The sequence below is a fragment of the Lepus europaeus genome, chromosome 18 (assembly GCF_033115175.1).
Source record: "Lepus europaeus isolate LE1 chromosome 18, mLepTim1.pri, whole genome shotgun sequence".
Classification (NCBI taxonomy): Eukaryota; Metazoa; Chordata; class Mammalia; order Lagomorpha; family Leporidae; genus Lepus; species Lepus europaeus.
This window is the reverse complement of record NC_084844.1, coordinates 21693543-21763536: the sequence shown is the minus strand read 5'-3', so window position 1 is coordinate 21763536 and position 69994 is coordinate 21693543. Positions and strand designations below refer to the sequence as shown.

At 48.6% G+C, this 69994-nt stretch overlaps 2 protein-coding genes across 4 annotated transcripts; both read right to left on the bottom strand.

The window, feature by feature from the left end:
* Nucleotides 1–19150: 19150 nt before the first annotated feature.
* On the bottom strand, nt 19151–41027 carry SMARCE1 (SWI/SNF related, matrix associated, actin dependent regulator of chromatin, subfamily e, member 1). 2 transcript variants are annotated; one of them, XM_062215496.1, is made up of 11 exons: nt 40749–41027; nt 38989–39040; nt 38771–38814; nt 35751–35855; nt 31125–31205; nt 29488–29619; nt 29055–29226; nt 25071–25243; nt 24441–24542; nt 23236–23431; nt 19151–20102 (listed from the first exon to the last, which is right to left on the bottom strand). In XM_062215496.1, exons 2-11 carry the CDS (start codon nt 38993–38995, stop codon nt 19894–19896), a joined length of 1221 nt encoding a protein of 406 aa, XP_062071480.1. In that variant the 5' UTR covers nt 38996–39040; nt 40749–41027; the 3' UTR covers nt 19151–19893. The 2 variants fall into 2 exon arrangements, with proteins under 2 accessions (XP_062071480.1, XP_062071479.1); XM_062215495.1 differs by having other exon boundaries at nt 23236–23446; nt 40749–41020.
* An 8043-nt stretch (nt 41028–49070) lies between these two features.
* KRT222 (keratin 222) lies at nt 49071–57924 on the bottom strand. 2 transcript variants are annotated; one of them, XM_062216572.1, is made up of 6 exons: nt 57790–57924; nt 54123–54251; nt 52878–53098; nt 50434–50510; nt 50110–50245; nt 49071–49527 (listed from the first exon to the last, which is right to left on the bottom strand). In XM_062216572.1, exons 1-6 carry the CDS (start codon nt 57883–57885, stop codon nt 49299–49301), a joined length of 888 nt encoding a protein of 295 aa, XP_062072556.1. In that variant the 5' UTR covers nt 57886–57924; the 3' UTR covers nt 49071–49298. The 2 variants fall into 2 exon arrangements, with proteins under 2 accessions (XP_062072556.1, XP_062072557.1); XM_062216573.1 differs by lacking the exon at nt 57790–57924 and adding an exon at nt 57708–57772.
* Between the last annotated feature and the right edge of the window lie 12070 nt (nt 57925–69994).

Genomic DNA, 69994 nt, shown 5'->3' with positions numbered 1-69994 from the left:
AGAGGACGGCCCAGGTGCCCGGGCCCCTGCACCCACGTGGGAGACCTGGATGGAGCTCCTGGCTCCTGGCTTCAGCCTGGCCCAGCCCTGGCTATTGTGGCCGTTTGGGGAGTGAACCAGCAGATGGAAGATTTCTCTCCCTTGCTGTCTGTCACTCTGCCTTTCAAATAAGTAAATAAGCGAATCTTTAAAGAGTCACACAAAGACAAGAGACCAGGTACGGATTCAGCTCAAGACCCCAAGGCGGCTTCGCGTGGGTCAGCTGGACACAGCCAGGGAAGTGTCCTCACTCATTCCCCATGAGCCCTTCAGGCCGAGACTCTGAGCCAGGCCCGTAAGACAGCCTCGGGCCTCTGGAGTCCTCCAGGAAGCAAGCGGAGCGCCCCATAGGGAGGGGCCTGTTGCAGGGGGAGGCTGACCTGGAAGAGGTACAGCGGTCAGCAGAGATCCACGCGGCTCCAGCTCTGGATTCAGAGGGGGCTGCCGCCGGCCCCCATCCTGTACTCTCGCTGTAAACCCCACCCTGGTGAGCCTCCCAGCGGGGAGGCTGTGACCCATGGGATCGGTGCCGTGTCCGTGCCATTTCTTCATTTCAGGTGGCAGGGGTAGAGATCCCGAGGGCACGGAACCGCTGGGTGGGCCTGCAAGAGTGGCAGTTGGGTGTGAGTCCTTGGACGTGGCCGTGGGAGACTCTCCAGTGCGGATTCGGTGACTCCCTTTCCAGGTGTGGAAGCTGAGGCCGCAGGATGCGTTGGAAGTGACCTAAAATCTCAGGAAATTAGGGGCCGAATTGGGACTGGGGCTCTCCCACCTGAGCCTGCGGGAGGACCAGGCATCAATGGCAATGTAATTGATCCATATCTTCTTGGGTCACCTTGTTATCAGCAGTCTGCCTTCCCTGGGGGCCAGCTCCCGATGGAGAGGGACCTCTCCCTCATCCCCTCTGTCCCCTGCACCTCTGGCCCAGCGACTTGCCTAGGCTGTGGCCCGAGGGGCGTGGGCAGTGGAATGGGGCAGTTACATCGGACTGGTGACACTGTGGCGACAGCATGGCGCAAGGCTGGCTTCACGCCATCCCTTCCCCTCCGCTGCGACTGAGTGGCATGGCTCACATCTCCCCCGATGCAAGAAGCCCTTGCAGACCCACGCAGCCTCTGTCGCCATCTCGCCCTGGGGGGTGGGGGAGGGGCAGCATGGCACACGGGTTCGCAGCGTGTGGATGCACAAGCTTGGGTTTCATGCTTTTCCAGCTGCATGATCTCAGGCAACCCCTCTGAACCTCCATTTCCTCATCTGTAAAATGGGTCTAGTAATGATTCCCCCAACCATGGGCTCCTCTTGAGGATTAATGGGGACAGGCACGCAGTGTTTAGTGTGGTGCCAGGCACACACTATCTCTGGCTGCTGTGGTTACCAGATGTTTTGTTCTCCACCCTCTCGGGGGATGGCTAGCTCACCTGAGAACTGGAGGAAATAATATGTAGCCTTGGTGCTGGGTTGTTATGGCAACCACATACAAGAATGCTGGTAGACTTTTAAGGCTTGGGTGTGAGGTGTGAGGTGTGAGTGTCCCCACAGTCACAGCTGGTAAGAGGTGGTGCTGTCCTGGGACACACACACACACACACACACAGATGCGTCTGCACACATACAGTACACAACACCTCTTATGCACACACGTGCTCAAACCTGCACGCATTCCCCCTCCCCCCAGCACCAGCGCAGGCTGTCAAACTCTAGCTGGTCTGACCCCTACTGGCTTCTTCAGGAAGTAGCTCTTGGGGTTTCAGGCTGGAGTGAGACAGGATCTGGTCTTTGAGATGCTCAGCAGGGGAGAAAGGTGGGGAGTCACTCCCGACAGGAAGGCCCGGGCAGCTGCGAGGAGGGCTGGCTTGGAGTGGGGGCCGGTTTCCCGGTGGGCTTGGCTGGGCTCTGGGAGGCTGTAGGGGTGGTATCTCTGTTTGCCTGGGCTGCCGTATCCCCCAGACTTTCAAAGTCAGAAGCTCACTTCCTCGGAGGCCTGGAGGCTGGAAGTCCAGGCTCGAGGCGCTGGCTGCCGTGGTTTCTCCGGAGGGTTCCCTCCTGGGCTTGCAGACAGCCACCTTCCCGCTGGGTCCTCGCCTGGTCCATGTGGTCTGGCTCCCAATCACCTCCTCTTAGAAGAACGCCAGTCACGTGGGCTGGGGCCCATCCAGATGAGCTTCTTTGACCTTCATGCCCCACTTAAAGACCCCATTTCCAAATGCCTTCGCAGGGTGCGGTGCTGGGAGCAATGGAGGTCCTGGCATGGAGGAGGGAGGCCGGGGGTGTGAGAGGGCGGATGTTCTCTTTTTACGTTTGTTCAGCGACAGGGATGGTGGACACTGGGCTGTTGCTTCTAAGTCTTGAAGGGTCCCAAGCACGAGCCAGCTGTGCAATGCACGTTGGACCAACTCGGATCTCCAGGACAGCTGCGGTTCCACAGGCGGAGGTTGAGCTTGGCGAACGCCTCTCGGTTTTGATTGAGATGCTGATGTTCAGTGATCAGTGACTTTGAGTGATTGATCACCCCGGACAGCCCAGAGAGCAGGGAGGGAGCAGACAGGCACAGCAAGCCTGGTCCCTGGGAGAGAGCGGCTTGCCTCTGCTCACTGAGCCTGTCACATTGTGTTTAGAGAGCCGCGGAGTCTGAGGGCGTGTGCCGAGCTGTGTGAGTGGAAGAAGAGAACGATGCCCAAGGTGCTTGTGACCTCACAGAAGCATCTCACGAGATAGCCTAGGAATGCAGACCTGCGGGTGACAGCGCCGTGTCCAAGACCGCCCCTGCTCGAAGGAGAAAACCTGGGCAGACGAGGGTCTCGTTGGGGGTTCCTGTCCTAGGCAACCATTTTTTAAAGTCTTGAGTCTCATCAGCGTCTTTTGTTGAATGAGTGCACGCAGGGGCGGGTTTATTCAAGTATCGGGTAAGCCACCTCCCATATGAACACCTGTTCGAGTCCTGGCTGCTCCACTTCGGATCCAGCGTCCTGCTAATGCGCCTGGGAAAGCAGCAGAGGGTGGCCTGAGTGCTTGCACCCCAGCCACCTGAGTGCGAGACCTGGGTGGAGTTCTAGGCTCCTGGCTTCAGCCTAGCCCAGCCCTGATAATTGCAGCCATTTGGGGAGTGAATCAGCAGATGAAAGAGCACTCTCTGTCTCTCCCTTTCTTTCTGTAACTCTGTCTTTCAACTAAATAAAGAAATAAATGAAATTTTCAAAAAAAGAAAGAAAAAGAAAGACCAGATGGGAATAGAACTGAATGTTCTTGCCCAGAAGAGCAAGGGGTGTGTTCTCACAAAGGTGTTCAGCTGGACACAGTCTGATTCTGTGAACTGTTATTTTTTTTAAAAGATTTATTTATTTATTTAAAGGCAGAGTAACAGACCAGTAGAGGCAGAGAGAGAGAGAGAGAGAGAGAGGTCTTCCATCCACTGGTTCATTCCCCAGATGGCTGCAACAGCCAGAGCTGGGCTGATCTGAAGCCAGGAACCAGGGTCTCCCATGCAGGTGCAGGGGCCCAAGGACTTGGGCCATCCTCCACTGCTTTCCCAGGCCATCATCAGGGAGCTGGTTTGGAAGTGGAGCAGCCGGGACTCAAACCGGCGCCCATATGGGATGCCAGCACTGCAGGCTGCGGCTTTATCACTACACCGCAGCACCAGCCCCAGAACTGTTATTTTCTAAGGCAGAGTGGCTCGGCTCCACCCCCAGCCGCACAAGGAGAGAGGCCACCTTCTGCAGCTCCTCTTGGGACACTCGTGTTTGTGATGATGGCTGGCTTCGGGCAACGACTTCATCAGTGGGCATTATAATAAGGAAAAGGGTGGGCCTGCTGAGTACAAGGTACTGGCAGAAGCCACGAAAGAATGAAGACAACTTAGTGACTGTGAAACGCAGGCGGTACAGTAGCTTTGCTTGCCAACACTGTCCCTTAAAGTCCCCAGGGAATGCAGAATTGTCAGCCTGTCCAGTGGACTGCGCTCCCTCCTGCTGTGCTGACGCAAAGGATGATGGTCCGAGGATCTCTGTGAGACCTCAGTGGAAAGAGGGTCATCAAAGAAGGATGTACTCTTCTCTGAAGGGAGGAGAGAGCATCCAGTTTACTTATGGCCGTGTCCAAATACCGATGGAGTCTATGGTCACAGAAGGCGTCCATAGCCTTGGCAGCCCATGGCAAGAGCCTCGGGTGATCACTGACGTCATGAGTGTTAGTTGTTAAAGGAACAACCGAAATCACTGTGCACTTACTCCCCATGTAGGACCTCCGTCCCTAACGAGTTGTACTATGAGAACTGACTGCAAATTTTGTTTCCAAACTGTACTCTATATGTTGTGTGTGTGCGTGGGTGCCAACTGTTGAAGCCTATGCTTAGCATGGAGTTGGTCCTCTGTATATAAAGTCAAACTAAAAATGAACCACAATGAAGAAGGAGATGGGAGGGGAGTTGGGGGGGGGTATGAGGGAAAGAATCGCTGTATTCCTAAAGTTGCATCTATGAAAAAATGCACTCATTAAATAAAAACTTAAAAAAATAAATAGGGTGATGGAGCCGTCAGCTTCTCAGCTTGAGCGAGGAGGCAGGGAACATTAACCCAGACGGGAGGCAACTCACTTCATCCCAGATCAGTCACCTGCTGTGAAAAAAAGCAAAAAGGATTTTTCACTTTGCAATAATCCACCATACGATTACTTTAAATATATGGAGTTCTCTGGTGCATTTTATATATATATATATACATATATATATGTATATATATGTATTTTTTTTTCTTCAAATTAATGAGTCCTCATTGAGACTGTGATGTGTCCCTGGCTCTGTAGGAAACCGCTTTGGCCAGGTCTCATCGTGCACGAGCGAGGTTTTCCCAGCCTGTGGGTGCCCGTCCGCCCCCAGGCCTGAGTGAGACAGTCACGTCACCCAGCACTGCTGAGAGCAGCACCCACCTCCCAGTAGGCAGCTGTCCTGGAGGTCAGCAGCGCCTGCTCCGATGCTTGGGCAAAACTGGTGGGAGGGCCAGCAGGCTCCTGGCCAGGAAACCAGGTAGCCAGAGAAGCAAGCCACGCACCTGAGGGGGAGATGGGTGACAACGCCACCTGAGACACAGCGTTGGGTGCCCAGGGCGAGGGTGACTATGACGACACTTCCATGTCACCCAGTCGGGAAGGGCGGCTCCACTGAAGTCACTTTAATGAAGATGGAAGGTCCAGGGCAGGGTGAGGTCTGAGGACGAAGGAGCAAAAGGACCCCGCCCCTCAAGCTGTCCCTGGTGACGGACAGGTGACCTGGCGGCCTGGTCTCCAGTCCTTCCTGGGGAACCAGCTTCTCTTGGGAGGGAGTGGGATGTCCTAGCACCCTGAGGTGCTGGAGCCAGGGGCCTGGGGCGGGCAAGGAGGCGGTGTGAAGGAAAGGAATGAAGGAATGTCCTTTTCCCACATCAAAGATACAAGTGCCTCCTTCTCCCCCGGAGGTAAAGTGCCTGGGGCAGGGGCCTTTGTGTCCTGTGCCCTGATGTGTCCCCAGCACCAGGAAGTGTCTGCTGAATGTTGGGTGGAGCTGGTCCTCAGGGGGCAATGGCTGTGTGGCCAGGAGGCCCTGGGGACAGCATGAGTGATGTCAGATAGGGCACCCATCTTCATGTCCGGCCTATGCTGGCCCTGTGATCGCCCTGGCATCCGTCCACCCTCCCATTCAAGGAGTACTGGCCCAGCCCCTAGTCTGTAATAAGCTGTGTGTATCAGCCCTGGGGATGCAAAGATAAACGTCAGGATTTACTCAACTCCCACTGTGAACCATGCTCTGGGGAGCCCACAGGGACTCAGGTTGGGACCACACCCTCAGGGAGAAGACGGGAGGTGGAGAAGTTGGTGAAGGGGTCACCGCCCAGGGGGGCCTGCTTGGGTGGCATCTTTGGATGTCAGGGTCGGTATTCATTGTGGTGGGCCAGGGTAGCGTGAGCAGCCAGTGTGGGACTGGGTGTTGGGGCCTGCTAGCCCTCCACTCATGCTCTGCGCCTGCCCCTCTCTCACCCCAGAAAAGGCCCTGTAGTGAATGAACAGCCCAGATGGGAACTTCCCAGGGCTCAGCAGCCTCCCTGGGGCTGGTACAGCTGGAACCACGGTGGCACCTGGAGTCTCACATGGCTGCGTTGGTGCCCACCTGCCTCCATCCGTTCCTTGGTCTGGCTCCCCTGGGAGTTGTTATGGGAAACGGAGTGGGCTGGGCAGGATTGGAGCCTCCCTGGGTTCTGTGTGCCTTGAAATATCACCACTGCCCCCAGTGAGGCCCAGCGGGATGGGGCATGACCCTGAGTCAGTGTCCCAGCAGGGCTGCCTTGTGGTGGTGGTGCTTACTGCTCACCTGTCCCGGCTGGAGGTCCTTTGACAGGGTGACACGGTGGTGGCACCTTGGACCAGAGGGCTGGCAAGGTCTCTTCCACCCACAGTTTGTTCTGACCCAGTGATACGTCCTGGCCTGCGGTTGGGGCCATCAGAACCCGGTTGCGTGGCGGCTGCGAGAGAGGCTGTTCAATTGCAGCCAGGAGATGTTGTTAGTCCCTTTCACACGTCATCTAATCTTGGTTAGGATTTTCCCCTTCCCGGGGTTGAGAGAGAGAGGAGAGGAAGTGAAAACAGGAGGGGAGACTTTTCTTACAGCACCTCTGGCCCTGTAGCAACATTCAAAAAGCCCCTTGGGTAGAAGGGCAGGGCGGACTTTTGGCAGCTGGTTCCCATCCCTGCGTGGCCTCTTTTGGTTCTCAGAGCTGCCCCAGGTGGGAGGCAGAACTCTGAGCTGCCCCAGTGCCACCCTTCTGTGCAGAGGGGGCGTCCCTGGGGCTGACGCAAGGGCTGGGGACCGCCGCCCGGGAGAAGGGAGTGAATCTCTAGGAGAATCATCCCGGAGCAGCGCTGAGTGTCTTCGGGACAGCTGGCTGGGGCTGACCTGGACCGGGCAAAGACAGGTCTGTGTGGCAGGGACCAGGCCGGCTCTCCTCTGGCTGGAGCCCTTCGGCCGTGGAAGGCGGAGGAGCCGGACTGCCCAGATGCGAGTCACTGTCTGCTGATGTCGCCCACCCGTGGGACCCTCCTGGCTGCTGGGGATTCCCCACCCCTAACACTGGAGGCCTTTGAGGACTTTGATGGCCGTGTCTGTTGCCAGGACACGCACGTGGTCCCTGAGCCCGGGAGGCGTGTCTCCAACCTCGATGTACACGCACTGGGCCAGGAGGAGGGGCCGAATGGGCTGGAGCTCCTGTGCTCACAGAGATTGCAGACTTTGGGTGCAGACCAAATGCAGCGCAAGGGCCCAACGGAAGGGCGAAGGGGCGGGGGCCGAGGGCTTGGACCCCGCAGCCGCCCGCGAGAGCTCCCAGGCCAAGCCCCCGGGCAGGCTCCTCCAGCTCAAGGCAAGCTCCCCACGCTGACCGCTGCCCACTGTGCCGTGGAAATCGGCAACTCATGCTGGGGCAAATGAGAGGGTCCAAGGGCTCGGGGCCCCCGTGTGTTTGGAATTGGGATGGTCCCAGGAATTCAAGTCATTCTTCTCGTTGCCCTTTGGGAAAGACTGCCGTGTGGCTTGGCTGGACTGAGGACCAGGGAGCTGGCTGGGGAGGGGACATCATGGTGGCCCTCTCCTGCCGCCACCTGTGGGTTTGGGCCTGGTTAGGGGTTGGGAACCTGAGGCTGGAGAAGCTGGGCTTCGGGATTGGTAAGAGGGAAGGGGTGTTCCTCACTTTGTTGGACAGAGATCAAGTTTGGGGCCATGGGCACTCAGCACAGCTGGAAAGGAACTGCTAACGGGGCCCAGGTACGCAGGGCTCTGCCTTGGCCTCTCAGAACGTCCCAGCTGAACCTGAGGTGCACTCTTGGCTGGGAACCAGAACCGGGGTGCCAAGCTTCCCATCTTGACTGTGTACTCCCCCGGCCCAGCCTCTGTGACTCCGCCCACAGCTCCCTGCCCTCCATCAGCCCTGCCCTCAAGCTGACCCACACTTGCTCAGAGCCCTTCCCGGCCTGGCTTCCTGGGGCTCATCTTCCCTCCTCCGAGGGTTCTTGCCCTACGGGGCCACGCCCAGGACACCTGCCCAAGGCTTTGAGTGTGCCTCTTTCTTCGGTCTCCAGCAGCCTGGTTCCTGGAGGCAGGGTCCCCTCTCCCTGGGTCAGGTTTCAGGGTGAGGCCAGAGGGTTCAGCCCAAGGCTATTCTGGCTCCTTCTGTGTTGCTGGGGTATGGCCAGGGCCGAAGGCCAAGGGGCGAAGGGGTGGGGCAGATGTGACCCCAGATGTGTTTCCACATGGACGAAGCTTGCCACAGAGTGGACACAGCAACCTTGCAAACTTCCTCCAAGTTCAAGGCCACTTCCTTCTCCTCCACCAAGGCTGGCCTTTCCCAGCAGGGACCTTGAGCACCCGGACAGGCCCTGGGAGGGAAACTTCACGTGTTGTGATTTCACTGGCAGCCCTAGAGTTTCGAAACTGGACGAACTTGGAACATACACAACCTCAAACTTTTGCTAAAGAACCACGAGGGGGCGCGGGCTGGGCTCCGGGTCGCCCCTGATCCTGGGGAGCTGGGCCCTCGGTAGCCAGACTTCCACCCCGGGTCACCGGGCAGGGGCGCCGGTGCCCAGGTGTGGGCTGTGGGAAGCTGCCGCTGGGCCTGCCGGGCTGCTGACTCTGAGAGCAGCCTGGCTCTCTGTCTGCGAAGATCAGCTGTGGTGGGGACACAGCCGCCGCAGGCGACAGCTCGCCTGGCGTTGCTCAGGTGGCGGAGTCACCTCGGGCCAGGCTGCTCCATCACTGTTGTACCACCACCTGCCCACGGCAGGGTGGGAGGAGGCAGAACCACGAAAGCTCATGGCTGGATGGAGAACTAATTCCCCCGTGCAAAGTTTCTTTCCTTCTCGTGCTGGGTGATCTCAGGACTGCTGTCTTTGTCACAGGTCTAATTTATGGCAGTGTTTGCTTATTTTTTTTTTTACACTGTATTTTTCAGTAGCATTTCATATGAACTTGATAACATGAATTTGACAACACTGAAGATGTGTACCCTTATTTATTATAAAACGGCTTGTTGAATTAAGCCCAATTTAGAAAAAAGCATAAAGAAAGAAGGAAAGTTACCCAAACTCTCGCCACTGAACAGCCCGGCCTGGTTTCCGCCTTCTCTCCTCGTCTGATGCATATTTTATCGCCTACGGGCAATGATCCCGGTACACAAATACTTTTTTTTTTTTTTGACAGGCAGAGTGGACAGTGAGAGAGAGAGAGAGAGACAGAGAGAAAGGTCTTTACCTTTGGTTCACCCTCAAATGGCCGCTGAGGCCAGCGTGCCGTGGCCAGCGCACCACGCTGATCCAAAGCCAGGAGCCAGGCGCTTCCTCCTGGTCTCCCATGCGGGTGCAGGGCCCAAGCACCTGGGCCATCCTCCACTGCACTTCCGGGCCATAGCAGAGAGCTGGCCTGGAAGAGGGGCAACCGGGACAGAATCCAGTGCCCTGACTGGGACTAGAACCCTGTGTGCTGGCGCCACAGGTGGAGGATTAGCCTAGTAAGCCGCGGCGCTGGCCACAAATACTTTTTGAAGCAACCTCACCTGGTGACCCTCTCACCGCCCCGTGTTGCCACACAGTCTTCCTATCATTAATGCACAAAATACCTTCAGTATCGTCATCTACTTAACCAACTTCCTGTGGCTAGAACTTTGGTCTGCTCCTTTCACACATCAAGCCAAGGGGTTCACCCATCTTATCTGGGCTCTGTCCGCCCCCGGGGGCCCTCAGAGGAGGTGGGCTGGCTTCAGATCGGAGCTAAAACAACTCCCTCCAGCTGGCCTGTGGGCCCTTACCCCTCGCCCTGGCCTGGGCCTGGACCTGCCAAATGGTTCCTGCTGTCCCCAGGAGTCCATGAGGAGCTCCCTGCCTTTCAGTGTTTCTAGGGCGCATTGGTGCAAAGGTTTTCATTCCTGGGGCACTTAGCAAACGCTGGACGGTGGTCCTTTTGAGTGACATTCGCTCTACCAGACAGGCGCCACGGCACACCGGATCTTGTACTTCCAAAAGTCTGGAAAATGGAATTAACAGATAAGCTCATTTTAGTGCAGAAAATTTTCAAACCCATGCAAGTTTTTTTTAACCCCATAATCTGCGTTTCCCATGAATTTGTTGAAGAGCTCCTGATACAATTTTTTTTGTATCAAAATAAGCTTATCTTTGAAAAATCTTTATTTATCTGAGAGGTAGAGAGACAGAGAGAGCGCCCATCTGCTGGTTCACTCCCCAAGTGCCCGCAGTGGCCAGGGTTCTGTCAGGCTGGAAACTCCATCCAGGTCTCCCCTGTGGATGCAGAGACCCAGCTACGTGGTCATCCCTTCTGCCTCCCAGATTGCAGGCTAGCAGGAAGCCGTAACGTAAGAAGCCAGGCATTCCGATATGGGAAGTGGACGTCCCAGTCAGCGTCATAGCCACAAGACTAAATACCTGCCCCAAACTGATCTCCTAGATTTTTTTTTAAAAAGATTTATTTATTTTGAAAGAGTTACAGAGAGAAAGAGAGAGAGATTCCATCTGCTGGTTCACTCCCCAGATGGTCACAATAGCCAGCACCAGGCCAGGCTAAAGCCAGGAGCCAGGAACTTCATCTGGGTCTCCCACATGGGTGGCAGGGACCCAAGCACTCGGGCCATCCTCCACTGCCTTCCCAGGCTGTTAGCAGGGAGCAGGATCAGAAGTGGAGCAGCCAGGACTTGAACTAGTAGCTGTATGGGGTACCGGTGCTGTAGACAGCGGCTTAGCTCACAGCACCACAACGTGGGCCAGAAAACTTCCATTCGAAGACGTGATGGGAATGAGAAAAATGTTGTATGAGTCTAGTCTTCGAGAAGAGCCACGCAGATCCCACGCTGGACCTTGGCCTGGCTGAAGCCAACAGCGAATCAGCTTGTGCTCACCAGGAGCCTCCCATGCCCTCGCCCCGACTTTGGTTCACAGGTGGGTGCTGCTGCCGAGGCGTCAGGACAGACAGGAGCACCGCTGGGTCCTCCACCTGCTCTTCCACTTGCCCGCCCCATCCTGGGGGCAGGACCTGTGAGAGCTGCGTTGTGCGGAGGGCTACGTGAGAACTCAGCGCTGCTGTTACAACGTGGGGTGTTTCCATCCGGACAAACGGCCGCACCGGGACCATGACCACGTTGGCCTTTATCACTGCTCTGTGAAGAGAAGGCATTTGCTTCTAAGTGCTTCAGCCTCTGAGAGAAATCACTGGGCGATCTGGAGAGGTTATGGGAAGAGTGTCTGTGCACCCCAGGATTTGCCAAAGAGATGGGCCCTTGGCTGGCAGCTTGAGTTTGCATCTCACAGGTGGGAGGATCTGGCCCCCAGAGCCCCAGTCCACTGCAAATGAATAACCCGGGCAAGTTATCTCACCTCCACCTCGGTTTCCCCATTTGTAAAATGGAGATGAGCTATTCCTTTTTTTTTTTTTTTTTTTTTTGGACAGGCAGAGTGGACAGTGAGAGAGAGAGACAGAGAGAAAGGTCTTCCTTTTGCCGTTGGTTCACCCTCCAATGGCCGCCGCGGCCGGTGCACCGCGCTGATCTGAAGCCAGGAGCCAGGTGCTTCTCCTGGTCTCCCATGTGGGTGCAGGGCCCAAGCACTTGGGCCATCCTCCACTGCCCTGCCAGGCCACAGCAGAGAGCTGGCCTGGAAGAGGGGCAACTGGGACAGAATCCGGCGCCCCGACCGGGACTAGAACCCGGTGTGCCGGCACCGCAGGCAGAGGATTAGCCTACTGAGCCGCGGTGCTGGCCTATTCCTTTTTTTTTTTTTTTTTAAAGATTTATTTATTTATTTGCAAGTCAGAGTTATGCAGAGAAAGAGAGAGAGAGAGAGAGAGAGGTCTTCCATCTGCTGGTTCACTCTCCAGTTGGCCACAACGGCTGGAGCTACTCTGATCTGAAGCCAGGAACCAGGAACTTCTTCCAGGTCTCCCATGTGGGTGCAGGGGCCCAAGGACTTGGGCCATCTTCTCCTGCTTTCCCAGGCCACAGCAGAGATCCAGCCACAGCTGGATCGGAAGTGGAGTAGCTGGGTCTCAAACTGGCACCCACATGGGATGTGGGCCCTTCAGGCCAGGTCATTAACCCACTGCGCCACAGCACCGGCCCCCGAGCTATTCCTAACTATAGCTCCCGGGAGGTTGTGGGTAGAGTTAAGTGAGATAATGTGGGCAAAGCAGTTTACCCAGAGCCTGGCACCTCGTAGGAATTCAACAACGATTTGTTAAAGGGTCGAGTAGCTTCCTTTCTCTTAACTCCAAGCTGCCTGTCTGTCCTATTAGCCCAGTACGGCTTCAGCTGGTATTATACGGCAGCTGATTAAGTTACGTCTTTGCTGGCTAAATTTGAACGCAACCAATGAGCGGGCAGGGATGTTTTAAGCGTCTGGGCGGGTTCTGGCTCTCGAATTGTGCTCATCACTTTCATCATCAACAGCAGCTCCAACGGCAGTTCCAGCTACGAGTCGCTGAGTGTTTGTGTGTAGCAGGCAACGGGCAGGGACCTTTTCACACAACCTCATTTTCTTTCTCAATCAGCCTGGGACACTGATACTATCCCCCCCCCTACTGTGCAGATGAGAAAGCTCAAGTGACAAAAGCAGACTCAGCCCCGGAACTGTGCTACGAGCCTTTGGTCTAAACCACTGCTCACTGCTGCCTCCCCTCCCTCGCGTGGCTCATTTCATCCCTCAGGTGCTGGGTTGTACTAGTTTTGCTTTTGGGGAGCATATCAAACTCTAGGGCCCCGAGGAACTGGTTTTGGACGTCTGGTGCCACTGGCAATGGTCAGACAGCTAACGGTGCTGTTGCCTGCAATTTGGGATGAGAGCAGAGGGATTCTGCCGTAAGCCAACAGTCCCTGTCTGGGAAACTGGCATGATGGGAAACTGAGCAGCAGCATGTGGCGAAGGATGTTGAATTCTTGACAAATTCCAGTCTGGCCAGGCTTGAACACACATTCTTAATATTAATCCAGAGGCTCTGCTCTCCCTAGGAGGGCCAGTGAAGAGCAATGCCAGTCCTGGCTGCGAGACTGCTCGGTCCCAGGGGAGCCTCTCGCTTCTCTTCTTGGGGCCTCAGTCTCCCCCTTTGCAGAATGAAGGCATCGAATCCAGGGGCTGGCTGTCACACTGTGGGGTGCTCAGTTCCTAGGTGCTCCCTTGGTAGCCTCTGATTCTGCTTGGCTGGGGTCCAGGCCACCTCCCAGGAGAAATTCTCATGCCCGACTGGGGAGCCACCCACCTGGACCAGCCTAACATGTGACTGCTTCACGGAGGTGTTTTAAAGTCAGGGCCCCTGGGAGGAGGAGGAGGAGGAGGAGGGGGGAGGAGGAGGAGGAGGGGGACGAGGAGGAGGAACTACTGGAGCACACATAGGAGAGGCCGGGAAAGCTCAGTGGCTCTGGATAACAACTGAGACTGAAATAGGGGGGATTGTTTTATTTGACAGGTAGAGTTATAAAGAGAGAGAGACAGAGAGAAAGGTCTTCCTTCCGTTGGTTCACCCCCCAAATGGCCGCTACAGCCGGTGCGCTGCGCCTATCTGAAGCTAGGAGCCAGGTGCTTCCTCCTGGTCTCCGGTGCTGGTGCAGGGCCCAAGCACTTGGGCCATCCTCCACTGCACTCCCGGGCCACAGCAGAGAGCTGGACTGGAAGAGGAGCAGCCGGGACAGAACCGGTCTCCCCACTGGGACTAGCGGCCAACCCAGGGATAGTTTCTAAGAACGAGGTTCTTGCATCCCCAGGTCGCAGGAATGCTATCGTCCGTGCAGTCTTGTCCAAAAATCACTATCCAGAGTGGCCCGTAGGATCCTCGGGATGTTCTCAGGTGTTTTCTTAAAACCAGGGTGCATTACCGCAGCCGAGACACCTCTGCCAGCCCAGGCGCAGGAGACCACTTCCGTGACAAAGCAAACGGCTCTACATCTGCACTGATGCGGTCTCCTCGGCACACGGATTATTCAAGTGGAAGAAGTTGATTCAAAGGAAGCCGTTAAGGAATAGCAGTACAGGCGGGGCCCAGCATTGGCGAGGGTTGTGCCAGGGCGTGCACGCGACAGAGCTTTCGGAAGTGAAGCCAACTTGCTTGCTCCCCGTTTGGCTGCATATGAAGATGCTCCTCCACACTCGGTTTCTGGAACTCGGTGACACACGTTCTCGCCGCCCGGGACCTTGAGAATGACCCCTTTGTTTCCGGCAGTTGGTTCTGAGCGGCACAGATTCTGTTCCCTGATGGACGCGCACCGGGAGGAACTCGGGTTTTACCCACGGAGAGAAAGCAGTGCCTTTAACCCCGAGCTCGCCAAGAAGACACAACAGGAAGATGGGGATGGAAACTGTCGCACGGCAGGTGGCAAGGGCACGTGTCTGGAAACACGTGAAGATCTTTTCTTGGAAGAGGCTGACATTTCACCTACTTGATTTCGAGGTGACAAACAGGGGACTGAAATTTTAGGGAGGCGCGTGTTGCTCAGAGAGAGGAAACACTTTGAGTTGACTGTGGAAGGAATGAGCTGTCTTAGAAACTGCCGCCCAGCCAGCGCTGCGTGCCTGCCGGGGGTGGCTGACCTAAGATCTCACTTCCCCTGAATGTCCGGGAGTGCAAGCTGGCTTCTCTCCTCTCCTCTCCTCTCCTCTCCTCTCCTCTCCTCTCCTCTCCTCTCCTCTCCTCTCCTCTCCTCTCCTCTCCTCTCCTCTCCTCCTCTCTTCTCTCTTCTCTCCTTCCTTTCTCTCTTTTTCTTTCTTTTTTTCTTTTTCTTTCTCTTTCTCTCTTCTTTCTTTCTTCTCTCTCTCTCTCTCTCTCTCTCTCTTTCTTTCTGCTGAGTTACAAACACAGAGAGAGAGGTCTTCCATCTGCTGCTTCACTTCCCAGATGAAGGGAAGTACACCCACAAGGCCACAGGGGTGCAAGTGTCCAAAGACTTGGGCCATATTTCACTGCTTTCCCAGGACATAGCAGGGAGCTGGATTGGAAGTGGAACAGCTGGGACTCTAACCAGCACCCATATGGGATGCTGGCACTGCAGGCAGTGGCTTTACCCGCTATGCCACAGTGCTGGTCCCAAGGTGGCCTTTCCAATGGTTTTTGCAGGGAGCATTATCTGCAGTTACTGTTAGGGAGAAAGCAGTTTATCATTCAGGAATTTCCCCTCCCTACGACAGCAATTTTTACTCCTGAATACACATGAAAAACCTTTCTGTGCTAAATGAGAATACATGAGCATAAGTCAGCTAGTTTAACTCTATGTTTACCATAACGTAGCTTAAAGATCAACCTGTTAAATAGTTGACTGTTTGGCACTGGCATTTTTTTTTTTTTTTTTACAGGCAGAGTGGACAGTGAGAGAGAGAGACAGAGAGAAAGGTCTTCCTTTGCCGTTGGTTCACCCTCCAATGGCCGCCGCAGCCTGCGCACAGCGCTGATCTGAAGCCAGGAGCCAGGTGCTTCTCCTGGTCTCCCATGCGGGAGCAGGGTCCAAGCACTTGGGCCATCCTCCACTGCACTCCCTGGCAATAGCAGAGAGCTGGCCTGGAAGAGGGGCAACCGGGACAGAATCTGATGCCCTGCCTGGGACTAGAACCTGGTGTGCTGGCGTTGCAGGCGGAGGATTAGCCTATTGAGCCACGACGCCGGCCTGGCATTGGCATTTTAAGCAGGAGTTTGTTTAACCATATGTAGTAAAATTATTACAGAAGAGGTTGGTGTCATGGCATAATGGGTGAAGCTGCTGCCTTCAATGCTGGCATCCCATATGGGCACTGATTCCAGTCCTGGCTGCTCCACTTCCCATCCAGCTCTCTGCTAATGTGCCTGGGAAAGCAGTGGAAGATGGGCCAAGTCCTTGGAACTGTGCACCCATGTGGGAGACCCTGGAGAAGCTCCTGGCTCCTGGGTTTGGATCAGCCTGGCTCTGGCTATTGCAGTCATTTGGGGAATGAACCAGCAGATGGAAGATCTCTCTCTCTCTCTCTCTGTAACTCTTTCATATCAATAAAATGAAAGAAATTATTAAAGATTTATTGATTTGAAAGAGTTACAGAGGGGAGAGAGAGAAAGAGAGAGAGAGAGAGAGAAAGACAGAGAGAGAGAGAGAGAGGCTTCCACCCACTGGTTCACTCCCCAGATGGCAGCAATGGCTGCAGCTGTGCCGATCCGAAGCCAGGAGCCAGGAGCTTCTTCCGGGTCTCCCATGCAGGTGCAGAGGCCTAAGCACTTGGGCCAAAAAGAAATTATTGGAGAAGTATAAACCAGTTCAGTAGATGGAAAATTCCATCATTTCCACTTGGAAAGCCACCACTAAGCGCTTATTCTTCGAGGGTAAGCATGATTCGGTGCAGCCAGGTGAAACTGTCATTCTGTAGATAAAAACCTGCCTTGGCAATTTCAGAATTTACAAGCAATCTTCTAATTATGAATACGTTTAGACATCCTTTTCCACTAAGGTCAGTGTTTTCCCTACCACACTGATCAAAGAAACATTGTCACATGAGTCAGACTGTAATTTAGCATGATCCCTGCTGAACAGGCTCCACGCGCCCTCTGGCCTGTCGCTGCTGGGGGATCTTTCATTTGCAGGTGCTAAGCTTCGATGCACCCATCATTAAGACGGCAATTGTTCTTCAGCCAGGTGTGCCCCTCAGCGAGCAGCGACAAGGTGCCATTCCTGCACCGGCTGAGGCCAGGTGCGGACACTGTGTGTGGCAGCGCTTGCGGGTGGATGGCTGGAGGTTCTGAAGTGGGGATTTAACAGAGCATAATCCCAGCTTCATCGCAGGTTCACACGAGAAGCTGATGCCTCCTTTTAACTGCAGGCAACAGGAGTTGCACAGCGTCAGCACTAACAGGCTGAAACCCCACACCGGGGTCTGAGCGTGCAGGTTCAGAAGAAAACGTTCGAAGGGATCTAGCTAAACTTCGGTGGCGATGCAGGGTGACCCGATGCCCTTCTGAGGATGAGTAGGCAAATACTGTGTCTTTCCCCTTGGGCATCCATGTGACCGGCTGAAATGAGATAGCACAGCGCCTGGGACCCTCCCGCAATCTACACACTCACAGGTTGCCTTCGGAGGGGTTGCACGGGTACCTTCTGAGAAAAGTGTCTTTGGGTGACTTTGTTGCCATGTGAATGCCCAGGATGGCACAGCCTGCCCCACACCCAGGCCATGTGGTGCACAGCCTATTGCCCCCAGCCCTCAAGCCCGCATGGCCTATTACTGGGCTTGACAAGTGTGGGCGATATTCCTGTCTCTGGACAGAAAAGGTAAACACAGCAGGCAATAGGAATTCCCAGCTCCATAATCCTCCAGGACCACCCCCATCTTTGTGATGTCATTGACTGAAGTGTCACATGGCCCATGTTTGTAGGTCATTATCATGAATTATAGGACAAGCCATTTGGAAAAGCATGTTAGCTGATAGGGGTTACCGAATCTGAAATTCCTGCAAGAAAACTGGAGGACTATGGAGCATTCCTCTCCCATTTGTTGTTAGAAATTAATACAACTTGGGGCCAGCGCCGCGGCTCACTAGGCTAATCCTCTGCCTTGCGGCGCCGGCACACTGGGTTCTAGTCCCGGTAGGGGCACCGATCCTGTCCCGGTTGCCCCTCTTCCAGGCCAGCTCTCTGCTGTGGCCAGGGAGTGCAGTGGAGGATGGCCCAAGTGCTTGGGCCCTGCACCCCATGGGAGACCAGGAGAAGCACCTGGCTCCTGCCATCGGATCAGCGCGGTGCGCCGGCCACAGTGTGCCTACCGCGGCGGCCATTGGAGGGTGAACCAACGGCAAAAGGAAGACCTTTCTCTCTGTCTCTCTCTCTCTCACTGTCCACTCTGCCTGTCAAAAAAAAGAAAAAAAAAAAAAAAGAAATTAATACAACTTGGGGGGCCGGCACTGTGGCACAGCAGGTTAAAGCCCTGGCCTGAAGCACTGGCATCCCATATGGTGCCAGTTCTAGTCCTAGCTGCTCCTCTTCCAATCCAGCTCTCTGCTATGGCCTGGGAAAGCAGTAGAAGATGGCCCAAGTGCTTCAGCCCCTGTACCCACATGGGAGACCCAGAAGCAGCTCCTGGCTCCTGGCTTTGGATTACTGTAGCTCTGGCCATTGCAGCCACCTGGGGAGTGAACCAGCGGATGGAAGATCTCCATCTCTACCTCTCTCTATAATGGTCTTTCAAATAAATAAAAAAAGAAATTAATACAACTTAAGCCCTTACAGTTTATACATTCGGGGGCAGGTGTTTGGCACAGTGGTTGAGGCCACTTGGGACACCGGCATCCCACATTCAGGTGCCCGGGTTCAAGTCCCAGCTCTGCTTCTGGTTCCAGCTTCCTGCTAATGCACACCCTGGGAGGCAGCAGATGGTGGCTCACGTACTTGGGTCCCTGCCACCCACGTGGGAGTTCTGGGCTCCTGGCTTTGACCTGGCCCAGCCTTAGCTGTGTCAGGAACTTGGGGAGTGAAGCAGTGGATTGATCTTTCATATTCCTCAAATATTAATGTGGAAACTATCCCTTTTGGGGTTAGACCTCCCTATGTGACATGACTGTAATGGAAGGAAACTGGTTTTCCTGAGTGTCTGGTAGGAAGGAACTTATCGTCACAGGCATTTACAGACACTCTTGGGTGGGACCAGGGCCCCGGTATGCTGTGAGCGGCCACTCATGCTGCCACGATCTTACAGAAGCCAAACCGTGTGCTAGACTGGCATACGAACATTTAGTGCATTAAACACACTTGAGACCTTTTTTTCATATTTTTATTACATTTGGACTTTTAAGAAACATATAGCATCAGATATACTGCTATTCAGTAAAAATCTATTCTAGTTTTTGGGAAGTATATGCGTCACAAACTATCTTGCTTCTAGTCTCCAAGACTTTACGAAGTTTATCAAAAAGGCAGGCTCTAATCTACGGGATCCCGAGCCTTGAGGTTCTGAATGTTTTGATTATTGTTAAGACAGTTTCAAGCGGATAAACTTAATTCTGAGCTGTTTTTCCTCTGGAATGGGCTCATCAGTATAAAGTTATTTAGTCCACGACAAGAGTACACTCAACCCATTAAGCTCTGTGATCTACTGTGTCTTTGGAAAACCTGGTAAAAAAAAAAAAAAAAAAAAAAAAAAGGTAATTTTCCCCCTATACAATAAGGATAAATTTACCAGAACATACCCAATATCAATTATATAAAAAAAGTAGTAGAGATAGCGTGTGTGCTGTGTCCACTGCGACAACTTTTTCAGGAGCTGGGAGCTACTCTAACCCTGGGAGCTTCCCGGGATCAACACGATCCACATGTAGTCAGCTGCAGGCTACACGCCACTCCTTCACACACACCTGGAATCGGACGTTGATTAAATAGAAAAAGGGTGAGAACAAATACACACTGACCCATGATCGCATCGAGAAGCTACTCTCTGCACAAGTACACGAGCGACGGGGCTTTCTGGCGGCTGCTGCCAGGACCGAGAGGGTTAAAGCTATGGCTTAGGGAAGCACCCAAGTGACTGTAGGAAGGCATTTGTAGAGTAGATTCTGCAGCATCAAAGGATGATTTTCTAAAGGAGGTGAAAGCTTTCTCAGTTAATCTAAATTCTGAGGCTTTCCGTAGTTGAGGGCTAGAAACAAGATCCAAAGAAAAGAGCCATGTTCACGTCTAGGAAAGGTGACTGCCGTTAGGCTCGTGATGCTAAATGGTCCAAAAAGCCTTTGGTGCTGTGATATGGACACGGAAAAAAAATACACAAACCACATAACACCATTAAAACCAAAAAACATTTTTTTTTTCATTTAAAAAAGTATTTAGAACACATAAAACAAGGCAACATCTATTCTTTTTTCTCATCTTCCGGTATGGGATCTGTTGGCGGCTCCTCCACCGTGGCACTGTTGCTCTCCGAGCCGGTGTTACTGTCACTGGTTCCTTCCTCGGCCAGACTGTCGACCCCCTCCTGCCCACTCTCCTTGTCCTCGGGAGTGGACGTGCCTTCTTCGCCATTCTGCTGGCTCTCTGTCGTTTCTTCCAGGTGCGTCTCCTCTGTAATCACACACGTGTCACCGTCAGTTCCAGACACACATGGGCCCTGACCACACAGACAGCACGCGGCTGTGCTGCCCAGGAGGGAGGTAACAGCCGCGCGCCGCTTCCAGGCACCTGAGATGAGCCAGCACGACGGAGGAATTTCTAGCATGTGCAGAATGATCCTGGGCGTGGAAAGCCACTCTCTAACCAGAAATGCATGCCACGTGAATACAGATTAACATACTTCTGACGAAAATTAAGCTGCTGAACTGAGATGTGCTCTAAGTGTAAAATATACACAGGATTTCAAAGACTTAGAATACAAAAAAAGTAAAAAAGGTTAATATTGTTTAAAATGTTGATTACATATTGAAATGGTATTACTTAGAATATACACATATATAATTATCTATTAAAGATACTCTCATCTGCCTTGACTTTCAAAAACGTCACTAGCAGAACACTTCAAGTACGTGTGTCACTCCCATTGTACCGCCGCTGGACAGGGCTGTTCCGCAGGGCTTTGGATCACACGCGGAGCAAGCCGACGTGGGAAGGATGAGGCTGCAATCTCGGACAGAGGTCGTGCGGGGCTGTCTTCTGCAAGACGTTTCACAGCACGAGGCTTCTGCTCTAACGGACCCCGATAATTGTCCTGTTTTCCTTTGAAGCTAGACAGCCAGAACCCGAGTAAAGCCCTAGGTGTTTTGACGTGGCTCACTGACAGAGGACCAAACAGGCAGGGGCCGGGCGTCCTATCTAGCTGGAAAATGAGCAGAGAACCTTACCCTAACCCTCAAACTCTCGCGTTAACCACAACAAAATGCTCATGCTCCCGATTTGCCAAGTTGAAGGTGCTCGCACGGAACAGAAAGGAGGGCAAACAGGAGCTGCCTGCTTGGACGGCCCGACTGGGCAGGAGCTGGGCCGGGACCAAGTCCTGCCGCTACTTCCCTTCCCGCCTCCTGCTAATGCGCAACCTGCGGGCAGCAGACTGGGCTCCTGAAGAGCACCTGGGCCCCTGCCCTAGTGCGGAAAATGCAGACAGAACCCTGGCCCCCGGCTTCGGTCTGGCCCAGACCTGGCTGTTGTGGGCATTTGGGGAGTAAATCAAAGGATGAAATCTCTCTCTGGCCTTCAAATAAATAAAAATAAATAATTTATATTATATATGTCAATATATATTATATAATATATAAAAATATAACTAATATATAAATACTACATATTATAATATATATATTTATAGAAATATAACTAAATAAAAAAACCCTCCCAAGCGTTAATCTGGTGAATCAAGCTTTTCAGAAACATCCCCTAGAGATCCACATTCTGGGCTGGTGCCGTGGTGCAGAAGGCAGGTAAGCCTAAGCCTGCAATGTGGCCCAGGTTCAAGTCCCGGCTGCTCCACTTCTGATGCGGCTCCCATGCTAGTGCACCTGGGCCCCTGCACCCACGTGGGCGACCTGGAGGAAGCTCCTGGTTCCTGGTTTGAGCCTGGCATAGTCCTGGACATTTAGGGAGTGAACCAGCAGATGAAGATCTCTCCTTCTCTCTCTGTATTTCTGCCTTTCAAATAAATAAATCTTTTTTCAAAAAAATCTACGTTCCATTAAGTGTTTCCCAGGCGTCTGTCAGCTTAATGCAAAGTACGGCTGCCGAGCCTCCGCCTGCCAAGACCGTGCAGTGAGCTTCTGGCTGTTTCCCACGCCTTCCTTCCGCTCAGGCCTGTGTACAGGGGGCACTAGGCAGGGTCAAAGCAGTGCCAACAGGGGAGGTAATCGCAACACTACAAGTAATAATCCATGTAAGCCGGACTAATTTACCAAAGTTTGCCATGTTATTTGTTACCCCCAGAGATTTGTTACCAGGACAACCAGTGCCCTTGAAGTAAACTTTTCTAGGCTGGGGCCTGTCACCTTCCAGCAATGGCTACCTGGTGGCTGTGTCCAGCTTTGTGCCCCAGGGAGGCTCTGCTGCAACTAACTCCAGTGCACTGCCGCCGCCGCCACACAGACGCAGACAACATGGGGACAATGGGGCGGCTGTGCCCAGTAAAGGACCATTGGTGAAAACCAGGGGGCAGGCAGGATGTGGCCTGCAGGGTTTACTCTGCTGAAGGTGGTCCTACACAGCAAAGGCAATCTTAAGAGTGATAACTGTGGAGGCCAGCACTGTGGTGTAGCTGGTAAATCTGTTACCTACAGTGCTGGCATCCATATGGGTGCCGGTTTGAGTCCTGGCTGCTCTGCTTTTTTTTTTTTAAGATTTATTTATTTATTTGAAAGTCAGAGTTACACAGAGGAGAGGCAGAGAGAGAGAGAGAGAGAGAGAGAGAGAGAGAGGTCTTCCATCCGCTGATTCACTCCCCAGTTGGCCACAAATGGCCAGAGCTGCGTCAATCAGAAGCCAGGAGCTTCTTCCAACCAGGATGCCGGCACTGCAGGTAATGGCTTTACCTTCTACACCACAGCGCTGGCCCCAGCCGGCTGCTTTACTTCCGATCCAGCTCTCTGCTATGGCTGGGAAAGCAGCAAAAGATGGCCCAAGTCCTTGGGCCCCTGCACCCACATGGGAGACCCGGAAGAAGCTCCTGGCTCCTGATCGGCCCAGCTCCGGCCGCTGAGGCCATCTGGGAGGTGAACCAGCAGATGGAAGACCCCTCTCTCTCTGTTTCTGCCTCTCTGTAACTCTGCCTTTCAAAAAAAACCTACTGCTTAAACAGTATTAGCACTAAGGGTCAAAATACTGCACATTAGCTCCATACCAGATCCAGGAGCAGATCTGGAGGCGGCTGCTAGGATGCTTCGAGCAAGGAAGCCGCAGTGGAATAACTCACCCAAGCCGCAGGGCTGGCAGGCAGGGACACAGTCCCAGACCCGATCTCATTCCAGAGCCGGTGCCCTCAACTGCTCTCCCATTCCACTTTGTATTCTCAAGCCAGACTGGGGACCCCCAAGGCCTCCGATCCCACACAGCAGACAACCCTCCATCGCTGTTCTTCAGTGACCCCAACCTTCCAAGTGCATCCACCAGAGACCAAGAACGTGGGACGAACCGCATGACCTTGGGGGGTATTTGGAAGGAAAGACCGGCCGCGGCCCGACCCTCGTGGTGCGAGGGTCGCACCTCGTGGCTGGCAGCGTACCCGTCTCCATCGGAATGCTCTCGTCGTCCTTCTTGTCCTCGGCTTTGCTGGCCGCGTGCTCCTCCTCAGGAATGCCGCTGCCCTGGGCGCGCTCTGCTTGCTCCGCTGCCTCCTTCTCCCTCTCCTCCTGCCTTTTGCGGGCCTGCTCCTCCGCCTGCGCGATTTCAGCTGCGATCTTCTCCATATCCACTTCCACCTTCAAACCGCACAACTAGCAGTCAGAGAAGAGAGAACTTCAGTAACGCCCTCTCCTTACCATTTCTGAGCCAGAGACATCATTTCAAAGTGGGTGTTCCTTGCCTACAAAATCACACGCGGGTATTTCAAAAAGTTCAGAAACATGGAATTAAAAAATAAATTTTTGATGTACTTTAAGAATTTTATTTATTTATATGAAAGGCATGTGTTAGAAGGAGAGGAGGAGAGGCAGAGGGAGAGATAGAGATCTTCCAATTGTTGGTTCACTCTCTGAATGGCCGCAATAGCCAGGGCCAGGCCGGGCCAGGCCAATATCCGTTGCTTCTCCAGGCGCATTAACAGGATTGGCTGGATTGGAAGTGGAGCAGCTGGGACTGGAACTGGCGCTCTGATGTGGGACGTCACCTGCTGTGCCACGACACCCAGCCTTTCCATGTACTTTCTGAAATACCCTCACACACATACGTATAGATAGATGTAGGTATGGACATGGAAAAAATGTGGTTCTAGGTGCTCTCTAAAATTCTTATGTGCACAGGCAAGGGAAGTTGCTCCAGCAGCTGGGACAGCACACACAGAATGTGTGCGGAGGCAATGCCCTAAGTGCTGGATTACCCAGCAGGCCTGCAGTTTCTAGTTCGGGTTATCAAACACTGCATTTACTGACTACAAGTCAAAGTGCAAACTGCAAATTCTAACTAATGAAGGCCTTTAATGAATAAATTTCAATCAAATGAAAATAATTCATGACTGTCTAGATGTTAAAACCTAAGAGTGCTCCAGCACCCACAAGTCTAGTAAAAATATGTGAACTATGTTACGTGGCACTGCAGTTTTGCCAGAACATGGAATTAATTTTCATAAAGCAAGGGTCTTAAGACTCTATATCAAAATTATCTCTTTCAGAGTGAAGAACATTCAATAAAAACACTATTTTAGAAAAAGTAGGAGGAGCAAAAACTAACAAACTCAGCGACAAGCCTGTTGAGAACACACGGAATGCATACCCTTTTCAGTTCGTTGTTGAAAGAATCTGTGCTCTCCAGGAACTTCCTCTTCTTTTCCTGGTGTCGCTCCTCTATTTGAAGAAGCTCAGCTTCTAGTTTTCGCTGGAAGACATGGAGCAGGCTTGTCACTACTTGGCTATTTCCTCGAACGCAGAGGTCAGACAGATAATACATCTCCCTCTCTAATGGTTCACACTTTCAAACAGTGTGACAAAGAATGTTTTGCATTTTTATCTTAAAGCATCTATTACACAACTCTAGCAAAGATTTTAAAGACTAAGATGCAGCACCAAAGAAAGGACTATGATTAATGAGTCCATGTCAAAGAATACTGTTCCAAGCCTGGGCAATTTCTTCGGAGAAACAACACCAGGCAGCAAAGTGAATCTCAAAGTCTGCGAGTTCTCACGTATTAGTAGATGTACTTTCCAAGGCTCTGTGTTACCATTTAAAAACAAACATCCAACCTCGGAGCAAGGCCCACTGCCCCTTAACCCCTTTCTTAAATCAGAACAGCTTAGCCTGGTGTTCTCCAGGCACATTCACGCATGGTGTAAGAATCACGCCTCCTGGGACAGGTGGCACAGGCCCACTTCATCACAATGAGTGCTTGTGACTTTATGACTTTACCTGATGGACCATTAAGGACTGGACCTGTCGTTTAAGGACCTGCATCCTAGCTGTCGTGACCACTGACCGGACGTCGGGCACCACACTCTCACTAAGGATCTCACTGATGAGGCGGTGGTTTCTCTGGAACCGGGCGGTGGCTGTGTGCTTCATTGAAAAGCCATCATCATAATCTGGAAGGAACGAGACATTCTGGGAATCAGGAGAGTGTAACAACGTTAGCACTTACTTACTAAGGAGGCCTGGCCCTCACTGGCCTGACAAGCATCATGGGAGCACTGGAGCACTCACTGGATAAAAAAATCCACATAGGACGTAACGTGCTCCTTGGCCATGGCACTGGCTTTTCTCACAAGGTCACCGAGCGATGCCGTGTCAGAGAAGGATCTGCCTGGAGCACAGCGAGCTCTGACCTTTCCTCCCCAGGCCCCGGCGTCAAGGCGAAGGCCGTGGTGGCGGCAGTAACGGAAACTGCTACCTGCCTCATTCACAGCTGATGGCCAACGTACGAACTGGGCGCTGTCTTTGTCCCTGTAGCACTATAATATTAAAGTAATGAAAATACCCAGCTGCAGAAGTAACTTGGCCTAGAGTTAACTCATCCCTATTGAGAAAACACTATCTCTAACAATAAGCAGTTTCCCAGACAGCATTTACATTTTATCACAAAACAATTAAGGCCCTGACATAATTTTAGAAAAAGAATGTTTGTCTATTCACACAACTCAAGACAGTTGTTGGGGTGTAACAGCATCACCCAGGTTTGTATACAGAGTACGGGTCTGGTTTCTATGCCTTTTCTAGGATTTTTAATGCTATTCAACACTGTTTCCTTAATTTCAGCCTTTGCTTGATCATCTTCTTTTTTTTACGTTATTTGCTCACTTAAATCAAGTAGAGCTTACTGTTAAATGCCACACATTAAAACTACCTGCTCATCAACTACCTGCCTCCCATGCCAGGAAGCCCCGCTGAACGGCCTGCAGGGCTGCCGTGTCCTAGTTCAACAACCCTGTCCCTTGGTGTCTGTCGCCAAAACCCTCTTTATCATAAACTTCACAGCTAAAAATCATGGTTGTAAAAAGTAAAACAAAACTAAAACATGCAGAAAATCCTCTCTGTTTCCTTTGAGTAATTTCTTTAGAATATGCACTTCTAGGCCAGCGCTGCAGCTCAATAGGCTAATCCTCCGCCTGCGGTGCCGGCACCCTGGGTTCTAGGCCCGGTTGGGGCGCCGGATCCTGTCCCGGTTGCCCCTCTTCCTGTCCAGCTCTCTGCTGTGGCCTGGGAGTGCAGTGGAGGATGGCCCAAGTGCTTGGGCCCTGCACCCGCATGGGAGACCAGGAGAAGCACCTGGCTCCTGGCTTCAGAACGGCGCAGCGCGCTGGCCATAGCAGCCATTTGGAGGTTAAACCAATGGAAGGAAGACCTGTCTCCTCTCTCACTGTCTATAACTCTTTCTCTGTCTCTCTGAAAAAAAAAAAAAAAAAAAAAAGGAACGTGTACTTCTAAAATCAAACTGCTAGGCTAACAGACGCAGCTTTAAAACAACTCTTCTTTACATAAAGAACCCTTCCAGGTGCAAGGGTGCTGCCTCCATCTAACTGATCTTCTTGTTGGTATTTGCAGGGCCACAGCGCTGGACGGGGAGGGGAAGGGAGGCTGCGTCCGGACCTGTCTCTCCTGTACCTCAGCGTCTGCTCGTCCTCTGCAGGCGCCACCTCACCCAGCAGCCGTTCCTCTCAGGAAGCCCCGGCTGCCCCGTGTCCTAGAGATGACGGATGGCAGCAGCTGTCGCGCTTGGGCGGGCGCCACCTTTCTCATTGTCAAGTCCATTTCTGCCTTCCAAGGCCTCCTCTTTCCACTCACCTTCGGCCCAATGCCCAAAGTCACTCTTCCACAGAGATCTTACCACCACCCGTGCCGCCTTCCTAAGAGCCTCCAGTTCTTGTCCTACACGCAAACATGGAGGGCTTGAGGCTGCTCCTGAGCGGCTCCCTGCAGTCTTCGCGTTCACGCTGCCACCTCTCATTCCACAGAATGGTTTTCCTCTTCTGCCTTTGATTCCTTGTGCCTCCGTCCTCATGATGTCATCTTCTGGCTCTCAGAGCTGTATGCTTCTCTTGCAGTTATCATCCCACTGGAGTGACCAAGGTCTGGCTATGCCACTGTGTCTTTAGCACTGATGATTTTGCTTACCACTCAGAGAGAAGTAGAGACACAGAGAGAGAGGTCTTCCATCTGTTGGTTTACTCCCCAGATGGCCACAGCGGCCAGAGGTGCGCCAGGCAAAGCCAAAAGCCAGGAGCCAAGAACTCCATCTGGGTCTCCCACGTGGGTGCAGGAGCCCAAGCAATTGGGCCATCCTCCACTGCTTTCCCAGACGTATCAGTAGAAAGTTGGACTGGAAGTGGAGCAGCCAGGACTCCAACTGGGGCCCATATGGGATGCCGGTGCTGCAGGCCAGGGCTTTAACCCGTCTGCGCCATAGCAAACTCCAGCCCCCTCTCTCCCCTCACCAGTTCAGAGTTACACAGAGAGAGGAGAGGCAGAGAGAGAGAGGTCTCCCATCTGCTGGTTCACTCCCCACTTGGCTGCAACGGCTGGAGCTGCACCAATCCAGAGCCAGGAGCCAGGAGCCAGGAGCTTCTTCTGGGTCTCCCATGTGGGTGCAGGGGCCCAAGCACTTGGGCCATCTTCTACTGTTTTCCCAGGCCATAGCAGAGAGCTCGATTGGAAGAGGAGCAGCCGGGTCTCAAACTGGTGCCCATGTGGGATGCCGGCACTACAGGTGGCAGCTTTCCTCGCTATACCACTGCACTGCCCCCCCCCCCCATTCTTTTAAAACATTTTTTCTCCCTTCTTTTCAGTGTATCAATTTATTCACGTCTTTAGGTGGTATTGTTGCTTCTTCCTTCAGGGGTATCTTCTTTAAAGTTGTTACAAGCTTCCTCTTTGTTACTGCTACCTTACCAAATTATTTTCTTGATGTTTTGGTTGCTTGCAGCTGATGCCTCCAACCCTTTCCATACCACAGCAGCTCGCAGAGAAAACACTGGTGTTCCCACAGCACACGGGGTGTGTGGACGAGCATGCTCAGCGAGGCGGCTGTCTCGGGGGCTCTGCCTGGAGTCCCAGCGCCCAGCTCTGCTCTATGTCGGGGCACACAGTCTGCCCAGGGGCGCCCTTGGGCGCTGCTCGTGATGCAGCCGTGCGTACAAACTCTTGCTGGGCTTCTGGATCACTGGAAAGGGAATTCTATGCTGCTGCCCACTCACTCACTTTCTCCCCTAGGAGGCTTTAATTTAGCAAATGTAGGGAACCAATGAGAACACAGGATGCAACTAAAAGACACTTCGTTTTTCTTTCTTTCTTTTTTTTTTTTTTACAGGCAGAGTGGACAGTGAGAGAGAGACAGAGAGAGAGGTCTTCCTTTGCCGTTGGTTCATCCTCCAATGGCCGCTGCAGCTGGGCGCACTGCGGCCAGTGCACCGCGCTGATCTGAAGCCAGGAGCTAGGTGCTTCTCCCGGTCTCCCATGCAGGTGCAGGGCCACTGCACTCCCAGGCCATAGCAGAGAGCTGGCCTGGAAGAGAGGCAACCGGGACAGAATCCGGCGCCCCGACCAGGACTAGAACCCGGTGTGCCGGCGCCGCTAGGTGGAGGATTAGCCTAGTGAGCCGCGGCGCTGGCCAGACACTTAGTTTTTAAAGGCAGTCGAGGCACAATCCTGATTGCAGCTCAAACCTCCCATGCGTTCTGAGGAAAACATCTTCTCCACAGTAAATAGGTTTTGCTATTTTCTGCAGTGGAACGGCTATTTGCTTTTCTTGTGGGAGATTCATATACAAGCCTTACTCAAAATAACCAGGATATTGGAATGGTACTTAAACTATGCTTTGTTTTCTGTTTAAGGCAAGAAATACAAACTTCTATTTAAGAGACTTCTCCCGTTTTAACGCTCAGAGAAGCGCAGCCTCTTTACCGTCTGGGTCTTCCGCAGGCTGGATGCTCATGTAAGGCTCCCCCTTCTCCATGCGCGACTGTCTCTGCCGACTCTCCTCTTCTAAGGCAGCTTCTGCACGGCTCTTCGCATTGATGTAAGCCAGGTACGCGGGGGAGTTGTGATAGGCCTTCATGGATTCATTGTACTCTATCTGAAATGCAAACGTTCCCCAGATTTGTCACCAGCATTCTGCAGGTTGCACTGTACACCTGTGTCACCTCATCTGAATATCAAAGATCTGACGTGAGCAGGGGGCTGGGATATCGTCTCCTTTCTACAAAGGGTATGAGGTCTAGGACAATTGGGTGACTTCACGCAGGCATACAGAAGCTCCGGAAGTCTCAGTTTCTCATCAGATCTTAGGTTTCTTTTGTAAATAAGCCAACATTCATACATGACATCCCCACCTTACCTTTTCTGCCTCGTATTCGTTTAAATATTCTTGTTTCTCTTCATCAGTGAGATCTCGCCACATGCCACCAATAATCTTTCCAATCTCCCACAACTTCAGGTCAGGGTTGGAAGCCTTTACTTGGTCCCAGACCTTAAAAAGTAAAACATAAACATTTCAATATTGATACCTAAATACATAGATCTCTTAATAATATTTTTAAATGTGTAAACTTTCAAACATAAACAAAAGCAGAGAGGAAGGTATCAAATTCTTATGACTCATCAGCCTGCTTCAACAATTATCAGCAGCTGGCCGAGCTTGTGTCATCGCTACCTCGCTACGTGTCTTAACAATGAGTTAGCTGCCTGTATTTATTTGAGAGGCAGAGAAGCAGAGCCGGAGCTTCCATCTGCTGGCTTCCTTCCCAAATGCCTGCAATGCTGAGGCTGGTTCTGCTGCTGGGAGCCAGGAACTCCAGCCAAGGCACCCACAGGCGGCAGGGACCCAACTACTCGAGCTGCCTCCCAGGGCAAGCAACTGTAGGAAACTGGAATCAGGAGCCCAGGAACCCCAAAATGGGTGTGAGCACTCCACTCCAAGCAATATGGTATCTGCCAGGCCAAATGCCCACCCCTTGATGGATTTCTTCTCAACTTCACTACTAATGCATTCTTCATTTGACAGGCCAAGAGTATCTCCAATCACTGCAGACACTTAAGATGAATTAGCTCAGCAACATAGCTGATGTCTCTAAGTGTGTTTAGAAGGGAACTGGTGGGGCTGGCGCTGTGCCGGCATCCCATATGGGCGCTGGTTTGAGCCCCGGCTGCTCCTCTTCCAATCCAGCTCTCTACCATGGCCTGGGAAAGCGGTGGAAGATGGCCCAAGTCCTTGGGCCCCTGCACCCATGTGGGAGAGCCGAAGGAGGCTCCTGGCTTCAGATCGTCCCAGCTCTGGCTGTTGCGGCCATTTGGGGAGTGTGCCAGCAGATGACGACCTTTATCACTCTAACTCTACCTCTCAAACAAATAAATAAAATCTTAAAAAAAAAATAAGGGAACTGGTTATTTTGTAGAATATATATTATTAAGAAACTGTAATTATGATCCGAAATTTTAAAACTTTTAAATAGTGGCTAAAATACTCTTCTCTTTAATAAAGAGACTAGCTCTATTTTTTTATTTGAGAGTAATGTAGGTTCAGCAAAACATTAAAAAACTCGAAGAAATATAAAGAAAACAGAAGCGATCATAAGCTTATTGCCTAGAGATAACCACTGTCCTCCAGGCTTTTTCCCCTTCAAAATAAGAAGTGGTTGCTACTATTTTCATAGAAATAAGATATTAATACATGTAATCTTATATTCCTTTTTTCGTTGAACATTTTTCTCACGCCATTAAATAATATTCTCGAAAGACATTATTTTTGCATCTGTAGAACACTCTATCCTAAGGATCTTAAAAGCTGACTAAATCATGCTCCTCTAGGGTTTTGATCTGGAATTCCAAAATCACGATGAGTCTTGTTAACAGCTACCGGCTTTCATCCTGCCCTCTGACTGTGCACACCCGCGGGGGCTTCGTCAATCTGACGCTGGATGGGAGACAAGGGAGCAGCAGTGGCAGTCCTAACCCCGCCCAGGGCCGGGTGCCTACCTTTCGGCTGTACCTCATGTAGGGCATCAGCGGCTTATCTGGTGGCTTTGGGGGCTTTGGAATCGTAATGCCAGAGGATGCCTACAAAAGAGTTAAAATGCATTCATTATTCAGCTGCAAGGAGTTCACCGGCAAACTGAAAAGAGTCCCTTAAAAAATTCTAATGCGTCTTTCTTCTACTCGTCCACCGACACAAGATTCTTATATTTTCTCCACTGAAAATAGCTATCACTGCAAATTCAGAAATGTTCACATCAAAGGAAAATGACTTTAAGCACATAATTCTTAAGGCTTTACTTAGCAATTGAGTGCCACTGTTTTGACAACCTGCTGTAAGAACAAACAACATATTACGTAATAATCCATACATAGAAAATACATGGTTATATATCAAGCACCTCACATTCAGGACATTACCTGGCTCCCTTTTATTTTGTTCAATTCCCATAATACATACAGTCAACACTTGATTATCTGCAGCAGAATCCGAACCCTCAGCACTTACCATGCACACTGTGGAGGGCACCCTGCACCTGCAGGCACTACCTCAGGGGAGCACACCCACAGCAACAACAAAATCTACTTTCCTAGCTCCAAGACCAGGGGAGGGAGAGAGGGAGGGAGGGAGGAAGGAAAAGAGAGAGAGAGAGAGAGAGGGAGAGAATGTATGTGTGTGTGTGTGTTAAGGTTCAGGGCCTGTTACCCAGTAGTTTTCTTATGAAGGAGGTAAAGAAGTAGGAACCGGAATCGCCCCTTTCTTTGTCCAGAGCAAGGAAGGCAGGACTGCAGGCATGGGCCAGATGATGCAATTTTTGCATCACTGTGTCAAGAAACTCCATTCCACTGAACAGATTTTGGTTTTGTGGGAAGAGATAGAAGAAGAAAAGGGAAGACAAGATGTGCAGGAGGAAAAAGGAGAGAAGAAAAGGAGAGGGAGGGGAGACAAAAGATATTTTCTACAAAGTTAAGGAAAACAGTGAAAGAGGAAAAAAAATTTAAAAAGGAAGGGGACAGAGAGACAAGTGTGGGTTTTACGTACGGCCTGTGGGCTAGGCCTCTGCTGGGTGCCCAGATACTGCTTCTCAAGGGTGCCCATTATGAACGTCTAAGTCTCAACACACATGATCACACTGGAGTAAGGACCCAGAATAAGAAAAACTGTGCTGAGTGATGTTTAACATCTAAATTCGGGGGAGACCCAGATACTGACCCTACCTGCCAGGCTGGGGGGAAGAAGTACAGCCTTTACCCTAATTACCAAAAGACGGGGATGGGTCCTGGCAAGAAAACCACAGTGACTTGTGTTCTCCCTCCTGCCTCCGCAGCTGCTGTGATCAAGCCCCGAGGCCGCCCCCTACCCGAGCTGGGACCCCATCAGAACCACACTTCTCACTGCCATCAAGAACTGCTTCCTCTCCTACCACGGTCCCCCCTGCCTTTGATGCTCCCCAATAACGTGAATTCGTGCTCACGTGGAGCGGTGTTCTCTCTTCCTGTGCATTACCACACCTCATGCATGGAGGGAGGTGAGGCACGGGGGTCGGCAACTGTTCACCTCGGTCACCTCAGCGCCCACCCAGAAGGTGAGATCTGCTCAGGGCTGTGGTTCTCTCAGGAGGAGGAGGAGTTCGTCCTCTCAAGGTAAGCCTCAGTCAGATGCAGAGGAAGACACGCGTGTGCTTCCGCAGAGAGCATTGCCAATTCCTTGCCACACAGACTGAGCAGACCGTGCAGTGGTTCCAGTCAAGTCAGAACCGTGCCATGGTCAAGGGTGGCAGACTATTCCTAACGCTGGTTTAATATGCTGAAGAGGTAAAGAACTCTGAAATGCCTATGCTTTTAAGTTTGAGGATGAATTAAAACAGCTCAAAAACTTGATATAGTAACATTTGTTGATATTTTCCAAGCAATTACATTTTATAGCATTAATGGGTTTGGTTGTATCTCCCCATCCACCTGTTCCAAAGAAAGGTACATGTATCATCTACACACTGAGACCACGTTTTCATTACACTGTCTGCTTGCAAACACAAAAACCACCTCACCCCAAAACCTCCCACTAAAAACTTACCTCCCTGAACACCTCCAGTGTATTTAACACCCCAGACATCTTTCTACAATATCTTAAGAAACCAGTTTGCTCTGAACACACTTTAACCTTTTCTTGCAAACAGCCAACTAGAAATGACCACAGCTGTGCCGTACCCTCTGTTCCAGGCGTGAAAGCTGCTGTTGGTTTTTACTAAACGGCTGGGGGCTTGTGCTTTGAAATGTGGGTTTGCTTTTTAAATCTCTTTCTCGGTTGCCATCAAGAAACCTACCTCTAGCAGCAGCTCTCTAAAAAAAATCTTCTGCTTCCAATTCAGATAAGGGGGAAAACAAATAATTCAGTGTGTTAAAACAGTGCTTTCCTAAGAATAAGGTCTTAGGATATCTCCTTCAAATAAAGTCTACAATTTTGTGAAATTTATCTTGGCTACTTTACTTGGGTTTTGTTACTGTTTCTTTCCCAATTCTCAGTTGTTTCTCTGGTAAGGTTTTATTGAAGGGTTCCCTCCTGGGATAGAAATTCCATGAAAGCACAGAAGTCCGCTGTTTATAATGCTTTGTCTCGATCTGTTTTGACACCTGTTTTTGAAGAGAACACTAACCGTTATCTGAATGAAGAACTGACTAGAACGTGGATTCCTCAGTAAGCCCTCGGAAAGGTGTCCCCTGCTACAGAAAGCTCCTGTCTCCTGCATTGCAGTCTTGAGGGAAACCTGGCCTGCACGGCTTACAGGAGCTCCCTCCCAGGGCTTCACCGCCACTCCTTCAAGTCACAGCTAATGCAAACACAAGCCCCCACCCAGAGTAAAATATAACTGCCGCCATCTTAAAAACGCTTGTCTAATGTCAAAATCGCAGCTACTGAGTCCTAACATAACTGAGTAGTGTAGAACGTCCACACTTTTCCAGGCCCTTTGGTTACAATGCACTCAGTGCTAAGAAGACGATTACACACACACCCCCCAGCAACCGTCCTATGCTCATCTACTCCGAAGCTGGTGCCCACTCCACACGCTGGGCTCTTCCACTCCCCAGAAGGAACAGGAGAAGAGATGATGGATCCAGGCCCAGAGACGGCGCCCACTCTTTCCCAAGTGCCCGCATCACATGATCTCACTCTACTCATGGACAGCCCCCACAGCTGCATCCAAGTCAAAGAGAAAATGCTGACACAGACCAAAAAGTAAATTTCCTCATATTATAGTGAGCAGTTCTATTCTATTAATGTAGATAATCAAGAGCTGACTGTATAGAATTTAATCATTCTCTGGTTTATTGCCCATGAATAAATTTCTGCATTAACATGGATGATCCAAAACAGATTCTGCTTGTTGTTCAAAGTAAAATGTTCTTTATCATTTGAAAACCTTGCCTCCTGTATACCTTGTGGAACAACACATTTAGGTCAAGGAAAAACACATACTGATACACATTGTGAAATGCATACATACACAGTCAGAATTCTTTTGATACCGTGAAATATGCATGGTACATAACATACTTGATATGCTTATGAAGTACAGTTATGCAGAAACAATGAAAACTTTAGACAAACAAAACCTATCAAGCTAAGCAATATGTTTACCAAAACTGACACCAAATTTGACAGTTACAGCTTTTGGCTATAGCTTGACTGACTACAGGGTGAGAGGGCTTTTTGAAGTGACATTACTGAAGGCACTTACTATTACTTGTGAACACAGAAATTGGAAACTAGGTATCCACAGTTGGCAGCCATTCTGAGTTGTACAAATTCTTATGAACGTCACATTCAGGTGTACACAGGTATTTGACTTTTGGATTTATTTTTATTCATTTATTTTCAACAAGTCATTTTTACAGTTATTTGGTCTTTGGTATTAAATGTCCTTGAATGGAGTTTAAAATAATTCTAACATAAAACCTAAAGCCTATCATTCAATTTTGATATTTTAAGTTGATTACTTAAATGAAACCACACTCCTCATACTACGAGTTAGAAATGCACTTCTGGGTGTACATGTGTGGCCTGATAATTCAGATCAATTCTTTCAACGTTCATTCTGCCATTCTTTGAGGTGACATAAAGTCTTTTTCTCTTCTGAATTGCAGAAATAAGGCTGTTAGACAGTCAACTATTCTAAATCCAAAAGACAAATCATTATGTGCAGCAATTCAAACTGCTAGGCCAGCCAAGAGCTTTCTAGTCCTGAAGGCCAGGTCTGAAAGCTTGGCTCATACTAAGACACTGAGTTCCTGAGAGTCGCTCGTTACCTTAGAAAAACAGACATGCTTCATTTCAGAAAGCCTATTTTAACCATAAGAAACTCCCAGTTTGTCTACATACAGCATAAGCAGTAAGTGCCCCAGGCATAACCCTACCGACCACCAAAGAGAATGGAGTTTTTTCTTCTTCCATATACATATCCAGATCTACTTTTTCAGTGTAAGGCTGTACCATGAATGTTGAAAATAGCTGAAAAGCCAGGTTAAAAAATTTTTTTAATGGCTGTGCTTTTGATTCAAAAGGACCTAACTGAAGGCATTTCTGGTCAACTCCAGTTGTTTGCCGGATGCTGTAATAGTTGATTCTCCTACCGTGACCCGGCTGTTGGTGCCCGGGTTCCCTCCCAGCCTGTAGTTGTTGTAGGCGAGATGACTGTATGGATTGTATCCCACAAACCCTGGTGTGCTGGGCATTTGCTGATGGAAACAAATGAGACAAAAACACGAATGAGAAATGAGCTCAAACGAGGAAAACACAGAAATGAAAAATGATCTGCTTATGGCATGCAAAAGCAACCTGAATTTAAACAAGCAATGATGTGTTGTAACTGTTTTTCTCTTACACTGAGGAGATTAAATCTTTCTTTCATTGGGAAACCAGCCTGCCAGTGTTTGTTTTGTCCTTTTCTGCGGGGGCTTGGGATGTCTGAGTGTAAACCCATGCAGCTTGTATTTTGAGACAAGCAACAGACTTCAGTGTTTCAAACTTGTGTTCCACAGTGTGATGTAACCACCCAGTGACATATATGATGCCTGAGAGAGGAAGGCCTGAAGTGTGATAACACTACATGCAAAACAAAACACAATTTACTCGACAGCTATGTGGATGCCACCAATGTATTCATCTACCAAAACAAGTAAAAACAAGAAATGGATCTGCTTTTGGACAATTTTAAGTCATTTTATATAATGTGTGAAATGAGAAGAGACTCAAATCAGGAAGCCAGGAGTTGTCAATAGAAAAAAAAAACATGTTGGATTCCACGGATGCCACATACATGATTTCAAACAAAGACTGGTAAGAAATGCATGGATCTCGTTCTGGGGGCACTAGCTCATCTCTTGAACCCAGTCATTCTTTCGTGAGCTTCTCTTCCACCTCTTCTTTGATCCATCGTCCATAAATCAATCATGAATAATTTCTGCATTTGGCCTTAATGTGAACTACTTTTTTAGTTGACTTGAACTTTCTTTTTCATCTAGTTTCCTGATAGCTCTTGCCCTTTTTAAAAACACAAGTGCGCACTGCAGCAACAGAGTTCTTGTTTTGTGAATTATATGCTGATGTAATTACAAACGGGCTCTGGCATAGCAGAGGCCGCGTGGTTAACACAATGACATTCAACGTTCATGAAAATCAAGGCATAATGCATAAAAATAACGTAGCAAGTAGAGACTCAAAGTATTTTACCTAATGAAACTCAGTTAAAAACAAGTGACAGTAATTTCATTTTTATAGGCAATTAGCAATGTCAGTCCTGATTGTATAACGTAAAATACACAACGCAGCCCAACTAAGCTACAGCTATCACGACATGAACACGATTCCCTAAAGCATGCGGCTGAACATATCCTTAGTGTCCCAGACACTCAATTATTACATTTGATACAACTGAGCAATTTCTAGTCTACATAGTTAGAGAAGACGCAAATTAAGCATATTTAAGCAGGCAAAACACAGATGAAGTATAAGAGGCACAGAGAGGTGTCTTCCTCGGAGTGGTATAACTGGGTGATGGCAGGGGTGGTGGTGAGGGTGGTGACAGCAGTAATGGGGGGAAGGAAGGAGAGTAATTCATTTAGCATCCATTCTTTTAGGCTGTTCTTATTCCTAGTCTTCTATATGTTGTGTGTCAATGTGAAATTATAATGGTACAGAATATGACTAGAGAAAGGTTAACAAAAAATCCCTTTCTACATGTGAGAAGTCTTAAGGAGACACTTGGCTTTTGAAATATTTTAATCTCAAAAAATCAAGTTTGTCCTCAAGATATTACACACTGCTAGAAGCAGTATTGGTGTCAAAATGACACCTTCAAAGGCTGCACAAACAATGAGGATCACTGTTCAACATTATGAGGCAACAAAGTTAAGAAAAATAAGGGAATTAAAAAAATTGAAACTAAAGCACATAATTATACCATTTCCAAAGCTGAAGTACAAGAGTAGCTCTCTGAGGTCAGAATCTCCACAGTTCACTTCCACCTGTACAGCCACTAGCGAAGTGCCATGGAGATGGTTATCAGAGTGGTCTTGGGTTTAGGGAAGGAAACAAACCAAGCACAGGGCTTTCTCATCTGCTGGAGTTCCCGCTGGAGACTGTATAGTGTAAACGTGGAACTGAGAGGATATCAAACAGTATCTCCTTTTAAAAGCATCTCACTAAGGAAAAACAATCTGTTGATAAATGTAACTAAAACACACATCTGAGGGTTAAAAAAAATCCAGTGGAGAAAACAAAATCACCTAAGAACCTAATTAGCAGTGACAAGTAGTCTGGCCTGAAATTTAGGTAGTAGGGGTGTGAAGGAAGGGCTACCAGCTGTTACAGAAGCGCTTCTGCAGAATATGGTCATGTTAACTGTGTTTTTTAAAACACAAACAACCCCCTCCCCTCTAAAAAACTCCACAAGGAAGCCATTTCAGGGAGGCCTACAGTTGCTGTGGAATCTGTTTCATGGGTTGGGCAACTATTTTACATGCTGACCAAGCTGGGTCAGAGCTTGCTGGGTGAAGAAGCTGGTTCACCGCTATCACGCAGATACTTTGAAACATTCTCAATTCCCAAGCCAATCAAATCTAATTACGGCGTGGAGTCAAATTCCATAGCAAAATCTGACCCACAGATAATGAAATCCTCACTTGAACAGCTTGAAAATAAAGATTTACAATGAGTGTAGTTATAGAACTAGGAGCTTTGTTTGATTTAATATGGAAATTTTATATATAGAGACAAGAAAGGAGAGAAAAATGTAACCAGCTGAAGGTTAGGTTTAAAAAAAAAAAGCCAGAATGAGCACTCACTCAATATCAACTTAAAGACTCGGAGAAAGAAGTGTTAAACTTGTCACCTATTTCCCATTAAGAAAAAAAAATAAAATAAAACAAGTAAATTCAGCATAGGAGGTAGGAATTTCATAGTATGTTTCTTTAAATGTTGGGGCTGGTTCAAGATCAGAGGCAGAGTTATTTTATTTAGAAGGAAGTCTGTTTTTTTAGCTGAATTTTCATCCTGTTACTGTGATGACTGAGTGCCTGTCACTGGAAGACATCTGGGTTTTTGTATCAAGGCCAGACTTGGCTATTACATTAACAAGAAAATTAAAACTTACTGTTGCAGGAGCTGGGGTGGGAGGTGGGGCATAAGATGGTCTTTCTGTTTGAAAGAAAATAAATAACTTCTTGTAAACAACTGAGATATAATACTATGCAACAAAACTACCAATGGTCCTGTTTTGAAGAAAAAAATGAGAGTATTTTGGAATTCCCACTTGCTAGGGCATTAGTCTCTTATTAACATAGATTGATAAATATAAAAATTGAAACTTACTTGACATTTTGGAAGATTAAGTTCTCAGTTCCTTAAGAATGAATCTGAGACACTAAAATAAAAAAAAGGAAAAAAAGGAAAAAAAAAAAAGAGAATCAAAACTCAGCAAGCATGAGAATGTTTCCCTAAAGAGGGTAGTTTGATTGGTACTTTTGAGTAAAATTACATTATCTCTTAGTACTCAAGCCTTGTGCGTATTTTACTAGTCCTTGTAGGTCATCTGGGTCATCAGAATTAAATGACTCGAGTAAGTTCCTGGGGTATTTAAGTATCAGAAATACAGTCTCAGGTTTTGTCCTAAGCTACCCCACCTCTCACAGGGTGAACACTTGGTAACTGAGAAGGCACTGGTCACACACTATGCTGTGCCACCTGTCCACACCAACAAGGCCTGCTGGATGCTGCCAGCGCCTGGTCAGTTCCACCTGGCTTCTGGTCTAGCAACCTCTGTTCCAATAGGACAGCTCTGTATTCCTGAAGGCAGCGGAAAAGGGAATGGGTAAACTAAATGCGTTTCACATTCTTTTAAAAGCGGCAGAGAGCTTCGTACTCGCTGGAAATACATTGAATTCACTGCTCCCTCACCTGCACTCCCATGCAGAGCTAGGATACTGTTTACGGTAGCTTTTCAAAACATCTGCCAATATGGCTGGACTGGGTGCTGCTCTCGTCACCGTACCCCAGTCTCCAGTGCAATTCCTGATAGACGTGGTCCTAGGGTTCCCTGCTCAACGTGAGCTTGTTCTTCACATCAACAGTCCCGAGGGGGTTAAAAAAAAAAAAAAATCCGTGCTTTGGAAAGAAGACAAACTCCCCTCCTGGGGCGCCTTCATCCAGCATCACGGGAGACCAGCAGGAACTCCCTGCAGCATCAGCAGGTCGGAGCCCAGGGTGCAAAGTGCTTTCCCCCTCTTCCTTATTTAAAGCCCCGGCGGGAACCTCTGACTTTGTTGCAAATTTCCTTGCAGCTCAGCCGGCGAGCTGTCAGCATCCAGGAGGCCTTGCGGTGAGGAGCCCTGACGGGACAGCCAGCAGCTCCCTGCACGGGGCGCTTCACGCTAAGATACATTCACAGGCACTGCTCGCCCTCGCTGGAGCGCAGGCTCTCAGAGCGGGCCAGGGCCCCTGTGCACCCCCTGACGCCCTCCCTCCCCGCGGCCTGGCCCAACACAGACACTCGGCAAGCATTTGGGGAATGAAGCTGGACAGGCTTAGGAGAGCAACCCTGCTCTCCCATTTTACAGATCGGAAAGGGGAGTCTTGCAGACTTCAAAGTAACTCTTCGAACCCACGCCGCTAGGAAGCGGCAGGAGCTGGGGTCCGCACCCAGGCCACCTGCTCACGCCAAGCCGGCACCGCGGGTCCTCGGGGCCAGGGTCCCGAGCCGGGGGTCCCTTCCGGGGGTGAGGGCCCTGGGCTCGCCTCGCCCCTCGGGGCTGCCTCGGAGGTCGCCTCCTCCACGCCTGTCGCGGGGGATGCACTTTACCAGCCACTCCCCCAACGCGGGGTATGCGTGGGCGCCCTGACCGGTTTCGGGGTGGCCGGAAGGGGCCATCCCGCCCCCGAGGAGGGCCCCCCGCGAGGACTCCCTCCCCACGCGCGCTCCGCTAGGCCTCAAGGAGGCCTCGCCGGCTCCCGGCTCCGGGCCCCGCAGCCAAGCCTGACCCCCAGCAGCCCGCGGGGACCCGGGGTCCCGCCGAACGGAGGCACCGCGACCTGCCACCCTCCCGACCAGGTCGGACCCACTAGGAAACACTCACCCGCGGGCAGAAAAAGCGCCCGCAGCTCCGGCTTCGCTTCCCTTTGTCCCGCGCACGCCCCGCCCCTCGCGTCCGGAGCTTCCGCGCTCGCACTTTCCACACTTTTCCTCAATTTCTTCTCAGGCCCCACCGACCGTCTTCGGAAAAAAACTAAAGCCGCTCCCGAGGACGCGGCGACGCCTAGTACGGCCAAGGATTTTTTTTTCAGACCCCGTACGTTCCACAAAGCTCCTTGGATTCGGATACTTTCTCAGTCGGGCGCCGATTCGTCACGGCGAGGAAGGCGGAGGTGGCCCGATCGCGATAGGCCCGGTTCCCGCGGCGGCGAGGGGTCCGGGCGGCGGCGGCGGCGGCGGCGGCGGGAGGTGCCGAGCCCTGGTGGCGAAGGCCGCGGCCTCGGCTTCCGCGCGTGGGGCCGGCAGACGCAGGAGCCGCTCCAGGGGGAGGCCGCGCGCGCCTCGGGCTCCGGCCGCGGCCGCCCCCGCGGGACCCCCCGCGCCGGGTCTTCCGCTTCCCCGGGCGTCGCCGGGCGGCAGGACGAGTGTCCCCCGTGCTCCTCAGAGCGGACGACGCGGGCGCGGGGGGACTCGGCCTGGCGGGCGGCTGCACGGGCTTCGGCTCGGCGCCGCGGCCACAGGTTTCCGAGCGACGGCCCTCGTGTGCTGCTGCCGGGCTCTGCCCCAGATCCGCCTTCGCCGGCTGCGTAGACTCCTGTGCCGGTTGGGATGCAGCTCAGCCGTGCCCTCGGGAGGCCCTCGTGCAGTGTGTCCCCCCCCCAACAATCCGTCCCTTGCACCCCCAAGCCTTTCCGTCTGGCCCGTAGGAAGGTGTCAGCTTTGCAGTGCCGGCCACCGCTAAGGGTCTGGAGCCCTGGCTCGATGCCCGTGCCGTGGGCACCGCGGCAGCCCTCTGGCCTGCTCCAGCCAGGGCCCTTACCCCCCAAGTCATTGGGGCTCTTTGCTCACCGTCTGGAGTGAGTGGCCCCTTCCTGGGCTGTGGACACCCTTGGGTGCTGTCTTGGGCCCCTGGTGGGAGAATGAATTGGGCACCCCCCGAATGGTACTCACTTGGGCACGGGGTGGGCCTTATTCTTAGCCGCCCTAAGCGCCCCTCTGGGGCGAGCCAGCAGGAACAGGGGCCTATGGGGGCGTCCCTGCAGAGCCGGGGACAGCTGATACCGGGGCGAGTGCAATTCAGGAACCTTAATGGGGGAGCGCCTAAAGGGAGAGGGGCTTGCGGTGTGGGCTGTGCAATTGCTTTTCTAATACGAAAGCGTTAAAGGATGGGAGGAAGACCCAGGGGACGGCCTGGGCGGGGGTCCCAGGACCTGTTCTGGTTTTACCTCTGCCTTTGGGGTTCTGGGCGGGGCCTCTGAATTAAAGCTGCAGTGCTGGCCGCCGGGGAGCCAGGGACCATGCACCCTGCCAAGGGGTGGGGGTGGGGGATGGAGGGGCTCTGAGTGGAGCAGACGCTGGTATGCTTTCTCACCTGGGTGTTACTCAACGGTCACCTCCCTAGGTCTCTCTGACCCACTTGAAGTTCCGACCCCTCCTCTGCCCCCACTCTATGCCTTTTAGTCTCAGTAGCACCTGGCACCCCCTAACATACCGTTCATTTTCGGTATTTGTTTTGTTTGCTGTCTTTTTCTTCCCACAGCGTGAATGCTTCTTCAGTGTGGGGACTTCTGACATCTGCGGCAGTGCGTGGTACATTTGGGCGCTAATATTTATGGAATAAATAAGCGAATGACTCATTTTGCTACCTTGGTTCTTCTCTCTTCCTAAAATTGTTGAGCAAGTAGGAAACGGATAACGTAGGCAAAAGATAATAATAATAAAAAAATCTCTTCTTCCCTAGTCCTGAAGATTTTAAAACTGCAGAGGGGAATGCCCAGCACATGAAACTCCACTTACCCTGGGATTTTTCTCCTCAAACACCAGAACCTGTGATCGTGCAGGTCCAAGGGTGTTTGTGCAGCCCACGGCACAGAGTTTTGGAATGGTGATTCTTCTACACGGCGTAGGCTGCAATGTTTGTGTGACTGTTTAAAGGAAGGTTAATTCTAGTGGTGATCGGGACCCTTTTATTTGGACCTGGTTGTAGACCCCAGAGAGTCTTGGGCTCCGGTAGCTTACTTTTCTGTCTGGCAGTGAGAATCAGGAACTAGCCTGCTTCCATCCTTAATGCTACTTACAGGTGCTCGGAGCTGCCCTTCCCCCAGCACAAGGAAGCCAGGGGCCAGCGTAGTGACACAGCCAGCTAAGCTGCATCTGCGGGGTTGCCGTCCTGTGTGAGCGCTGGTGCAGGTCCCGGCTGCTCCACTTCTGATCCAGCTCCTTGCCAGGATGCCAGAGGGCCGTGGAAGAAGAACCAAGTGCTTGGGCCTCTGTGTGACATCCACGTGGGAGACCCGGATGGAGTTTCGGCCTGGCTCAGCCCCAGCCGTTGTGGCCATTTGGGGAGTGAACTGGTGGCTGGAAGATATCTCTGTCCCCACTCTCTCTCGTGACTGTGCCTTTCAAATAGATCTCAAAGCAAACAATCACGAAGGGAAGCCAAAGGTAGTAAGAGATTAAGCTAGGTTTCAAGCCCAGGTCTCTGAGTTGTTTCCTTAGTACCGTGGGAAGAAGCTGGTGAGGGAGACAGAATTAGAGGCAGAAAGAACTGTGGCTGTGAAGAAGGGAAGTGGAGAAAATAGGAGAGGAAAAGAAAAATCTGTAGTCCTGGGCCACCTAGCCTCCAGGGGTTGGCTGTAAAGGAGGCCTATAACCCTTTTAAGATAACAAAATCTTTATGTGCTTTTTCCAGGTGGTGACTTGGTAGCATCATTAGATTCAGTTCTGTGACTCAAAAAATATTTTGAACCAATCACTGAGTTATGGAGTGTGTTGAAGTATGTTCTGATGAAGCTTTTTGAAAAGGTTTATTTATTGGCCAGCGCTGTGGCTTAACAGGCTAATCCTCCGCCTTGCGGCGCCGGCACACCGGGTTCTAGTCCCGGTTGGGGCACCGGATTCTATCCCGGTTGCCCATCTTCCAGGGCAGCTCTCTGCTATGGTCCGGGAAGGCAGTGGAGGCTGGCCCAAGTGCTTGGGCCCTGCACCCTCATGGGAGACCAGGAGAAGCACCTGGCTCCTGGCTTTGGATCAGCGCGATGCGCCGGCTGCAGCGGCCATTGGAGGGTGAACCAACGAAAAAAGGAAGACCTTTCTGTCTCTCTCTTTCACTCTCCACTCTGCCTGTCAAAAAAAAAAAAAAAAAAAAAAAAAAGAATGACACCTGCTCTTGCTGACTGACCCCAATCCTGTCTAAAAAAAAAAAAAAAAAAGAAAAGGTTTATTTATGACTGGCGCTGAGGCTCAGTAGGCTAATCCTCTGCCTGCGGCGCCAGCACACTGGGTTCTAGTCCCAGTTGGGGCACCAGATTCTGTCCCAGTTGCTCCTCTTCCTGTCCAGCTCTCTGCTGTGGCCTGGGAAGGCAGTGGAGGATGGCCCAAGTGCTGGGACCCTGCACCCACATGGGAGAAGCACCTGGCTCCTGGCTTCGGATTAGCATGGTGCGCCGGCTGCAGCGGCCATTGGGGGGGGGGGTGAACCAATGGAAAAGGAAGACCTTTCTCTCTGTCTCTCTCTCTCACTGTCCATTCTGCCTGTCAAAAAAAAAAAAAGTTTATTTTTTTGAAAGAGAGAGAGAAAGAGCACTTCCATTTGCTGGTTCCCTCCTCAGTGACTGCAACAGCCACGTCTGGGCCAGGCTGAAGCCAGGAGCCAGGAGCTCCATCTTGATCCCCCAGGTGGGTGGCAGGGACTCAAGTACCTGCTGCTGCCCAGGATGCTGACATCGGCGTGTTGGCTTACCCCACTGCACCACAATGCGTCCGCCGATGAAGATCTTTAAATGGATTTTTCTCCCTTAAAACAGGGAAAGGGAGATGGAGCTCTCCCTAAGCAAAACAGTCTGCCAAAGTTTGGTTATAGGTGAAATGGGGAAATTTTGCATTTTGAAATCAGGCAAATTTTCTTACTGCTTTTGTGAAAGTGGGAAGAGCTGTAGGTATTCAGTGTCTGTTGATGGAAATAGTTGTGAAATACTGTAGCTATCCAGGACACAGTGATTCAGTGTTCCATAGAATCTGACAAATTCTAGGGCTGGCTGGTATAGAAGGTTAATAAGCCTCTGTCTGCAGTGTCAGCATCCCATATGGGCACCACTTTGAGTCCTGGCTGCTCCACTTCCGATCCAGCTCCCTGTTAATGTCCCTGGAAAGCAGTAGAAGATGGCCCAAGTAATTGGGGCCCTGCAGACCTAGAGGAAGCTCCTGACTCCTGGCTTCAGATTCGCCCAGCTCTGGCTGTTGCGGCCATTTGGGGAGTGAACCAGCAGATGGAAGACCTCTCTCTTTCTCTCTCTGGATTTTTGCCATTCAAATAAATCTTTAAAAAACAAATCTGACAAATCCTGTAGGATTTGGTTTTATAGAATGGAATGTGGCTTGCTTTTACAACCCTCTGGGTTGCCCTCAAAATAAGCTTGAGATTTTGAGATATGAGTTCTGATCCATGGTATGGGGAGAGGGAATGTGCTGAACACAGAGTGCTGTGGGGGAATACCAATTATGGGTCTGTTACCCGTGGATGGTATCACAGGGCGAGGCCAGCCTGTCTAAACCGGGACTGCCTCCTGTTTTTGTAAACAAGGTTCTATTTGGATATAGCCACACCCACTCATTTACATATCACTTGTGGTTGCTTGCAGCTACAAGGGCAGAGATGCTCTGAAAAACCCAAAATACTTGCCATCTGAACTTCTACAGACAAAGCTTGCCAATGGTGGTCTAGGGCCTAAGTGTGTGAGGGTAACTTGGAAAGCCTGGTAGTTATTTCAGTACTTTTACTTGTAGCAATGTCCATGAATATTGGCAATCTCTGTGTAATTTGTTTTCTGCTGGCCCTAATTTGTTTTCTGCTCTGTGAATAGTTTTTCCTTTGATTTCTAAGTTTCCATTTGAAATTTTAAAAGTAATTTAAACATTTTTTGACTTAAGATATTTTAAAAATTTTTAAATAGCCTGTGTTAATAAACAAAAGGATAAACTGTAAAGATATGTAGCAAGTCAATTAAAAATGTTTACATGCAGTATTAGCTGTGTATACTACAAAATGAATTATCCCAAATGTAGTGGCTTGAATAATAATCATTTGTTAGCTCAAGAGAACATTTTTGTACTTTAATAACTACCATAGTAGAACAGGTCAAGTTGGTAATTTACTGAGAATAATTTTGGGGGGACAACAATTGAAAAATTAAAAATTTTATCACCTTGTGTTTAGAACTGTCAATCCGTGTCAGCTATAATTCTCCTTGCAAATTCTTCACTCTCAGAGACAATTTTCATTCAAATAGTACCATGTATTCGAGTGTATGTATATTAGATAGGCAGAGTAGGAATCATTAGCAAATATCACTTTCTATTTCAAGTGTGAAAACTGAGACCAGGCATAAAATGGTTCCTCCTGGTGACATGGTTAATAAGTGATCCTGGCTATGATCCAGTTACTAATAATTGAAATTACTTTCTATTTTTGTGTTTTGTCATGGGATGCATGCCTTGTAAATAGTTCAGATAGATGGAAGAAGGATTGATTTCTATTCAGGTAGACAACAAAGATAGTACTGTTCATTTTGTTGGGTTGTTGTAGGATTTGGGATTATGTGTGACTTTGCTGAGCCCAGAGGCTGAAGCCAAAGCGACATTTTGAAATGGTGCCTTCCTTCCTGGATCCTGGCTTCAGATTGGTTCACTCTGGCCTTTGCGGCCTTTTGAGAAGTGAACCAGCAGATGGAAGACTTCTCTGTCTCTCCCTCTCTTTGTCTGTAACTCTACATCTCAAACAAATAAATAAATCTTTAAAAAAATGGTGGTTTCCACTTTTCCTGGAATTATGAGATTATGTGACTATTTTGATTTTTTTTATTAAAATACCGATATAACAGTCTTAATTTTTCTTTTGTAAAACAAGTTAAAAACCTTTATCTACTGTTACCACAGTTTTCTTTTATTCCCCAAGTGAGCTAACTGTGTTGGAACAATTAATTCTTTGGTTTGCTTAACCATACAAAGATATCTCTGAACTAAAAGATCTGTGTATCAAAGTCAAATACAATGTAGCTTTAGGGTTTGCGTTTCAATTTTTTTTTTTTATTGTAGTAGTATCATTTACTTTGGTTAATCCATACCCCAATTTAAAATGTCCCAAGGCAAATAAAACTTTGTTATAAATTCAGGTACTGTATTTTAAAATGTACATGTTATACACAACAGCTGCTAGTAGAATTACTACAACAAGCAGATACAGTCATGATGCCTAGTACTAAGTGTTTAACACTGCATAGATTACACTAGATACATTGCTTTGTTATGATCGCCACTGATAAATACAGTAACTTTAGTACAAAAGCAATACGGTTGCATTTTTAATGCTTTAGTAAAGTCAGTAGCATCTAATTGATATTGAATAAAACATGTATAGGGTGTATTTTAGGTTAGATGCTTCTGCAAGAATAAGCACTTAACATGCTGTGGTATCCTTGACAAAACAAGATCATCCCTTTTCACAAAACAGAATAAGCCAAGTCCAAAGGAGTCTGAAGTAATTGAAAGAAAATGTGAAAGTTTGTATCCCTGTATTATGTTCAGCATCATTGGATGTAATTTTCCTCTGGTTAAGACATACATGTTTTTCCTGATATCACACACACACACAGAGGGGGAGGGGAGAAGGGAGGATGAAGAAAAGGAGGAAGGGAGTGGGGGTGGGAAAGAAAGAGAGAAAGAGAGAGAGAGAGAGAGAGAGAGAGAGAGAGAGAGATTTTAAAGGCTGTACTAAAATGCTAGCATAGCAGTAGCCCTTAGATGATACTTCAGCTGGAAAAAAGTTTGGTGAGTTGTTCTCAACCATTTTTTTTTCTGCTTAGAAAAAAATCAGTAGCCTATAAATATCTAATGTTTTAAAACAGGTATTCATCATTAAAGGTCTTAAAATAAATTAGGTTGTTTTAAAAACTGCAACAATACTCCACTTGTTCACAAATATATTTTCTATACATATTTATTACAGTTTGAACAATTGAAAAACAGCTCCTGCAAATCCCTTAGCTTAGATAACAGTGCTGTTCTTAATCACACCAATGAGTGTAAGAAATATACAATACTTCATGTAGTATCTTAAGTGAAGCTTTAGTGAACACCCTAGTCACATGTCACTTTACAAATGGAAAAGCAGGTGGTAGGAGGTCAGGTAATCCTGCCCTAGTGACTGTCGTAGCCACTGATTCAATGTCATTGTCACGTTTGGGTTTATTTATTTATTGTGTGTGTGTACACGCAAGCACACCCCACTGGCCTCTGATGTCCTTCTTCCTTCACTCCTTCCTTCCTTCCTCTTTTTGGTGGAGGGAAGCAAACCTTTAAAGGTCTCCGAATAAAGCAGTCATTCTGGAAATCAAATACTGATTACGAAAGCCTTTCAGATGCGATGGAATTTATTTTATTTTTTCATCAAATTAGTGTTGGCATGTGTTCTATGGTGTGCTCCGCATTGTTCATGGAGAAGAACTCTTCCTCTTTCTATGTGTGCAAATAAATGATCGTTTCACGAGGAAGAAGCCTGATGGGCAAATAGTGAGTCTGTCTTTCTTGTTTATAATTGCTTCCTTTTCTTTTTTTCTTTTCTTTTTTTTTTTTTTTTTTTGACAGGCAGAGTTAGACAGCGAGAGAGAGAGACAGAGAGAAAGGTCTTCCTTCCATTGGTTCACCCGCCAAATGGCCACTAACGCCGGTGCGATGTGCTAATCCAAAGCCAGGAGCCAGGTGCTTCCTCCTGGTCTCCCATGCAGGTGCAGGGCCCAAGCACTTGGGCCATCCTCCACTGCACTCCCGGGCCACAGCAGAGAGCTGGATTGGAAGAGGAGCAACCAGGACAGAATCCGGCACCCCAACCGGGACTAGAACCCGGAGCGCTGGTGCTGCAGGTGGAGGATTAGCCTAGTGAGCTGCAGCACTGGCCAATTGCTTTCTTTTTTAAGTAGGGCAATTTTTTTTTTTTTAACTTTCTCCAGTCATGGATAATGATAACACAACGTGACTGTTACTATATTATAACCATATCCAAACTATTCTTTTTTCCTCAGGGTATCCAAACACTGAGTGAAGGTCCAACAAGTTAATCAAGCCAGCTTCATACTTATTGTCTAATAAAATTTCAAGGAAAAAAAGACTTTTTGGAGAATAAATGAAAATAGAAACTGTACTGATGCCTGGTTTTATTTTTAAGCTTCCCATCATCTCAAAAAAAAAAAAAAAATCCATAAATGAGATTCAGAGAAACTTTGTCCCTTTCTGTGTTTTTTGTTTTCGTCTGAGAAAGCCCACACATGGATCGTAACACTATCACATGTGCTTAATGACTTACATTTTGGGACGGAAGGGGGTCAGCATGGCCCCCCGGTACATCCCACTGTCGCATTCAAATCGAGCCAGATTCTCCGGGCTAATTGGTTGCAGGCGGAGGCTTGATGGAGGGGATGCTGCAGGACCGTCTCATGATGAGCCTGACCTCTACATCCGGCAGGCTGTCCTGCCTAGTCTGTAAGCACCCCTCATCGGTGGCTGCCAAGTGAAGATCGAATCGCAGGGAAACGGATTTTTTCCTTAATCGAGGATTATCTTTAAAGAAGGAACCTTCCCATTCTTTGATAACTTCATCCACCTTCTCTGTCCTGAAATGACAAAGCAGATCTTTCAGTATGAAGAGCGTATTTAGTGTATAAAATTAATTGAAAATGAACCTTAATGGAGAAAGGGGTTGGGAATGGGAGAGGCAGAAGGGATTGGTGAGGGAGTAGGGGTGAGGGGGGGGTGGGTATGGTGGAAAAAATCACTATATTCCTAAAGTTGTACTCATGAAATCTGTACTCATTAAATAAAAGGTTACTTTGGGAAAAAAAATAAATAAAAAATAGGCAGGATGCACTCCAAATGTATGAAAAAATCACAACGTTTGCATAATTTATAATTTAGATACTTTAGAAATCATCTGAATATTTTCTAAGGAAGTCTACAATTTCAATGCGAGTCTCATGTTTTGGTTGCATTTTTAGGGAAAACAGTGAATTTTGCTTACTCTTTCATGTGGGTTTTTGTCTATATGTGTTGATATTCGCATCAGAGTAAAACTCAATACCTGAACAGCAAAATTTGGAAACATTGGAACAAAGAAGAGTAAGTGCTGGGAATATGGGATTAAGGATCGTTTCAGTGTGTGGGTTTATTTATTTCTGAGTCCAAAGTGTTTCACTCACTGAATAGTGCCGTGAGCTTCTGCGCTCTGCTTCCCGGGGCTTCCATCAAATATCGCCTGTTTGGTCACAGTTTCCACTTTTTCATCCTCAAACTTTTGTGGGAGTTTTGTTGAGAAAGAGATTTCATTTATAATGGCTGTGAAACGTTAATTATAATATGTTAAATTATTGAAATGCTTTTCGTGATCAAATTACATGTCAAACTTTTATTCAAATATTGCTAGGTGTTTTCTACTTTAAAGCATTTAATTTGCTTATAACCCTGGAAAACAGCACTTAATTTTTCAAGTAAGTTTTTTCTTTGTTTTTATGGCGGTAACTCACCTGACGGTAAAACAAACCCGACTCGACTTGTGCCAGACTTTTGCTCTTTTTTCTCACCTTGGATACAACCATAATATCTGAAATTTGAAAGATTGTTATAAGAGCAACATTGTGTCAGCAAATAATTGAAACAAACAGAAGAATGGATAGATTGTATATTCAGACATTGGAAATATTTTATCAGTGGACATAAATGAATTGAGGCAACACTGTATCTTTATGGGTGAACTGTCCAGGTAGAAAGTTGAGTGAAAAAAGAGGGTAAGTGGGGCCGGCGCTGTGGCTCACTTGGCTAATCCTCTACCTGTGGCGCCAGCATACGGCATCCGGCATCCCATATGGGCGCTGAGTTCTAGTCCTGGTCGCTCCTCTTCCTGTCCAGCTCTCTGCTGTGGCCCGGGAGTGCAGAGGAGGATGGCCCAAGTGCTTGGACCCCGCACCCGCATGGGAGACCAGGAGGAAGCACCTGGCTCCTGGCTTCGGATCTGCACAATGCGCTGGCCGTGGTGGCCATTTTGGGGGATGAACCAATGGAAGGAAGACCTTTCTCTCTCTCTCTCTCTCTCTCACTGTCTAACTCTGTCAAATAAAAAAAAAAAAAAAAAAAAGGGAAAAGAAAAAATTTAACAAAAAAAAGCAGGTAAGTGGCAGGCAATTTTCCAGAGGTTAAGGTGATGCATTAGACGATTTCCTCCTTTCTTCTCATGCTTATTCCTGTAAAGGATGTACCACAGCAACGAGCAGCAGATTCAGGAGCCGCGTTGCTAGAGGCTGGACAAGGTGCTGGATGTGCTCTGAGTGTTTGGGGAGCTTCAGTGGCATTGGAAACATTTTACTTCTCAATCTGGGTAGTGGATACCCCAGTATTCATTAGATTTTTCTTGACTTTTTTGTATATCTTAAATAGAGCATAATAAAGCATTTAAAATTCTATTCATAGTAAAGACCAACTTACCAATATCTTGCTTAGTTAGAAGTTAAGTAAAATTCACAACTAATTGGTTTAAATTTATACACAAATACATACATATATATAGCATCATGAGTGCTTATGAATCCAACGAAATTCACAACCATATATTTTATTTATATATATTTACATAATATATATATACTCATTATATATATATATATTATGAGTGTGCACAGATTTCACAATTTTTGTGCCAAAATAAACTGATCTTTTGATTTAACTTTCCATATTTTATGAAGTGCCCTCGGATAATATGCCAGATGTTATTTTAAGTGCTTTATAGATGTGACTCACTGCATCCTCACAGCAATCCTCTGAAATAGGTGAAATCATTCCCTTTTTACAGATTAGAAAAACAAGGTACAAGAAGGTAAAACAAGTTGCCCCAGGTCACTCAGCTAGTAAGTAGGATATTTTATCTTTTTATTTGTTTTGGTAGTGTGTGTGTGTGTGTATATATATATATATATATATTTTTTTTTTGGACAGGCAGAGTTAGACAGTGAGAGGGAGAGACAGAGAGAAAGGTCTTCCTTCCATTGGTTCACCCCCAAATGGCCGCTATGGCCGGCGCTCCGCCGATCTGAAGCCAGGAGCCAGGTGCTTCTTCCTGGTCCCCCATGCGGGTGCAGGGCCCAAGCACTTGGACCATCCTCCACTGCCCTCCCGGGCCACAGCAGAGAGCAGGACTGGAAGAGGAGCAGCCGGGACTAGAACCCGGCGCCCATAGGGGATGCCAGCACAGCAGGCGGAGGATTAACTAAGTGAGCCACGGCGCCAGCCCCTAGTAGTATATTTTAAACTCTATGTTTTTGAGGACTTAGTATATGTGAAGCTGTATTGCGGGTATATACTGTTTCATTTAGTTTTGAAATGGATTCAGAATTCTGGAATAAGCACGAGCAAAGGTTTCTTTTTATGGAAACATGGAGAATTACAAGTTGTGCCCTGCTCGAGTCACAGGATCTTATGAGATTACAGATTATGATATTGCGTGAACAAATACAGATTTCTGTGTGCATCAGAACACAAAGTCTATTAAACTGTGAGTCAGAACACTATTGCTTTCCAGTGTGATAATCACATCCCAATAATAATTAATAATAACAATCATAATTTTGGTATTTGCCATGTAGTTGGGGGGCCCTTGGTGGAGGGTGGGGTGGAGATAGTGGTGATCATGTGTGAATTTTCCACACTTTATTTGTAGGTGGTCCATAGAATGCATAGAGTAATCCTTAAGGCAAATGAGAACGTTGAGAATGGTCCATTGTTAGTGATCCAGCCCTGTTTGCGTTTTGTTCTGGCTGATCTGGGCTGCTCGGGTCCTAATTCTAGGGCAGAAATGGGGCTTGCCTGTGCTCTCACATCCTACTTGATTGCTGGGGCTCGGTGGCGTGGTCATCTCCCCAGTGATGCCAGCGGCTCTGTATTCCTCACCCCTTGTCAATACCTACGTGGAATTAGGTACCTGATTTCTTCCCTTTCGAGGAGGCGGCGGTAAGTGGCGATCTCTTGTTCCAGCCTCATCTTGGTGTTGAGCAGCGTCTCGTGCTCCTGCAGCTGCCTCTCGATGCCCCGCCTGACCTCCTGAAGCTCCTTCTCCAGCCCCTCAACCACAGCCTCCAGGTCTTGCAGCTGCATCTGGTAATGCCGCTCGCTGGCGTGCAGGGAGTCCTCCAGGCCCCTTTCCTGTGGCACACAGAGCCCCACCAGTGAACCGTGTTTCTGAAATCTGATTTGCAGTATCTCCATTCTACTGGGTGCTAGCCTTGCTTAAAAAGCCGTGCAATGCGGTAGGCATTTCGCTCAGCAGTGAGGACACTGGTTAAGATGCTCGTGCCACACCTGAGCGCCTGGGTTCAGTTCCCAGCTCCGGTTTCCTGGTGGAAGCAGTTCTTGGGAGGCAGCAGGGATGGCTCAAATGAGTTCCCGCCACCCTGTGTAAGACCTGGATTGAGTTCCTAGCCCGAGCTTTGGCCTGGCCCAACCCTGCCTCAGCTATTGTGGGCATTTGGGGAGTGGACCAGCAATGGGAGCACTCTCTGTCCACCATATTTCTCTGTCTGTCGGTTTCTCTGCCTCTCAAATAAATATTTTATTAGAAAAATTGCAATAATTGGATCTCATTTATGCAAGAGGTATTTCTGGGTAGCTTTTTTTTTTTTTTTCTGTGACCCAAATTGAAAAAAAAAAAGTCTGTATATGCTTAACTAGAAAGCTTGTTATGTCTTAAAGAATCCTATGATAATTCCTCTGTAGTGTGATTAGCTTACTATCACTCTGATTTGTTTTTTCATAGTATATTGAATATCAAAGCCAGAGAAGGCTGCTTCTAAGAGGCATTTTAGAAAAGCCCTTACATATTTCTCTGCGAGAAGTCTCAATGGCATGGATAAAAGAACCCCTCCCTCTGCTAAGATTTGGGTTCATTAGCAAACTTTCTTTCTTCACTTCTGACAGTTAGGGAAGGCTGGGGGCGGGGGGTGGGGGGCCAGCCAGGGCTACTTCATTTTTCAGGTGTGGCCAAGCTTTGGAGTGGGTTGGTATCAGGCATGGCCATAATGGAGGGAGGTGAGGGTAGGCCACTGAATAGGAACCAGGGACAGGATTCTCATTCGCTCACTGTGACGTGCAGAACACCATCCCTTTCCTGGGGTGAGATCACGTCTGGGGAGTGCATGGGCAGCTGCAGCCGCTCTGCGCTGGTGCTCACCACGGCGTGGAGAGACTCGATCTCCACCTGCAGGTGGTGCCACTGGCGTCGGGCTTCCTTGAGTTCTGCTCGAGCCGCCCTCAGAGCCTCTTCGTCTTTGTCCATCTTTTGGTTTATGTCTTCTTCCAGCTATAAGAGAGACAACAGCAATAACAAGCAGGAGTGAGAGCACTCTGGAGACGCGGGGTTTCAGAGCAGTTACAGAGCGTACAGGGATGAGTGACTTTTTCTTTAGATCATTAGGTGACAAACAAGTGTCCTCATGCTTGGTCACTGATAATTCAGTGTAAGGGGGAATCAGCTGGGTTCTCAAGCTTCCCCCATGCAAACTCAGTTCAAAAGTCCTTTCCAGCCAAGATAACCTGTGAATGATGGAAAAATACCTCTATTTTAATGAAGAGAAACAGTTTGCAGGAACTAAACTTGTGTCCTCTGATTCTTAGCTTTCCATTATTTATGGATCAGTAAGGAGGAAAGAGTGGATGTTAGTTACTGTTTGCCCCCTTATTTTATTTCTTTTTTAAAGGGCTCTTTTAAAAATATATGTATTTTTAAAATTTATTTAAAGGTAGATGTCAGAGACAGGGAGAGATAGAGAGATAGAGAGATAGATAGATAGAGAATCGATCTTCCATCTGCTGGTTCACTACCCGAATGCCTGCAACATCCGGGCCTGGACCAGGCCAAAGCTGGGAGCCAGGTCTCTCCCGTAGGTGGCACTGATCCAAAGCCTGCTGCGTTCCAAGGTGTGCATTAGCAGGAAGCTGCATCCGAAGTGGAGACAGGACTCAATCCCAGGCACTTGGACATGGGATGTGGGCCTCCCAAGTGATGGCTTCAACTCTGTGCCACATGGTTTGCCTGTGGTAAATTAGCAAATTAAGTGATCATAGGCATTCAAGTTCTGTAGTAAGAAATCCACTGATGAGCACGTTACTTTTGCATATTTGGGGTGGTAAAAAAAAATGACATCGTTAAGGACTGTTTCTGAAATGGTCTAACCTTAAAAAACAAGTGGAATATTTTATATTCACCATGGAATATTTTTACGCTGATGGCGAAATTAAAAGAATGTATCTGGTGACAGAAGTCTTGACCTTTGACCCCAAGAACAGCTGGAGCAATGTATACAGTTGGTCACTGTATTTTGAAGCAAAAAATAGAACTTTCAATTTAGTTTTGAAATATAAAATGTTTCAATTTAGTTTTGAAATAAAAAGTTACATTGATCATACAATATTGTTTTTTAAAAAAAGGAAGCTTGAATTAGTGAAACTTATGAATAAAATTGAGGAGGGGCTGGTGCTATGGTGTAGCAGGTAAAGTCGCTGCCTGCAGTGCTGGCATCCCATATGGGCGCCAGTTCAAGTCCCAGCTGCTCCACTTCCGATCCAGCTCTCTGTTATGGCCTGGGAAAGCAGTAGAAGATGGCCCAAGTCCTTGGGCCCCTGGACCCATGTGGGAGAAGCTCCTAGCTCCTGGCTTTGGATTGGCGCAGCTCTGACCTTGCAACCACCTGGGGAGTGAACCAGCAGATGGAAAACCTCTCTCTCTCTCTTTCTCTCTGACTCTCCCTCTCTGTAACTCTGCCTTTCAAATAAATAAATAAATCTTTAAAAAAGTAAAATTAAGGACAAGATATTAGAGAAGAAAAGTCATACATCGCTTTTGGTTTGTTGATCACTTGTTCTTAGTGTTAACTTGGCAAAGTCGTGCAGCAAAGCAATGCGTACCAGGGCATTTACAAAAGAGAATGCAGGCAATTTTGAAAAGCTGGGACTGTAAAAGGGCTGATCTCTACGTTAAGATTCCCAAGATGGCCCCCAATAGATCAGAGCTCCCAAAATGCGTGTCCTTGTGTGTTCCCTTTCCGAGTTGAACCTGGGCTCACCTGTGTTTGCTGGGGCTGGGGAACAGGTGGCAGAAGAGATGCAGTGCCATGTCTTAAGCAGCCCTGACAATTTCCTCTTCTACGCTTTTGTGGGCACTGGGCCAACACGTATGAAGTTTGGAGACCTTGCTGGGGAGACCATGTAGGCAGGCTGGATGGAGACAGTCCCTGAGCTACACGGAGTGAGAGGGAAACAGGCCTAGTTATCCCAGCTGGGCCAGCCTTCCCACAGTCCCCTACCAAGAGGCCAAACACGGCTGAGCCCCCTTGGCTGTTTCGGCGAGACTGGTCCCAGCCAACATCACGTGCGGAGGAAGAGCTTGGTCAGCCCACCGAGTCACGGGAGAGAATACGAGGTTATTTTAGCCCACAGTTGGGGTAGTTTGCTGTAGAACAATCTGTAACTGAAGCAACTTGTCTTCACTTTGTCATAATCCAATAATCAGGCTTTCGTGAATCCATTCCAACTGACATTCCGAATTATTTTGGGAAAAATGTCTCTGAAGTAGTCTTTTGTTACAAAACACTCTAAACAACATTTACTGTAGCCTTACTTTTTTACTTGAATGTATTATGTCAGCACTGTGACTTATACACTAGACTTGTATCTCTTCTATTGCAAAATGAGGTGCTTATTTGGTTTATAATTTTCAGAAGTTGTCATTATTTTTTCCTTTTCTTTGTAAAAGATGAGTCAACTATTTTAACACCTGGATTAAATATCCCAGTGACTTTACTTCATCTATAATTCCTCATGAAGACTGAAAATATTACCCAGAGTTAACACTTACAGTATTACTAAAAGTGAGTTGCTAATGGAGTGAAGGTCTGTGATCTCCTAGCAACATATATATTTTTATATAAATAGTTATTTTTTTCTTCTGGCAATGTTCTTAAGTAAACTTTTTTGCTGAATTTGGCTGATTGAAATAGAATTCAACTCAGTTGTGATTGGTAAACTAATTACAAACCCTTAATTTTCAGAATCTCTGTTTCTAAAATATTTGTGAATTTATTTAAAGGCTTGAGATCATAATTAATTGCTAAAAGTGATGATTGCCACTGTAAAGCAAAGTCTGATATTAAGATTTAGCTCTTATGTAAATTGGCTTTTTTTTGCTTTTAAAATACTTAAATATTGCAAATTTTTCATTAGGAAAAATATTTCTTATAATATAAAAGTAAAAATCTACAAGCTAAGTGAAGTCATTACCAATTTCTGTCATTGCTTCTGAATGTCACGTTCACACACATAGTTTGCCTCTATTTAAAACAATTAGGAGAAAAAGCAGAACTCTTTAGAAAGATAACAATCTTAGAGACATTCTTAGTTTTATCTCCAGGAAGATGTGCGTGCTAATCACTCTCACCGTGTTGCTTGTCATCTGAAAGATGTCACTGAAATCGTCCCTATAAATAACTCCATAATATCGCTGGAGGGTGTCTGAGATGCTGCCTTCCTGGAGGACAGCTCCGAGAGGTTAGCATGTGCCCCATCTTGCTGTCTGCTGACCCCATGTTTTATGAACGATAACCATCTCACTGTCTATATACAGATCAAATGAACCAATCAATATTTATTTCAGGGCAATCGAACAGAACCGCCATGGTGCTCCCCCACAGCCCCAGTCACCCTGCCACGAAGCCTGAGTCCCTTCCCCAGGAGATGCTGCACTGAAAAGGAAATACAGTACCTCCAAGAGGCCGGGGCAGGGATGGGGCAGACACTGATTGTCTCCAGGGGCTGGAAGGCGCCTGTCTGGATGAGATCATTACCTGGATCCTTGTTGAGAGCACGTTCTCTATCTGATTGCTGGTGAGGAGCTTTTCATAGTTTGCCCTGATCTCATTGAGGAGCTGGGACAGTTCCATTCTTTTCCCATCCTCCACCTGGGCTAACTGAACCTTATGGAAGGGATGAGTCGCTGCGGCAGAGCCTGCCCTGCCTGCGTCGTCAGGAGAGCAGAGAGCCCCGTGCAGCCTTAAAGACACAGCGCTCTTTTTGCAGAGGCCGCGGGAACTGTGCTTTGAATCAATTCTTCAAACGGATGCTAAACTCTTTGCTCCCACTGTCATTGATGTAAGTAGAAATGTCAGATGCTCTGTGAAGAAAAAGAAAAAAAAAAAAAAGACATCCAGCATTGGTTTCCTGTAAAATGGAGCACTTTTGGGTGGGGGTGAATTTATTTTGTAAAAAGAAAATGGGGCATAACATAAAGAAAATTATATTTCGTTGTTCCCCAAGGTACCATATGAAAGTTAATCTGGACCCAAAGCATGAGATTTAAACACTTCTTTCACTGTTTTTCTCATCACTTGGATTCTTTAAAAAGGAAGACTATGGCAGGTCATTAGAATATGTTGTAAATCTTGACTATACTATCTGACAGTTATTGGAAAAAGCGCTCAGCAGATTAAGTGGGCCATTATCATTAACCGCAGGAGTTCCTGGATTTCTCTCCAAGCTCCTGGCCGGCTGCTAGACTGATAGCAGAGTCTGATGCATTGAGGTGAATTCCTGAAGGCTCATCACAGAGGAGGCTACTGCTGGAGGAGGTGAAAACGGAGTCCAAGTGCAGCCAGATCACATTTCCAGTGTCTGAAAGAGGTTGAAGAACTGGAAGCATGCGGTCCCTGCTGGGGAGGGGTCCACTCCTCGTGGGTTGCTCCTTCAGTAAGCATGCAGTCAGTGGTGACTTGGAGCCGGGAACACACCTGTGCAGCTCACTAACTTAAGAAAAGGCACCTTTGCCCCATCATCCTACCCGACCTTCGCAATCCCTGACATTCTGCAACCTGTAAGGAGTGGAAGACAGAGGCCAGAGGGGTTCAGGTGTCCTGCCCACAGTGATGCAGAGAGATCTGGCATCGTGGGGACTGGAATTTTGCTTGGCTCAATGAACATCTTTAGAGGGGGGAGGACACTGTATCTGGAAAGAGGCTATGGGAAAGAAAGCTACTGACTAATTTTAACATTTCTGAGGCTAGATCAGGAAGGTGTAGATACATAAACAAAGAAACAAACAAACTCAAAAGAAAAGAGCCCCTGTACCCATTGCCCAAGTCAAACTGTCCTGGTGGAGCCAGCACTGTGACATAACGACGGGTAAAGCCACCACCTGCAGTATATGGGTGCCGGCTTGAGTCCCAGCTGCTCCGCTTCTGATCTAGCTCCCTGCTACTCCACCCGGGAAAGCAGCTGAAGATGGCTCAAGTGCTTGGGCCCCTGCACCCACGTAGGAGACCCTGAAAAAGCTCCTGGCTCCTGGCTTCAGAACAGCCCAGCTTCGGCTGTTGCAGCCACATGGGTAGTGAACCAGCAGATGGAAGACCTCTCTCTCTCTCTCTCTCTCATTCTCTCCCTCTCTGTCTTTGCTTCTCTGTAACTCTGCCTTTCAAATAAATAAATCTTAAAAAGAAAAAAAAAGACCTGGGCAAAAGGATCTGAATAGATATTTCTCGAAAGAAAAATACAAATGGCAAAAAAAAAAAAAAAATTAACCTGGTAAATAGGATTAATAGCTTTCTCTGGATACCCCAGGCGTGTCTCAGTAGCTACTCTTCTCAAAAGCTCCGCAGCCTTTGTGGGGCAGTTTGTTGTCAGAAATCGCTCTAATTGGCCGGCGCCGTGGCTCAACAGGCTAATCCTCCGCCTTGCGGCGCCGGCACACCAGGTTCTAGTCCTGGTCGGGGCACCGATCCTGTCCCGGTTGCCCCTCTTCCAGGCCAGCTCTCTGCTGTGGCCCAGGAGTGCAGTGGAGGATGGCCCAAGTGCTTGGGCTCTGCACCCCATGGGAGACCAGGAGAAGCACCTGGCTCCTGCCATCGGAACAGCGCGGTGCGCCGGCCGCAGCGCGCTACCGCGACGGCCATTGGAGGGTGAACCAACGGCAAAAGGAAGACCTTTCTCTCTGTCTCTCTCTCTCACTGTCCACTCTGCCTGTCAAAAAAAAAAATTAAAAAAAAAAAAAAGAAATCGCTCTAATAAACAGTACTGGGAAAGCTGGATTCTTCCATGGAAGAGAATGAAATTAGACCCTAGTTCTACACCATGAACAAAAATCAATTCAGAATGGGTTAAGGACCTACATGTTAGGCCTGAAACCACAGTACTTCCAGAAGAGATCGTGGGGGAGGGCTCCTGGACATTTGCCTTGGCAACGATTGTTTTGGACATCATTGCCAAAAGCCCAGGCTACAAAAGCAAAAATAAATGAGTGAGACTACATCAAGCTAAAAAGCTTCTGCATAGCAAGGAGATCCAACAAAGTGAAAAGACAACCTACAGTCTGGAAAGAAATAGTTGCAATGCATGTATGGGATAAGGGACTAATATCCAAAAACCACTCAGTAGCAGAAAACCAAATAGCACCCCAACCCCCCACACCCAGCCCAGAATTAAGAAGTGGACAAAGGATCCAAACAGACATTTCTCCAAAGACGTAAAAAAAAACCCAACATGTGTTTGGAAAAGTGCTCCCCACCACTCAGTGTCATCACAGAAACGCGATGTAACCACGGTGAGATGTCACACCTTTTAGGATGGCTGTTGTCAAAGCAGTACGAGACAGCACGTGCTGACAATGAGGATGTGGGGAAGTTGGAGACACTGGTACACCATGGGCGGGAATGTACCCTGAGGCAGCCATTAGGGAAAACTGTGCGGAAGTCCCTAAAGAGATTAAAAATAGAACTACCCTAGTGGCTAAGGTGCCTGCATCCCTTACCAGAGCTCTTGGCTCCATTTCCAGTTTCCTGCGAATGTACACCCTTGGAGGCAGCGGTGGTGCCTCAGATAGTTGGGTTTCCTGCCAACCACTTGGGAGACCTGGATTGTGTTCCTGGCTCCTGGCTTTGGTGCCAGCTATTGAGGACCTTTGCAGGGAGTGAACCCTCAAAATAAATAAATAGATGGAAAGAATTACCCCATGACTCAGCAATCCTTCCTCTGTGTATATACCCAAAGCAGATGAACTCAGCATCTTGCAAAGATGTTTGCACACCCGTGTTCACGGTAGAACTGATGCACAACAGCCAAGTATGGAAACAATCTGAAAGAAAAGGTCAAACGCCAATATATGGGGAGAGAGAATTAAAAATGGTCACCAGGGGGCGATGGTGAGCAGGAAGTGAGACCTGGAGGGCAAAGGATACAGATTAGCAGGTGCGCAGGCTGCACAAGTCAACGCACAGTCTGAGGACCCTCGGCCATCACATTGTGTGGCTATTTGGAAGGTTTGTCAAGTAAGCAGATTTTGGCTACTCTTACTACAAAAAACTGTAACCATGTGAGATGATAGAGATGTTAAATTGCTTTCCCACAGCAGCCACTTGCTATCTGTATGTATTTTATAACCTCATATTGTAAACCTCAGATACACATAATGAAAAAATTTTTTTTTAAATAAACAATGCTCAAAGAAAATGGAAGGGCAAAAGGAGAATTTCTTCCTTTACTTTCAACAGGGAGAGTTAAGCCTCTCCTGTGGTTGTTTTAGGGCCCACGGCATCTGGCTGCTCCTCCCGTGCTTCATGGTTCGAGGGTTCTGACAGGCTCCGGAGCCCCCGTGCTGTGAGAATATCATGCAGATCGCTCTGGGCCCCGTCTGCCCAGACACCCTGTGCAGCCAGAACATACATCGCTCTCGTCTCTTTCCTGGGGTTGCCATCCAGGAAGCAGGGCGCCCTCCTCCTGAACACCAGCTCCCCAGTCTCCACGTCCAGTTCTGCTGCGTGGCAGGGGCTCTGACTCAGGCAGGGTGGGCCTGGGATTCCCCTTCCCAGAGCCCTCCCCTGCCCCTAGAACTGCAGTTTTCCTCTCTCCCCTCTCCCATCAGCCCAGGAGGAATCCCTCCTTGAGAGTGCGGTGGAAAACTCTGCCCTTACGGCCAGATCCCCAGCTCCACAGCTGACGCTGCAGGGCTGCTTCTGGTTCTGTGCCTGGTGCGGAGAAAGTGGGCCATCAGTGCGTGTAGAAGGGGTTGTGCTGCTTCTGAATATTTGGTCTCTCAGTCCTCTGTATTCTTTTTTTTTTTTTTTTTGACAGAGAGTGGACAGTGAGAGAGAGAGAGAGAGAGAGAGAGAGAAAGGTCTTCCTTTTGCCGTTGGTTCACCCTCCAATGGCCGCCGCGGTTGGCGCACCGCGCTGATCCGATGGCAGGAGCCAGCGACCGGGACTAGAACCCGGTGTGCTGGTGCCGCAAGGCGGAGGATTAGCCTAGTGAGCCACAGCGCCGGCCTCAGTCCTCTGTATTCTAAGGGCAAGGACTGTTGTGTGTGTGTGTGTGTGTGTGTTTGTGTATTGCTTTTGCTGGGAGCCACTGTGCTGGGTTCCCTGTGTAGGCCTTTGTTTAGACTAACCTTCAACTGTGTTCCTGTAAGGAGGAGTCACTAGAAAAGTCCATTTGTACAGCTCACTGATATGGTTAGCGCCTGGCTATCTGGTTTCAGTGCTCTCTTTCTTGTACCTTGATAAGCATGTCTGCTAGCTGTGACACCTCGCTGTAACTCCCTTTCTCAAATTGATACTGATTCCTGTGAAATTATTCCTTTGAACTATGTTGTGAGATGACACCTGCTTGCCCTCGACTGTTACAATCCTTGCCTTGTATTATATAAGCTGCTTCCTTCTCCAATAAAGTGAGACCTTGATCAGAATACTGTCTTGGTCTCCCTTCTCGTGTCTGGTTTGTCTCTCCATTCAGGTCTGCCCTCTTCATGTCCTAGTTGATTACCCCGTGGGCCGGGGCAGCTTTCTTTCTGCCTTACTCTCCCCCGAGTCAATGAGTACAGAAGAACAATGTACAGAGAAAGACAAATTTACCCAGACATCACTTCAGTCTGTCTGAAAACAGATGTTTTAAAAAGCGATACTGGAGGCTGGTGCTGTGTGCAGTGGGTTAAGTCCCTGCCTGTGATGCCAGCATCCCATATGAGTGCTGGTCTGAGTTGGGTTTGAGTCCCGGCTACTCCACTTCTGCTCCAGCTCTCTGCTTATGGTCTAGGAAAGCAGTGGAAGATGGCCCAAGGGTTTGGGCCCCTGCACATGCATGGGAGACCTGGAAGAAGCTCCTGGCTCCTGGCTTTGGATTGGCATACCTCTGGCCATTGTGGCCATTTGGGGAGTGAACCAGCAGATGGAAGACCTCTCTCTCTTTCTTTCTTTGTGTTTCTCCTCTCTCATAACTCTGCCTTACAAATAGATAAATAAATCCTTAAAAAATGTGATATTAAGCTTGTAAATGTGATGAAATGATGAGCATCTCACCCATAGTTATGATTGTGTCAAACACTATTTAGTTTCATGATTTGGTTTATTGATGACAAATACTTGATTTGCTAAAATTTTTTCACTTCCAAGTTAATTTTTTGTTTCCTCCCTCTCACATCTCTTTCTCAGCTGAACAGAAGCCACCTTCTTACACAATAAGGTCTCGTTCAGAAATTGGTTATTGTTTTCCAAATGTCTGTTCATTTGAAAAGGGGTTGGAGGAGAGAGGGAGGGAGATGTCTTCCACTGGCCGGTTTCTTCTCCAAATGGCTGCAACAGCAGGGGCTGGCCAGGTCCCAGCCAGGAGCCAGCAGCTCCATCTTGGTTTCCCCTGTGGGTGGCAGGGTGGAGCCAGCAACTCCATCTTGGTTTCCCAGGTGGGTGGCAGGGTGGAGCCAGCAGCTCCATCTTGGTTTCCCCTGTGGGTGGCAGGGGCCCAAGTGCGTAAGCCATTATGTTGCCTCCCGGAGTGCTCACTAGCAGCAAGCCGGATTGGCAGTGCAGGTTGACATTGAACCCAGGCATCTGATCCGGGATGTGGTGTCCCAAGTGGTGGCTGAATTCACTGCAGCACAAAGCCTGCCCCGTGATTTGATCTTTACCCTGAGTTTGTAGGCTCTGCACTTCCGGTTTGCTCGAAGGAAGGAAAGTGCATTAGCAGGGGCAGACCGGGAGCGGCCCCCTCCCCACCAAGTGTTAGTGTTTATAAACCCAAGCAAATCAGACAGACACCCATTCTCCTTCATTTGCCGAGTAAGTGTGCTTCTATAATCCTGTTAAAGTGAGTGCTTGATGAAAAATTGGTTGAGTTTTTACTAAACGACATGCTAGGAGTTTGGCTTTAATCTTTTTTTTTGGGAAAAATAACATCTTTTGTAACTCATTTCCATTTTGATATAGCAAACTCAAGAACTGGAATTTTGGGGGCAGAGTTTAGTGCCACTGTTAAAGTTTCTGCTTGGGAACCTGCATCCCATATCAGAGTGCCTGGTTCTAGTCCTGGCTCCCTGGCTTCCAATCCAGCTTCCTACCAATGCACACCCTGGGAGGTGGCAAGTGATGGCTCAAGTACTTGGGTTCCTGTCACCAGCAAGGGAGACCTGGTTAAAATCCTGGCTCCTGGCTTCAGCCTGGCCCAGCCCCAGCAGTTGTGACCATCTGGGGAATGACCCAATGGATGGAAGATTTCTCTCTCTCTCTCTCTGTCTTTTTGCCATTCAAATAAAATGAAAATAAAAATAAAGAAAAATTTAAAAAGTAATTGAAGAGAAATATTGAAAGGAAAATAATAGATTAATTTTTATGCCATAAAAATTTGGGCATTTCACCCTTTAAGGTACCTGATCTTGCTGTAACAAATCTTAATCCATGGATCTACACATCAATGTGGTGGCCGGTTTTTGTTCCAAAAAGCACCACTGCATTGATGGCAACACAAATTTATATTTAAGTAGCTTTTGTCTCTGGGAAGTGGTGGACACGAATCTTTTCTTTCGATAGAAAAAATCCATCCAATTGATCTTCTAATTTTAGGCAACCATCTCATAGATCTTGGGTGTTGCTTAATTTATGAAGTGCAATTTCTGTAGCAGCTTAGGATACTGGGCATCGTCTTTTTAATCAGCACTCACTTTAATAGGATAATGGAAGCATACTTAGTTGGCACATAAAGGATCTTTTTAATTTAAAAAATTGATATACATGACAGGCCTTTATGAGTTTGTCCCCTTTTCGTTATATTGTTGAATTTTCTCTTTATGGGAGCACATCTCAGCATGAGCCGTTTAATCTTGTAGTTTAGGTATCAGACAGTGAGTTTTTGTCGGGACGTGTTTGTCAGGGGTTTTTGGTGTGTGCTTGGTGTGTATGAGAAAGGCTTACATGCGTCTCCATATGTGCCTCCCGTGCCTGTCGTATGGCGTGAGTAAGCAGGGCACGTTATGCATGCAGTCCCCCCTTTTTTTTTTTAAGATTTATTTATTTTATTAGAAAGGCAGCATTTCAGAGAGAGGGAGAGACAGAGGGATCTTCATGCTCTGGTTCAGCTCCCAAATGGCCGCAACAGCCAGGGCTGGTACAAGCTGAAGCCAGGAGCCAGGAGCCAGGAGCCAGGAGCTTCCTCCGGGTCTCCCATGTGCGTGTAGGGACCCAGGGACTTGGGCCATCTTCTGTTGCTTTCCCAGGCACATTAGCAGGGAGCTGGATCAGAAGTGCAGCAGCTGGCACTCAAACTGGCACCCATAAGGGATGCCAGCCTCGCAGATGGTGGCTTAACCTGCTGTGCCACAGTGCCAGCCCAGGCGTGCAGTCTTGGGCATGGCAGGTACAGAATTCATTCTTTGCTGTAACTCAAGGATAAAATCAAGGACTTCGCCTTTGAGTTCTGTTTTCCTCTGGCATCTTCCATGGTGCTGCCGCTTCCTACCTGGATTCCTGCAGTGCAACGGACACAGATGCTTCGGGTTCAAAAGTGAGTTTCCTGGAGGATGAAGCCACTCTAGAACAGCAATTGTATGTGGCTTCTGTGTTACAGAGATAGCTCTCGATGTCTCACCGTAGAGACAGCTCGTGTCATCTCGTTAGCTTTGCAAACTATAATCACCGGACAAAACTGCTCAGAATTCGGTTTCCTTGTCTCCATCCCCTGTTCATCTGGAGGTATGTTAATGAAGCCTCTGCCCTTGAGGTTGTAGTTCCTACATGGAGACTGTGCACCTGTCTACCAGTGCACTTGAGCTGCAGTATTTATCCATCTTTTCTGATCTGTGGAGGAGAGTTCTTTGCTGGGTCCTAAGAACCTTGCCATCCCTAATTTGGCAGGTGCCCCATTAGCACTTCCTGTCTTTGACAGACTGTTTGTTTGCTGTTTTTTCTTTTTGAAACCTGCTGTGTCTCACTAATGACACTGGCCCTGTTGTCCTCTATTTTTTTTTAAAGATTTATTTATTTATTTGAAAGTCAGAGTTACACAGAGAGGGGAGAGGCAGAGAGAGAGAGAGAGAGAGAGAGAGGTCTTCCATCTGCTGGTTCACTCCCCAATTGGCTATAACGGCCGGAGCTGCACCGATCCAAAGCCAGGAGCCAGGAGCTTCTTCCAGATCTCCCACATGGGTGCAGGGGCCCAAGGGCTTGGGCCATCTTCTACTGCTTCCCAGGCCATAGCAGAGAGCTGGATTGGAAGAGGAGTAGCCAGGACTCAAGCCAGTACCCATATGGGATGCTGGCACTCTAGGCGGCGGCTTTACTTGCTACACCACAGCGCTGGTCCCAAAGAATGCATTTCTTTAGAAACTGCTTCAACGTCATCTTCCCACCAACTCCTTACACTTAGCACTTGATTAGGACTTTTGAACACACCAATGAATATCGGAGTAGACAATCTTTGATTCAGTTTGTATCTGTCTGGAAGTGGAATTGATTATGGTTAAATGTCTCTTTAAGATATGTTGAAGTTCTGGACACATTTATTGCAGGGTTCAAGTGTGCTTCGGCCTTTTAATGGCATGATCAGGAGAGGAGTTGCTCTCATAGGGATGAGTGTTGTGCAGGCTGGGTGGGCTGATCACCTTGTCCTCTTGGGTGTGGGGCTGTATTTAGCTTGAAGACACTAATCCAGTATACCAGCAATTATTTGGTTTAAGGCAACTTCATTACAACTATACATTATATCATTTTGCATGGATGCCATCCTTTTATGTCTAATAAGTGGTTTTGAGTACTTAGAAAAAAACACTGGGGTCTATAGTTTTTATTCTCAAAAACCATTATCTTTGAAAGCCTCGTAAGCAGTCACAAAACTAGAGAGCGACGCCTTAGAAAGATGGTCGGTCACTGGTACTGTTTGAAAATCAGGGAAACGACTTCAGTTCTCCGATAAATCCTCTGACGTGGTCTGAAAGGTTGAGTAAAACTGAACCTGGCCGTTTCTACGTTGCACGATTCCGTATGACATCTTTGCTGGGTGAGCCACATTACCTTTCGATGGTACTTTGGGGTAGTCAACAATGAATCAGTTTTGAGCTCTCTATTGAAAGCAATCTGGTAGTAAAACAAAAGTGTGCATAAGTCATTTTCTGGTCCAGAGCCTCACCGAGTTCCTGATTTTTTGCACACGGAAATACTGTGCTCTGTGGTGGTACAGAGTGTTCTGAGATTTGTTCTGAAATTTGGAATTTAAAATATTTAAGTTTTCTTGTAATGTTGTGGGCCCTTTCGACTTGACTTTTTTTCCCCTCTTTTTTGGCTTCTTTTGCCATCAGCCCATTAAATTTTTAAAAAATTAGTAGATTTTAAGGTGTCTTTTGGCTTAAAATGCAACCAATTATGTTTGAAAATTAATGAGCTTTCTGAAATTTAGTCCAGCCTAGATAAAAAAACAAAACTCTCGGCAGGTCAAAAAGAGTTGATTAATGATTCCACATTCCGCCTCACCTTGTACAAATATTTGTCACACTGTTGCCTTCAGAAAAACTCATTACACTAATCCATCAGGCTTCAGCTCCTTCCTAATTGTTTTTGCAAATGTCTTGACTCACTGGCGGCTCCGTGCCATCCATCACTGCTGACTCCACAAATGAAATTCGAGGATATGTTGACAAACAGGTACCACGAGCTTGGTTACCCTCAAAAATCATTCTGGAAACTTCTACAAGTGACCACAAAGCTAGTGATTCATACCTTGAAAGATACAGTCATCGAAGTCAGCACTGTTTCAGAAGTAGGGAAACAGTCTCCGTTCTCCTCGAGAGATCCTCGGTGTTGATTTTAGAGATCAAGCAAAGCAGAACCCAGCCCTTTCCAACTTTGCGTGGCCCTGTGAGACCTCTGACAGCCCCACCTTACCGCCTCATAGCATGTCTGCCTTGCTCATCTACTGTAAGTAATCAAGGCATGCGTGTTGAATTAAGCGGGTATTTCCAGACAGCCCTGGCCGGCGCCGTGGTTTAACAGGCTAATCCTCTGCCTTGTGGCGCTGGCACACGGGGTTCTAGTCCCGGACGGGGCACCGATCCTGTCCCGGTTGCCCCTCTTCCAGGCCAGCTCTCTGCTATGGCCTGGCAGTGCAGTGGAGGATGGCCCAAGTGCTTGGGCCCTGCACCCGCATGGGAGACCAGGAGAAGCACCTGGCTCCTGGCTTCGGATCAGCACGATGCGCCGGCTGCAGCGGCCATTGGCGGGTGAACCAACGGCAAAAAGGAAGACCTTTCTCTCTGTCTCTCTCTCTCACTATCCACTCTGCCTGTCCAAAAAAAAAAAAAAAAAAAAAAAGACAGCCCTGTGTGTGCAAATCCCTTTCTGAATGTGGCATGTGGATTTTCTGGTGTGTGTATGTGATTCACTTCCAGAAAAGGCCCCTGTGTTGTGGTTCTTGGATTAAGATAATTCAGATCTAAACACACCATACTTAATTCTGAATTTCTGGGGTTTATTATTTTGAATTTTTATCAGTTTCGACTTTTGCTATGTACAGTCCATTTTTTTAATTTTTATTTTTTTATTTTTTGACAGGCAGAGTGGACAGAGAGAGAGACAGAGAGAAAGGTCTTCCTTTTGCCATTGGTTCACCCTCCAATGGCTGCCGCAGTTGGCGAGCTGTGGCCGGCACACCGCGCTGATCCGATGGCAGGAGCCAGGTGCTTCTCCTGGTCTCCCATGGGGTGCAGGGCCCAAGCACTTGGGCCGTCCTCCACTGCACTCCCTGGCCACAGCAGAGAGCTGGCCTGGAAGAGGGGCAACCGGGACAGGATCGGTGCCCCGACCGGGACTAGAACCCGGTGTGCCGGCGCCGCAAGGCGGAGGATTAGCCTAGTGAGCCACAGCGCCGGCCTTGTACAGTCCATTTTTAAAGAAATAAATGTGGCTATCTTTTTCATACTGTACACATATATCTTAGTGTAATTTGTACGTAGTTGTCCATTAGTGTCTCTAGTTTTCGGCTGGATGTGAAGGACCCCAAGTTTGGGAATCCAATTTGCTTGGGTGGTTGCCCAAAGACCCAAACTCCAGACCGGTAGATGCAAAAGCAAGAGGATTTTTATTAGGCATTTGCATAAACGGGCTCCCTGTCACTTGAGGCGAAGAGAAGCCCTGAGCTGCAGTTACAAGCAGCTTTTAAAGGCAAAAACCACAAGATTAACATATTTCGTGGGCTTCGGCTTGACTGGCTAGTTTAAAGGTTGCCATGAGTACTCATTGGGTCCTTTAGATGGGGAGAGGCTGCCCAGGGCGGGAGTTACAATTAGTTTCTTTTCTGGGGGAAACCAAAACATTCGGAGAACCAAAACTCTCGGGAACTCGAAACTTAGAGTGTGTTAGCTAATCTTGGGGGAAGGGACATCTGGCGCTTGTTCCCAGGCGCAGGCTTTTCAAACCCCAGTTTCTAAAATGTTACAAGATTTATCCTTAGGCGTTAGCAAGCAAAGCTAATGTGTACAGAAGCAAAAGATCTGCAGTTAGCTCTTAGCCACACTTGTCACAATGCACACCAAACACCGGAGTAAGGGTCCCTCGGGTTTTTCAGATGTTCCCAGTTGGGTGTTGCTTTGCTACATCAAACTCAACATGTTTACAACTCACTATATCATCTTTCCTTCTAATTTTTCTTTCTTTTTTTTTGAGGATGTATTTATTTATTTGAAAGGCAGTTACAGAGAGGCAGAGGCAAAGGGAAAGAGAGAGAGAGAGTGGGAGAGAGAGAGGTCTTCCATGTGT

Excerpts from the sequence above, each read along its gene's own strand:
- SMARCE1 (XM_062215495.1), bottom strand. Across the intron at positions 25,244-29,054 it reads GCCTGCGGAAGACCCAGACG|ATTATGATGATGGCTTTTCA; the intron begins GTAAAGAGGCTG and ends CGTTCCTTCCAG. Across the intron at positions 20,103-23,235 it reads GAGCATTCCGATGGAGACGG|AGGAGACGCACCTGGAAGAA; the intron begins GTACGCTGCCAG and ends GTGTGATTACAG.
- KRT222 (XM_062216572.1), bottom strand. The coding sequence starts at position 57,885 with ATGGAACTGTCCCAGCTCCTCAATGAGATCAGGGCAAACTATGAAAAG. Across the intron at positions 50,246-50,433 it reads CGGGTTTGTTTTACCGTCAG|CCATTATAAATGAAATCTCT; the intron begins GTGAGTTACCGC and ends AACGTTTCACAG. Across the intron at positions 49,528-50,109 it reads GAAGCTCACGGCACTATTCA|GACAGAGAAGGTGGATGAAG; the intron begins GTGAGTGAAACA and ends TTGTCATTTCAG.